The 69193-nt window shown below is 53.5% G+C and overlaps 2 protein-coding genes and 1 long non-coding RNA gene across 8 annotated transcripts in view; 2 read left to right on the top strand and 1 right to left on the bottom strand.

The window, feature by feature from the left end:
- LOC124517384 (uncharacterized) overlaps positions 1–2180 on the bottom strand; it is a 13112-nt gene extending 10932 nt beyond the window's left edge. The window contains exon 1 of the long non-coding RNA XR_006963433.1: positions 2057–2180. This is a non-coding gene — a long non-coding RNA (uncharacterized LOC124517384). The remainder of the gene's footprint in view (positions 1–2056) is intronic.
- A 10221-nt stretch (positions 2181–12401) lies between these two features.
- On the top strand, positions 12402–20889 carry AEN (apoptosis enhancing nuclease). 2 transcript variants are annotated; one of them, XM_047086811.1, is made up of 4 exons: positions 12402–12435; positions 17044–17647; positions 18093–18293; positions 18830–20889. In XM_047086811.1, the coding sequence occupies exons 2-4, from the start codon at positions 17108–17110 to the stop codon at positions 19064–19066; spliced, it is 978 nt and encodes a 325-aa protein (XP_046942767.1). In that variant the 5' UTR covers positions 12402–12435; positions 17044–17107; the 3' UTR covers positions 19067–20889. The 2 variants fall into 2 exon arrangements, with proteins under 2 accessions (XP_046942767.1, XP_046942765.1); XM_047086809.1 differs by lacking the exon at positions 12402–12435 and adding an exon at positions 13256–13727.
- Positions 20890–26337: 5448 nt separating this feature from the next.
- On the top strand, positions 26338–37947 carry ISG20 (interferon stimulated exonuclease gene 20). Of its 5 annotated transcripts, none has more exons than XR_006963428.1 (5): positions 26351–26628; positions 26915–27166; positions 35807–36007; positions 36152–36298; positions 37714–37783. XR_006963428.1 is itself a non-coding variant. In XM_047086779.1 (4 exons), exons 2-4 carry the CDS (start codon positions 26939–26941, stop codon positions 36155–36157), a joined length of 435 nt encoding a protein of 144 aa, XP_046942735.1. In that variant the 5' UTR covers positions 26351–26628; positions 26915–26938; the 3' UTR covers positions 36158–36414. The 5 variants fall into 5 exon arrangements, 3 of the variants coding, with proteins under 3 accessions (XP_046942734.1, XP_046942735.1, XP_046942733.1); XR_006963429.1 differs by lacking the exon at positions 37714–37783 and adding an exon at positions 37183–37218; XM_047086779.1 differs by lacking the exon at positions 37714–37783 and having other exon boundaries at positions 36152–36414.
- Positions 37948–69193: the final 31246 nt, after the last annotated feature.

Below are 69193 nucleotides of genomic sequence, written 5' to 3' on the forward strand. Positions count from 1 at the left end.
TTAGGGATTTAGGGAAACTGTCAGGGGCGAGGATGGGAAGCTAGAGGAGGGAAGAGCTGCGTTACCTACATGATCAACATACGTCCTAGCTTTTGGATTCATTCTGTCCAACTTTGGTGCCCCTGGTAGTTTTGTTTGATTTTCTACTTTAATTTTTCAGAGCTGCTCCTTTGTCTTGCGTTTTCAGTGACAAGTAAAAACTCTGGATGGATGGAGATGATGGCCCTCCAATTCAGTGTAAGAGCAGACACATCACTTCCCAGGAAGGCCTGTGGCAGGTAGGTGATGGTGATCCCTGCAAATGGAGATCATTCCAGCCCCTTGGGGCACTGGAGTTGGGCAGGTCTGTGTTTTTCTTTCTCCCTGCACCAAATAGTCCTATTTAAGTATTCTGCCATTAGCCTACACTTCTGCAGAAGAAAGGGGCATTAAAATTCCACCCTTTCCAAGACAGAAACTCTGATGGCAGTTTGGAAGAAGGCTTAATGTGAGTACCGATCCCCCTGGTCAGTCTTTTCTCGGTTCTTGGCTGGAGGGAATGTTTGGAATGGACAAATGCTTGACCGTGATAGTGCTCTCAAGGGCCACCTCCTTTAGTGGCCCCATCTATGCCAGAGTTTCAGTAGCATCATGAGCCCCAGCACTAGACTATAAGCCCTTCAATATTAGGGGCTATGTCTTGTATACCTTTGTTTCCCTGGAACTTTGTCATGCTTAAAATAGGGTCTCAACAATGTTTGAACTGAATCCTACAGGCTAGTATCAAGACAAGACCCTTAACTTCCTCTTTATGACAAGGGCAGTTCTAGCCCTGGACCCTCCCCCAACTGTCCTTTCCAAAAGCTTCTATTCCCTAGCTCTCTTCACAAAAGATACATGAAGGCTCAGCTCATCGTTACCATGGTTACATGGAGTGGCCACACGGAGGATCCCTATCACCCATTGCTGTCAGGAGGAAAGAGAGAGGAGGGGTTTGGGGATCATTGTCACGGAGGAAACCATGGAAACAAGCGTTGCCAAGGCAATGACTCTAAATTCAGAGGAAAGAAACTAGAAGTGGGGAGAGGGAGATGGGGGGCTCAAGGGCAGGTCATGGTTTCAAGGTACATTTCTCTTAGACTGTAACAGCGTCCTTTGCTATTTGCATCTTTTTTTAAATAAAGTATTTTTCATTTTATTTTTTTAAAGTAACCTCTATGCCCAGTGTAGGGCCTGAACTCATGACCCCGAGATCAAGAGTTGCATGCTCCACGATTGAGCCAGCCAGCCACCCCTCTATTTACATATTCACCCAACCCAGAAAGAGCCCAGAGTTAAAGAATTTAGGAAAACTGGGCTTCAAGTCCATGTTCATTGGTTCTGCAAGGAAAAGGCCAATTAAAATGAGTCTATTCACACTCATGATCAACTCTGTCTCTGAATTTTGCCTCTTTGCTAACCAGTTGCATAAGCCAGACTGTGCGGTAGGAATATAATACCTGAATATAATAATGAGCAAAAGCCCCTGTTCTCATGTTGAGCTGATCACAGGACAGCCACTTGGTGGCTTTAGGTCAGGGTTGCTCACAGGGCTAGACTGGACAGTCCTGAATGTCAATGTCCAGGGATCTGCTAGGATTCTCTCCAAGCTCTCTCTGTAACATCTTTTAGCTTATCTATTACCACCAGAAGTTTGCCTGGGAACTCCCTGAGAAAGGCCTGTTTTTCCTAGGAGTACCCCTTCAGTTAACATCTTGCATGTTACTTAGCCTTGTTCTCTAATATTAGCACTCAGATCTTTGTCTCTGAAACTATACTAAGGATGATGTACCAAACCTCTTTCAACAGTACCAAAGAGACATGAGGCCATTATTAAGAGATTAATGACAACAAATCCCTTTCTCTTCCTTGATGGGTTAGATGCTGGGCGTGGGGTTCCTCAGCCCCTTGTAGCTTAGAGTCCCAGAGCAAGCACCCCACTGGGGAGTGGAGAAAAGGGGGTCTCAACAGCCTCCTGGGGAGGGCTATCTCTCCCCTGCACCCTCCACAGAAGAGCTTGGGGTTTTCTCAGGCTCACCTGTCTAGGGCTAACAGTTGGAAGGCCTTGGGCCTCGGAGCTGGGCACTGCCAGTCTTCTCCATGTCCCCCCTCTGTGTCTCCAAGCAGGTCCTGCCCCGTTCCGGATGGAGAGAATGGAGAGAACAAACTGAAGGTTGGAGAGCTGGGCTACAGAGGAAGACGTCTCAATTAGAAAGAGAAAGAATTGAAAGCAGCACCGATAGGGAAGGGTAATTATCCCCCAGCTGCTGCAGAAATAAAATCAGGGCGGTGCTCTCTGAGGCACCAGGATATTGTGGTTTTTGCCAATTAAAAAGCAGATACGCCCTGCCAGTGCAATTAGAGTCTGGGCTAGGCATGGGGGGGGGGTGCGCTGGGCTAGGCATTGAGGGGGTGGCTAGCCTTCCCTCCATCAGTGCCCCAAGGTGGGCTGGGGCAATTCCCTGGGGAGCCCAGCCCTGGACCTAGGAGGAAGGGGACCCTGGGCTGAGAAGCCATCCTCCCCCTGCCCACAACTGGTTCCCCTTTTCCTCTCTTGTCTATACTGCTTGCCCAAAGCCTCAGCCCCACTTCATTCTGAGCTGTGGCTCAGTAAGCCCTGGGAGGGTTTTCACCATGGGCCTTGACTGTAGACCTGCAGGGCTTGGGGAGAGGGGGAACCTGATAGAGAGGGGTCACCATTACCTGGAGTCCTTCCTTTTTCCTCATCTCCAATCACCATGATAACACAACGCTTTGTGATTAACGAAGAAAGGTAGAGAAATGAGCTGCCCGCCTGCCTCCCTTTACTAAATAAGATCTCTTTATTATTAAAGCAGGGATTTCAGTTCATTCTAGAAAAAAAAAAAAAACACTCTGGAGGCAAGAAAGAGAATACAGGACGTTCCCGTCCCTCCTCACTCTGAGCAGAGGCTCCAGAGACTTCGGGAGGTGGGGGAGGAGTGGTGGGCGGGGGCGCGCCTGGCGGTGGGAGCCTGGCGGAGAGCGGTCCCCCCACCCCCCTGCAGGAGCGCCGGAAGTCACCTGCGGAACGGGCCTGGGTGAGGGCTTGGAGCGGCTCGCCCCATCTGGAAGACTAGTGATTTTGTTGTTGTTTCGCTGCACCCAACAACAAGTCCCAGTCTGCCTCATGGTGCTGGCCACCGCAGCGGGGGGGTGGGCAGGGCCGCGCCCCCATTTCTGGCTCTCCTTCCAATGTTCTTTTTATGCTTTCTCTATGTCCTGGAAAACACCTTCGGGAACCGCCCCGAGCACTCCCAGGGCAGCACACCCTCAGGCCGACTCTTCCAGAAACAAGGACAGATGTTAGTGTGAGCTGAGAAGCATGGGGTGGGGTGTGGGGATGGGGGTGTCTGTCCTCGGGAGCGCTGGGCTGTTTCCGCACCCCTAAAGGGCAAGGAGAGAGCATCCCCCTCTGTTATCACGGGTTCACCCCACGACCGTTTATCGCTGGGCACCCACGGCCGGGTCGTGTTTGTCAGGAGAGGGCCGCCGTGTGCGCGGGCACAGAGGGGCAGGTGCCCAGGACGGAGGCGCCTACCACGCTGAGTGCGCTGGCTTAGCAATACGGAGAAGACGCCGCCCCCTGGCTCATCTCGAGCTTGTCTGCTGCCTCCCCCAGGCCTGAAAGAATGGACTCCTGTGTTTGCAACTATTGGCCCCCAGAATCTGCCTCGGTGCTGCTGGGTCCAGAGGCGTCACCAGGGGAAAACTTGGGGGGGGGGCGGGTAGCTGTGCTTGGGGAGCAGCAAAACATTTCCCAGACCCTCTTCATGCCTCCGCGTGTGGGGCAACCTCCTCCAAGGTGGTTGTCAAGTCCCTGTGATGAGACCCTCAGGGGAGACACAGTTTTCAAGCGACAATCCGAAATGCCTTCTCTGGTCCTTTCCAGGCATAGTCCCACACTCCTTCTTCACCCACACAGCAGGCACGAGGCACCCTGGGGTCCTCCCGCTGAAGAAGGGAAGGATTAGCTCCCCAGCAGCTCGGGGAGGCAGAGAAGGCTGGAAAAATCTTAACACGAAAGAGAGCACCTTACCCACTTAAGCTGGGTTGGGAGTTGTCGTCTTTTAGGAAACACTAAAAAGGCAGCCCTTCGTGGAGCTCGCCCTGCTTCTGCCACCTGTGTGACCTCTGGCAAAGAACTTAACCTCTCAGAAGAAATCACTGTTTCACTCCCAGCAGAGGCTGCTGCCATCACTGCTTCAGCTGCTCCTTCAGCCCCTCCAAACCAGCTCACTTCTCCCCCATTTCCTGCCTCTTAAATTTCTCTCTAATTCCTAACCCAGCCCGAAGCCAGTGGGCCACCGACCCTATTAGAAATCTCATTCACACTTGAGAAGGGCTGCAAATTGGTGTCACTCCGCAGGTGTCTGCCCTTCGTTGGGGGCTGAGCTGGGAAACTAGAGAGGAAGGAAGTCACATCTCTCCCTGACAGTCCTCAGCCTCCAGGCCTGGAGTAGACACGGGAGGGGAAGGGATCCTGCGTCAGTGAAACAAAACATGGGGGGGAGGGAAGTGGGGCGCACTCCGCAGCTGAGAGACGGATGGAAGAGCCCAGAATGAAAAACAGAGGCAACTAGGCATTCACTCCCAAGACGTGGGGGCGGGAAGGGAATTGGGGCTTTGACGTGTGGCACCCTGTTCTAATCCTGGCTCTGCCACTTACTGGCTGTGTAACTTTGAGCCAGTCACTTAACATCTCTGAGCCTCAGCTTCCTCACTTGTAAAATGGAACTTATCACAGCTACCATGCCAGGTTGTTCGTTTAAATTAAGTGAGAGAGGTCCGTGAGTTCGAGCCCCGCGTCAGGCTCTGGGCTGATGGCTCGGAGCCTGGAGCCTGTTTCCGATTCTGTGTCTCCCTCTCTCTCTGCCCCTCCCCCGTTCATGCTCTGTCTCTCTCTGTCCCAAAAATAAATAAAAAACGTTGAAAAAAAATTTAAATTAAGTGAGAGAAGTGTCATAGTACATAATGGCATATGTAAATACTCAGCAGTAGTCTCTTTGCCTCCTCTTTCATGGTTTGCCTCTTCCCTGACCTGGGGTACCGACCGACCGACCATCCCCCTTCCCCGAAGTAGGAACAAATGAGAACAGCCATCTCTGGAATACAGCCGCCCCCATCAGGTAGAAGTTTTATCCCATTCGGATGTTTATCTCTTCCCTCCCCAGATCACTACCTTGTCCATTTCAGGAGGCTCAATATATAATGAAAGAATGAATATAAGCCATAGATCCCCCCCTTCCTCCCTGCCACCACCCTGTTTTAAAAATGTAGAAACCGGGGCGCCTGTGTGGCTCAGTCGGTTAAGCGGCCGACTTCGGCTCAGGTCATGATCTCGCAGTCCGTGAGTTCAAGCTCCACGTCAGGCTCTGTGCTGACCGCTCAGAGCCTGGAGCCTGTTTCAGATTCTGTGTCTCCCTCTCTCTCTGACCCTCCCCCGTTCCTGCTCTGTCTCTCTCTATCTCAAAAATAAATAAACGTTAAAAAATAAAAAAATAAAAAAGAAAATGCAGAAACCAAGGCTTAGAGAGGGTGTGTGACTTATCTCCGGGTCATTCAGAAAAACAGATAGCTTACTACTTCTTAATGTAGCTTTATAGGTGTTTCAGAACACAAAAGGGTTGGTGATCCAAGGGTCAGGGCGTCTGGTCCCTTCTCCTTAACTGCATGTACCCTGTTTGTGCAACCAGCAGCCAGCTTTCCAGCACGCACATCAGGTTCCCTGGATGAGCAGGGACACAGCGCCCTCTGCTGGGTTCTCTAGGTAGCTGCGCTTTAGCGGTGATCCTCTGGAATCCCCTGAGGAGCTTTAAAAATCTGCGTGTTCAGGGGTGTCTGGGTGGCTCAGCCATTTGGGTGACCGACTCTTGATTTTGGCTCAGGTCATGATCTCGCGGTCCTGGGGTCAGGCCCTGCATCGGGGTCCCCCGTCGCGGGAGCCTGCTTTGGCTTCTCTCTCCTCTCTCTCTGCCCAAACACCCCTGCTCGTGTCTGCGCACTCTCTCTCAAAATAAGGAAATGAACATTAAAAAATATCTGCATGTTCAGGCCTCTCTCTGGACTACTTAAATCAGCATCTTGCAGTGTGACCAAGCATCAGTAGTTCTTAAAGCTCTGCAGGTGATTCCAATATTTAGCTGAGCCTGAGGGCCACAGATGTAAGGGTTTTAATTTCACATGTGAAGGAAATTACTAGTCTAGACTAGAAACAATAATGGTGGAGAATACAATTCCCCTGGACCATATCCCCCTCCATTTTCTATAGAAAAAAAAAAAATCAGTCATGTGAGACTTGACCTGCGTTTAAGAATCCTGGAAGTTCTTGGGGGCACCTGGGTGGCTCAGTCGGTTGAGCGTCTCTTCAGCTCAGGTCATGATCTCACGGTCTGTGAGTTCCAGCCCCGCGTCGGGCTCTGTGCTGACAGCTCAGAGCCTGGGGCCTGCTTGGGATTCTGTGTCTCCCTCTCTCTCTGCCCCTCCCCTGCTCATGCTCTGTCTCTGTCTCTCTCTCTCTCTCTCTCTCTGTCAAACATAAATAAACATTAAAAAAAACTTTTAAATTTTTTTTTTCAACGTTTTTTATTTATTTTTGGGACAGAGAGAGACAGAGCATGAACGGGGGAGGGGCAGAGAGAGAGGGAGACACAGAATCGGAAACAGGCTCCAGGCTCCGAGCCATCAGCCCAGAGCCCGACGCGGGGCTCGAACTCACGGACCGCGAGATCGTGACCTGGCTGAAGTCGGACACTTAACCGACTGCGCCACCCAGGCGCCCCCAAAAAAACTTTTAAAAAGAATCCTGGAAGTTCTCAGAAGGTGAGGGAAGGTATAAGGGTACCCTAAGTGTCATGGTGACAGGCTATGTCCAGGTAGGTCCAAAGTCACTATTGGATCAAGAGTGCTATACAGAGGGAATCTGCTTGAACAAAATGAGTACATTATTTGCATCTGGTTCCCAGGGTTTTGTCAGCTTCATACCCTCCAAATAAGGACTCTTAAACTTGAACATGAACCCAAAAGCTGTTAATCAGCTCATTAAAGCAGATTTCTGGGCTCCAGTTCTATGGAATTCTGCCTCAGTAGGTCCAACCAATTTCCAGGTGATGCCTGGGCTGCTGGTCTAGGACCACACTTAGAGAACCACTGCTCTAAACAATGACCAGATTGTTACCCCCTTTCAAGTCTGCACCTGGTCCAGCAGCATGAGAATCTCATAGCATCCCAAATAGTCCTCAGAACAGGTACACGAAGCAGGCAGAACAGTGCTTTGACTGTGGCAATGATTTGTCAGTGCAACGCGGATCAAGTCCTATGTCTCAAATGCTACAGGATTCATAAGGTGGAAGGAAGAGGAAAGGGTGGGGTCCATAGTGACAGGGCGTGGGTTATGGGCTTTTTCCTACCAAGCCCAGCTCAGAGGGGTGCTGCTATATAGAAGCCCCAGTCTCCATGGAAGGAGGAGATATTTTCACTCCAGGATTGAGAGGGCAAGGTCCCTAAAGGTGGGGTTGTGGTTACTGCCATCCCAGTCAAGAAGCCAGTATTGGCCCATCTGTATTATATACCTGGGGACCTTCAACTTTTTTGCTTGATATTATTTTTTGTTGTTGTTTTGCTTTGTTTGTTTTTGGCTTGAACTCACCACGCTGAGATCAAGAGTTGCGTGCTCTAATGACTGAGCCAGTCAGGCGCCCCCTGCTTGAATAATATTTTTTTCTTTTTTTTTTTCTTTTTTTTTTTTTAACGTTTTATTTATTTTTGAGACAGAGAGAGACAGAGCATGAACGGGGGAGGGGCAGAGAGAGAGGGAGACACAGAATCGGAAGCAGGCTCCAGGCTCTGAGCCATCAGCCCAGAGCCCGACGCGGGGCTCAAACTCACGGACCGCGAGATCGTGACCTGAGCTGAAGTCAGACGCTTAACAGTCTGAGCCACCCAGGCGCCCCATAATATTTTTAATCATAAGTGTAAGTAGTTATAAAGGATGTGTCGTAAATATTGACATCTTAAAAAAAAAATGTGGGGGCGCCTGGGTGGCTCAGTCGGTTGAGCATCCAGCTTCGGTTCAGGTCATGATCTCACGGTTTGTGAGTTCGAGCCCCGAGTCGGGCTCTGTGCTGACAGCTCAGAGCCTGAAGCCTGCTTCTGATTCTGGGTCTCCCTCTCTTTCTGCCCCTCCCCCACTCATGCTCTGTCTCTGTCTCAGAAATAAATAAACATTAAAAAAAAATGTGTCCTTACATGAATGCAGTGAAGTCTAAATATCATTGCACTCTGATTCCACCATTATCTATTTTAAAAGGAAATGAAGGGGCGCTGGGTGGCTTAATCGGTTAAGCGTCAGACTCTTGATTTTGGCTCAGGTCACGATCTCACGGTTTCGGTTTTGTGAGTTCGAGCCTCGCATGGGGCTGCTTGAGATTGTCCCTCTTTCTCTGCCCCTCTTCTGCTCTACTTTCTGTGCCTGTCTCAAAAAAAAAAAAAAAAAAGACTCATGGATTCCCCCTTTGTTCACCTGTGATGAGGTGACAGACATTCCAAATTCCCATTCGCGGACTCATCAGCGGTTAGCTGAACTGCGGGGCACTGACCAACTGCAACAAAATGCTTATTAACTGAACGTTGGCTAAGCTTCTCTTCTTCCTCTAGGTCCCTCAACCATGGCCCACGGCCAGCCAGAGCCAGTTTACTACCCCACCTACCATCTGGATGTCAGATTAGATTACTCCTGTTCAGCCCTCCTCCTCATCCCCATTCTCTCTAGCCTTGTTTATTCTTCCCTATAAAAGAAAACCTTTTTTTTTTTTTTTTTGCCCAACCTAGCAGATCTTGCGGTCAGAGCACTCCCCTATGGCTATAGCTCTCTGCGCACCTCTCCCTGGCCCCAATAATCCTTCCAAATAATGTCTCTCCTTAATAAATTGCACATTATGTGCAACATTGTTTTTCCTTCTTGAGCTTCTATTTCCGTGCAGCTGGTACAGAGTTAATCGCAGCATAATATATTTTCAGGCTTGGCAATATTTTCTGGATCAGCCAATCATACATTTTTCAAAAAATTATGTATATAAATTTGATCTTGTTCACTCTAAAAAAGTGTTCTCTGACCTATAAAGTTCTGGGTGTTAATTTTTTCCTTCTAAATTGAGGTATTGTTGCAAGGGTTTGCAGTATATGTGATCAAATAACAAATATATAGCATCCCATTATACATGAGAGAGCATCTTTCTTTTTTTTTTAGAGAGAGAGAGAGCAAGCCAGGGAGAGGGGCAAAGGGAGAGAGAATCTTAAGCAGGCTGCATGCTCAACACAGAGCCAGACACGGGGCTTGATCCCCTGACCCTGGGATCATGACCTGAGCTGAAGTCAAGAGTTGGACACTCAACCGACTGAGCCACCCAGGCGTCCCAGAGAGATCCTCTTTACACATAAAAAAGTACATTTTTATTAGAAGTGCTGTTGAAAATCTGTCTCTTAAGGAGGTAGATTGAGCCAGTTATTTTTCCAGTAAGTTTATAGGTCCAGGGATGAATATTAGTTTTTCCAAGAACGAGACAGAGTTTGGACCTTTTGTAAGCACTGATGAACACTGTTCACATAAGAGGTAGAGAGAAGTACAAGGAGGTTTGTTCTGTTAGCGTCTCTCGGTTCTTTTAATTCCTGATAATTATCTAGCTTCAAAACAAAATATTTTAAATGACCTATTAGCTGACAACATAATTAATTAAATCCTCCTTAGATCACAGTGGAAGCAAATCAGAAACCACCTGACTTATAGAAGGGTTTCTTGCCCCTTCCTCGGTAATAACCCATCTGTGGTAGAACTGACTTACTGTTTATCCCTCCTGGAGACTACTTTTATTTCCCAGGGTAATGCAACAGAGCAAGATTCAGAATGAGTGTGTGCGGGGAAACTTTCCTTTGTAAAGCTGGAGACAGCTGGTTACACAACGGGAGAACCACAAGGCTGAACCACAAGGACTGTAGGCATGTGCTCAGGTCCAGCCCCATGGGAGTTGAATATCCTGATACTGAGTCCCTGAAAACCCTCCTTGCCTCCAGAGTTAGCTTTCACAAAGTCTCCTTGTCTGGAGACCTTACATCCCCTCTCCACCCCCTTCCCTTCTACTCTCTATCCTATCACTGTTGCCTAAGAAGCTCTGGAATCTGTCCCAAGCTCTTTATCCTCTCTCCCACTCTGGCCCCCAGGATATTATCTTACCTGAATGTCCACAATCACCCCAACTCCTCTTTCTCCAGACCTAATCCATTCCTCTCCACACTGCAGCCAGAGAGAGAGAGAGCTTCCCCAAATGCAAATGAACCAGCTCTGGATTAAACTCCCAGCTCCCCGAAGCCCTCAGGAGACTGAGTAGAAGGACTTACCTCTCTAGTGGTCTCGTCTTGTGTCCTGCTTCCCTCAAATCTACTCTGGTCAGAAGTAGCAGATTCCTGAGCACATGTACCTCTGGCCTTCTGGGTATTTTGCAACGTCACTACTGCTTACAAGACGGAGCTAGGCGGAGTCAGGACTGTTTTGGTAAGGGTCTTTGTTTGGACCCTAGCTGTTTCCTCTTAATTTCTTTAAAGTGTCAATTTCCTTGGGGCGCCAGGGTGACTCAGTCGGTTAAGCCTCCGACATCGACTCAGGTCATGATCTCATGACTCAGGTCATGATCTCACAGTAGGTGGGTTTGAGCCCCGCATTGGGCTCTGTGCTGACAGATCAAAGCCTGGAGCCTGCTTTAGATTCTGTGTCTCCCTCGCTCTCTGCCCCTCCCCCGCTCGCATTATTTTAACCATTAAAATAATTTAAGTGTCCCTTTCCTTAACTGTAAAACAGAAATAATAATAGCACATATTTCATGGGGTTCTTCTACATATTATATATGTATTGCCTGGCATACAGTAGTGCTTGCATAATAAATGTGAACTGTTTATTATTATTCTTGCTATTTTTTGTATATATCCTTTTTATTTTTTTAATCTTTTATTTAAATTCCAGTTAGTTAATATACAGCATAATATTAGTTTCAGGTGTACAATTGAGTGATTTAGCACTTACAAACAATATCCACTGCTCAACACAAGTGCCCTTCTTAATCCCCATCACCTTTTTTTTTAGCTTGTTTTACTTTTTATTTTTTTAAATTTACGTCCAAATTAGTTAGCATATAGTGCAACAATGATTCCAGGAGTAGATTCCTTAGTGCCCCTTAACCATTTAGCCCATCCCCCCTCCCACAACCCCTCCAGTAACCCTCAGTTTGTTCTCCATATTTATGAGTCTCTTCTGTTTTGTTCCCCTCCCTGTTTTTATATTATTTTTGTTTCCCTTCCCTTATGTTCATCTGTTTTGTCTCAAAGTCCTCATATGAGTGAAGTCATATGATTTTTGCCTTCCTCTGACTGACTAATTTCACTTAGCGTAATACCCTCCAGTTCCATCCACGTGGTTGCAAATGGCAAGATTTCATTCTTTTTGATTGCCGAGTAATACTGCATCGTATATATATACCACATCTTCTTTATCCATTCGTCCATCGATGGACATTTGGGCTCTTTCCATACTTTGGCTATTGTTGATAATGCTCCTATGAACAAGGGGGTGCATGTGTCCCTTCGAAACAGCACACCTGTATCCCTTGGATAAATGCCAAGTAGTGCAATTGCTGGGTCGTAGGGTTATTGTTCTTGCTATTATTCTGGTCGCACTGAATTCTCTGTTAACCGTTCTGTTTTCCAGCCAGACCTCGAGCAACTGGAGTTTTAGGGATTGTGCTTATTCTGTGTATCCCATTGCTGAGGCCATAGCAGGAACTTCGTACTTATGAATAAAGTATTGCAAAGAGATAAATGAAAGACTAGCGCCCCGAAGGAGCAAACCTGACTTTAAAAATCTCTCTTTAGTACCCCTCACGTATATTATTTCACTGAATCCCTACGACCCCTAAGGGGTAGGGGCTATTATTCCCATTCTGCAAATGTGGGTGTGTCTTCTGTAAGTCATTCGGCCTTTGGGGGTACAGAGCTCGTAGGAGGCCACATCCCGACCCAGGGAGCGGGGTGGATCGGGGCTGGGGGGACACAGATCCGAGGAATGCGACCCCGGAAAGAAGAGGTCACGGTCTCCTCCGGTTCGTTTAAAATTTGTCGCCAGTCTGGCCGGCTCCGGACCCAAACCACACCCCTTTAGGAATCCCCGCCCCCTCTGCCGCTCTGCGCCTATCCGCCGCGAGCCAGGCTCCCGGCCAATCAGAAGAAGGGTTAGGCGGGCGCGGCCGTTCGGCGAGCCAATGGGTGGGGAGCCGGAGCGGGGCTTGCCCGGGCATGTGGGAGCTGCAGGCTGTCTGAGCACCACGTGCGGGCGGGAGGACAGACGCCGCACTTCAGGTGATCTCGGGACCCTGTCGGGGGCGGCGGGCTGGGGCGGGCTGGCGCGGCGGGCTGGGGCGGGCTGGCGCGGCGTGTTCCCGGCCGCAGCGCCCCGCGCGCGGTGTTCGCCCCCGGCCTGCGGCAAGGGGCGCCCGGTCGACCAGCTCTCGCGGCCCGGCGGGCGTGGAGGCCTGGCCCCGGGCGCAGCCTGTGTCCGGTCCCCGCCCTGCTCGGGGGTCCGGGGCCTGTGGGGGGCGGCGCTGGGCGCTGGGACTGGGCCTGGCAGGCTCGGCCCGGCCGCCGCGGCCAGCGAGTGACTGCCTTCCGAGTCCTTCCCTGGCACCGCCTTCCGAGTCCTTCCCTGGCAGAAGTCGGGCCTCCCCCACGGGGGGAATCCTCAGGGATCGCGGGCGGCCGGGGCCGACCGAACGGGGCCCTCGGGCTCTCGTTTCCCTGCCGAGAACTTGGGAGTCCACGGGGATCTCAGCGAGCCACACTTGCTCAAATTCGGGCGATTATTCGTAGCAGGGCTTGGGGGTGAGGTCGCGCGCTCGGTGAAATACAGATTCTCAGGCGCCCTTCCCCAAAATGGCAGTTAGAATAGTGGGGGGGGGGGCAGGTAGGCCTGGGAATAGGCGTTTTAAACAGACGTTCTAACTGCTTTTGGGGAAGCCCCAAGCCTGGTTCAACCCTCGGTTTTAATAAACTCTCCTTTTGTGGCGAGGGGATGGTGACTCGGTCCAGGTCGTCTAGCTTTTAATGCCCGAGCGCTAAGTGGGCCTGCACCCGCCCTGTCTTCCTGATCTGCCAGCAGGTTGGTAGCCCCTCGGCGATTGGGACTTCGTGGTTCCTTTGAGGCCTTGGCTCCGAGGCCTCTGCTGCTGGGGTGCTGGGGTCCTTCCCTTAGGCCACAAGGCTCCCCTAACCCCTGCAACAAGAAGGCCCTGTGGCTGCCGAGCCCCGAAGAGCTGGTTCCAGACTGGAGGGGGATTGGACCTTGTCTTTACTGAAACAATTGTGTTATTTGAGCAAAACTTGTCTCCAGCCTGGCTGAGCTCCCGACGGGGGCCCAGAATAGGGGAGGCAAGTCCTAGATAATTAATCGTTGTCTCCGACAGGTCAGCAAGGTCCCGGCATATGGAAGAGGGCTGCCTCCACCTCTTGAAGCACGAGGCCACTTTTTCTCAGGCAACTTAAATTTCTGGTTTCTTTGAAACCATCTTGCCAGAAGGGTCAGGGAAGCCACTCCTGACCTGCAGAGGGCCCTGAGCCCTTTCAGAAGGGAAAGGGTCCTCCTCCCCCCGACAGAGGTCAGTTTCTAGCAGCATCAGAGTTTGTCCTCCTAGGTCCGGTTCTCCCCATTGCCGGGCTGAGGCAAATTGAGGTTCTGTGTTTGTCGGCTCTCCTATGTGACTTGTCGAGATGAAGAAGCAGATTATGGCTAAGTGCACGTCTAAAAGGGAGAAGGCTTCTTGGGGAGTAGATGAGCAAGCCAGAGGGACGATGAGTCAGGATGGGGCACCGTGCCTCGCCCTGGCCCGGCGTCGCGGAGTAGCACTCCTCCCCACGCCTCTTAAATCTCTGCTCCTGTTCAGACTCTTCTCCAGAGCTCCTCCTATAAGGCAGAGTCGTGCTCCTGTTCCCGCATCAATCCCTGGACGGAGCCCATGCTTTCAGCACCTTCCAGACACAGTTCTCTCTCGCCCTGCACCGTCTCCTCACCCCCTACCTCCTTTTCACTTGCTGCACCGCCTCCTTGCCCTCTCACAGTGGCTGTACTCTGCCTCCTGGACTTCGTGTCTGCATTTTCTCTGGACGCCCTCCCCTTTCTGTACTCCTGGCAGACTTTCCTGAAACTCTTCAAAATGTGCTTCCACTGCCAGGCTGCACTAACCCAGCGCTTCTGACTGTCCAGTACTTGGCCCGGTGAGTCACCTTGGCCAGGCCAGCCTGTCCTTAGTTCACCTCTCCCATCCCTGAGCCCACCCTGGTGGGTGTCTGGCTGCCTGTCTCCTTGCCACACCCTGAGTTCCCAGTCACCTCCAGCTCCCTTCACGCGCTTCTCCAGAGGACCCGCTATATGCTGGGGCCTGGGCTGGCTGATGGGGAAGGGGCGGAGACACACAAGGCTCTGTGCCTGCCTTTCAAGCACTTGGAGCTGGACCGTATGTAACCACTGCCTGAGAGTGTAGCGGACCCTTCTCTGGTTGTGCTGTTAGGAGTAGAGGGGTGACTTTCTCTGCTCCCCAGCTAGACTATAAATGTCTGGGCTTAGGGCTACCGTGCAGTATTTCAGTGACTTCCCTGGGTGCTCTGGGACTCCCTCAGTCGATCAGCAGAGATCAGCCTGGGGACACCAGCTTAGGGTAGGGCCACCTAAGTGTACGATAGTCTTCTCAGAGTGGGGACAGAAGGTTGAGTAGTAGAAAGGGGGGAGGGACAGTTCCCCCAGCTGTGATTTACCCACCAGCGGCATCGTCTGCTCACGGGCCCCTCTTCCTTCCCCAGCCCTGGGCTCCTTTCCTTTCAGGCCTTTGCACCAAACATGGCCACTAATTTGTCTCCCTGTCACCTCGAGGGTTACTGTTTTTCCTTCGCTTAGATTTAATCTCTTCTGGCAAGTCTTCCAGAATCATCCTCAGCATGTTCTGCTTCCCTGGCACTTCTGACCCAGCCCTGCACACACCCGGTGCTTTGTCCCTGTCTCTGCAGTGAGATGAAACTTCTCGGAGCCCGGTTGGGACCCCAGGGAGCCTCAGGCAGCCCAGTGGAATGAAGGGCTGCTCCAGCAGGACTTCCTGAAAGATGTAGACAGGACAGGGGACGTATGTGAGGGGGACGGGAGGCAAGAGGAAGGCCTGTGGCTGGGGAAGGGCAGTGAGTCCAGGCTGAGGCAGCTTTGACCTTGGAAGAGTTCATTACCAACCAGGAGAAGAGTCTTAACCTCTCTGGGGGAGAGGTACCTGGGTAGCTCAGTCGGTTAAGCATCTGACGCTCGATTTTCGCTCAGGTCATGATCTCACGTTTCTTGAGTTCAGGCGTCGGGCTCTGTGCTGACAGTGCGGGGCCTGCTTGGGATTCTCTCTCCCTGTCTCTCTGCCCCTCTCCCTCTCGTGTGCGCGCACGCTCTCTGAATAAATAAATAAATAAATAAACGTACAAGAAAAACCTCTCTGGGGGAAAGGAAGCAGGCAGTTATTGAGCCCCTACTGTATACGGTGTATGCAGATCACAGCACACGTGTGTCGTGTCTTCAACAGGAAAGGTGGTAGGGCCATTTCGCATGCAAGCCGCCTGAAGCTCAGCAGAGCTCCGTCCGGAGCTGAGTTAAATCCTGCTCTGCCTGCTTGAAAGTCCTGGTTTTCTGGTCTGTTAACAATGTACCAGCTGACTTAGCGGGTGAGGTGAAGCTCTCTGAGCTAGGTCCCCCGCTCTTGGGCGGCTGCTGGCCTTGTTGCATGGGATTTGCAGCTCCCTGTGAACTGCAGCCCTTTCTGGTGTTCAGTGATGGAGAGCTTGGGGCCCCGGAGACCTGCAGACACTGCTGCTCAGGGCCTCTTCCGTTTCTGCTTTGTAAGCTGAGCAGGTTTACCATCACGCTGCTGCCCACAGCCTATGGTGACCTCACCACGTGCCCAGCTGTTGAAAAATGTTTGCGCGTGCTCTTGTGATTTGTGAAGTAGAAAGTCATTTAATAAATTACCGTATTTTGGGGGCACTTGGGTGGCTCAGTCGGTTAAGCATCCAACTTTTGATTTCGGTTCAGGTCATGATCTCACAGTTTGTGGTTTTGAGCCCTGTGTTGAATGGCTTTGTGCTGACAGCACAGAACCTGCTTGGGATTATCTGTCTCCCTTTCTCTCTGTCCCTCTCCTGCTCATGCTCTCTTTCTCTCAAAATAAATAAACAGTAAAAAAAAAAAACCAAAACAAACAACTGGGATTATATATACACACACATGCATATATATACACACACACACACACACACACACACATATACATACACACTATTTTTGGAACCGTTATTTTTCTCAAAAGTATACCTTTCTTAACAATTTTTAAGTTTGTTTTTAAGACAGAGCATGAATGGTGGAGGAGGGGTAAAGAGAGAGAGGGAGAGACAGAATCGGGGGCAGGCTCCAGGCTCTGAGCTGTCGGTGCAGAGCCCGATGCAGGGCTCGGCTCGCAAACCTTGAGATCATGACCTGAGCTGAAGTCAGATGCTGAACCAACTGAGCCACCAGGGCGCTCCTAGCTTTCTACAAATTTTTGATGCCAATGCTTACTGGAGGTAAGCTATGGCTTGGAAGTTGAGACCTTGGACTCTGGGTCCATATCAGTTCTTGTCTCTTATTAATTGAGCAGGTTACTTAGTCTCTCTGCTTCAGTTCTCTTGCCTGTGATTACGAGGGTAATAATACTTGTTCGGGTTGGGAATATTTAGTGATTCCCTGTAAAGTACTCAGAACCGTGATCTGCCTGTGGGGTTGACCTGAGTGCATTGCTTATTCGTAAAGGTCTTCGACTTGGCCTGGGAGCCTGAGACAGCACAGGGCTGTAGGGCAGCCCGGCAGAGGGGCACACTTCTCACCCAGCCCCTCTGCCCCTTGTGTTCTTTCTGCAGAGCGCTGCCCCGCTGGCACGTTGCCTCCTGGGCCTCGCTGGACCCCGGCGGTGAGCTTATTGGGATGGTACCCCGGGAAGGCCCTGAGTCTGCCCAGCGCCTGTGCCCTTCCCTGGCTGGCCTGAACGCCAAGGATGTGCTTCGGAGAAAGCACAAGACGAGGAGCCGACAGCACCAGCGATTCATGGCCCGGAAGGCCTTGCTGCAGGTGCAGGGGCTGCTGAGCACGCCCGCAGGGCCGGGATCCTCCCCGCTGCCCGCACGGCCGGAGGCACTGCCGGGCTCCGAAGCCACCAGCAGCAGAATGCAGCGTCCAAGGAATGAATCTGGAGGTGCCTCGTGCAGCCGAAAGCCCGCGCCCAGGGAATCCACAGCGCCCTGGCCCAGCAAGTGCGTGGCTATCGACTGCGAGATGGTGGGCACGGGGCCCCGCGGGCGGGTGAGTGAGCTGGCCCGCTGCTCTGTGGTGAGTTACCACGGCGACGTCCTCTACGATAAGTACATCCGGCCGGAGATGCCCATCGTGGACTACCGTACTCGCTGGAGTGGCATCACTCGACAGCACATGCGCACAGCCATCCCCTTCCAGGTGGCCCAGAAAGAGGTGAGGGCAGAGGTGGGGGCTTGTGTGATGGCTGATGGCCAGCGAAGGGCAGCCCTGGGTTTGAGCCGCCGCTTAGCCGGTGGAAACAAAAGACTTCGGGGAAGTTACTTAACTTGCCTACACTGTGGCTTCCTTCTGCAAAGAATCCTGTGCCAGCAGGAAGGGGTTGCTCGTACTGAGGAGCTAGAAGATGGACCTCACGTGTGCCTTCCCTTCATGCTCCAAACCACTCGTGGGGAGAGCACCTGTACCGGGGACAGAGCAGAAGTAGGCCCTGGGTCGTAGTGACTGGGAGGGCCTGGGTTCAAAGTGGAGGCAGCTTGGCTGACTGGAGCTCGTGGCTCCCCCGCCCCCCATGCTGCCACCCCTCGGCGGGATCTGGGCACCAGCGGTGAGGCTGGCAGCGTGACCGTGGGGACTTCCCACCTCCCTTCTCCGCTCCCAGATCCTCAAGCTCCTGAAGGGCAAGGTGGTGGTGGGGCACGCGCTACACAACGACTTCCAGGCCCTCAAGTACGTCCACCCTCGGAGCCAGACCCGGGACACCACCTACGTGCCCAACCTGCTCCAGCGGCCTGGCCTCCATACGCGCACCCGGGTCTCTCTGAAGGACTTGGCCCTGCAGCTGCTGCACAAGAAGATCCAGGTACGTGGCACGGGAGCAGGTGGCCGGTGGCTGCAGTGATTGGGGGCCCCAGCCGGGGCTGTGCCTCCAGGCTCCGGTCCCGCTTCCTCCCCCGTCCAGGGCACACGGGTAAAGCGCGGGCTGTCGCGTCTGCAGGCAGCCCCGGGGTGCTCTCTTCCCCCGTCCTTCCCCAGTGTGCACGCTCTTGCGGGCTGCTGTCTTCCAGATCCGCCCCCTGCCCACCTCCACTCCGTCCCCATGCATGTTGCATGTAGAGCTCCCATCGTGCAGCTGGAGAGCTGGATGGAGCCTTCCTCGGGGGTAGCCAGTGACCCTGGCTCCCACTGCCCTCCAGGCCTTTGAAGTCGGAGGTCTTTAGCGGGTGTAGATCTGAGGACGTGGGCTCAGTGGAGCGGGGTGGCATGGGGCCCGAGCGATGGCTGAGCTTTTCTGTCTGAGCGGCACCCTCGCCCTCCGCCCGGTCCCGAGCTGCGCGCAGCCGCTCGGAGAGTACGCGTTCGGGGCCCGCGGGCAGTGACGGGGACTGTCGTCCGCAGGCTGGCCGGCACGGCCACTCGTCGGTGGAAGACGCCATGACGGCCATGGAGCTCTACCGGCTGGTCGAGGTGCAGTGGGAGCAGCAGGAGGCCAGCAGCCTCCCCACCTGCCCAGAGGACCGGGAGCCCGACAGCGGCACAGACACGGAGCAGTACATGGAGGACCGGTACTGGCCGGAGGACCTGGCCCAGGGCCCCAGCGGAGGAGCGGGGGACGCACAGGACAGAGGCGAGTGAGGCCAGGGAGGCTCCCGGGCGGCCTCCGAGGGCGGCGAGTGGTGCGTGGGGGCCAGGCAAGCCCCGGGCACCGCGTCCTGGGCAGGACAGGGTGCCGCTAGCCCGCTGCCGGCACCCGGGGGTTGGGACCACCGGTCCTCCTGGCTCCCTCTGCCCACGGCGCGGCCCTCCCCTCCCCAGGGCTACTGCGGGCACTTTGTCCCCACCCCTGTGGTCGCTAATGGTGCTTCATCATAGACACCGTGAAAACGTCAGGTGGGCAAGCTGTGAGGACTGAGCCCGAGGAGGGACTGTGCCACAGACGGTCCTGGCTGTCACTGGCCTTCCCCGCCCCCAGGCTGCGCTGTCTATAGGGATGATGTCTCCTCCTTGGGGTGTTAGTTCAGCTCAGTGACTTGGTAAAGCCCTCTTGTTGTCCTCTGCCCCGTCCTCCACAGGCACGTCAGGTTCAGAAGGAGTATGCCCTGAATCTGTAGAGTGAAGGCCACTCTACGGGGCCCTCCTTCGCTTTCTCTCGGAACTGGAACTCTGGCTGTAGCCGTAGTGGAAACCCAGCGCGAGGCTACGATGGCATGGCAGGGCTCTCAGGCTCATGGGGTGTTGGCACCAGAAGTCACCAGGCATTGGTGGGAGGACGAAAGCCGACAGGCTTTGGGTGGGGAGTGTGGCATACTAATTTTGACCCAAATCAGGCATTTCTCCTGCCCATCCAGCACGAGGCTCCCTTAAGCACAAGCCTGAGGAACAAGACAGCAGCTTGAATCCCGGGACCCCTGTGCAGAACCGCACCCAAGGGACCTTATTTATCGAGAGCAAGGCCAGCGGTGTGCAGGGGAGCAGAGTGGGTGTCCCCCGGGGATAGGGCCGGGCAGTGGCGGCCGTGCAGTGCGCCCGCACCCGGGCTGGGGTCCCCTCAGGCACTTTGATCCACAGTCCTTGTGGTTATTGGGTTTTCTCCAAATTTCTAGAACTGCTCTCTGTCAGGTTTTCATCTCCTACCCTTCTTTCCTTGTTTCCTAAGGGGCAGTTTGGGGGTATTGAGGTTCAACCAAGAGCTCGGGTCCACACAGACCGTTGAGCCCCATCTTGGCTTGCCACTTAATAGCTTTGAGACCTCAAGTCTGTGACCTCACTCTTGAGCCCGTTTCCTTGTCTGTAAAATGGGGATAATGATATAACCTACCTCACAGGACTGTCACGGGGGGACGCTAAGTGCTTAGCGCAGTGCCTGGCACTTGGCAAGCCGAGGTCGGTGGGAGCAGCTATTTTTTCTTCAAGGGTCACTGTCAGCCTCTTCTGGGTCACACCTGAACACGCGCCTTGGCTTGAGTGGCTTCGGCCCAGACGGGGACTGTCCTTCCTTGCTTAGCTGTTCCAGCAGGTGGGGCACCGGGCCAGCCGTGGACACAACCTAGAGGTGCTGGGTTCTCCCTGCGGCCGAGTGACCTGTGTCTACTCCGCGTCCCTCTGTGTGCAGGAAGCTGACGATGGTTTCTGTGTCCGTCTGGGCCAAGCAGCAGGGCCAGGAGCTGAGAGACGCTGCTGAAACCACACTACTTTGAACTTGTCTGTCGCCAGCTCCCTCGCCGTCTGCAGAGTGGGGAGCTGGCTGAGGCGCTGACCTCTGCTGGCCTGGCTCCAGGGCTTTGTTCTGGAGTCCTTAAAAGTCTGTAGCTGGTGCCAGACTCCCAGCTGGGGCGTAGCTTCGATTCTTGGGGCTGTGGGTTGAAGAAAGATGGAGCTGTTACCAGCAGGGAAATGTACTGGCTTTAAAATCAGCTTTGTTGTAAAACCAATTGTTCTGGAATAAAACTCAACGAGAAACGTGGATGAAGTGGCCCTTTCTGAATTCTCCGACTGGGGTGGGAGGGTGGCTTGGCGGAGAGACCGGGAGGTGTGGGAGCACTGAGTCTTGCTGGGCGCTTTGGCATTTGAGGTGGGGGCTTTCCAGATGATGCTTTGGGATGTGGCAAGAACATTCTAAAGCTACAGAATTTATGTCTTTCAAATACTTTGTTGAGCTTATTTATTTTGAGAGAGAGAGAGAGAGAGAGAGAGCATGAGCTGGGGAGGCAGAGAGGGAGAGAGGGAGAATTCAAGCAGCCAAGCAGGTTCCGCGCTGTCAGTGCAGATCCCGACGTGGGGCTTGATCTCATGAACTGTGAGGTGATAATCTGAGCCAAAACCAAGAGTTGGACGCTTCACCGACTGAGCCCCCAGGCGCCCCTATTTTTTAAAATTTTATCACTGCCCTATTGTAGAGCATAAAGTTTATTTAATTTGCTTCTGCTGAAGCTGTGTACTCACTTTTTTAAGACAATTTTTGGTTTTGATTGTGATTAAATACACAGAACATAAAATTTACCGTCTTCACCATTTCTAGGTGCACAGCTCAGTGGTGTTACGTATATTTACATCGTTGTACAATCTCCAGAGCTTTTTCATCTTGCAAAACTGAAACTGCTCATTTCACACTTAACTCCCCATTCCCTCCTCCCCCCCGCCCCTGGCAATTGCCATTCTGCCTTCTGTTTCTATGATTTTTTTTTTTTTACTAAAAAAAATTTATTTTAATGTTTATTTTTGAGAGAGAGAGAGAGAGAGAGAGAGAGAATCTGAAGCAGGCTCCAGGCTCTGAACTGTCAGCACAGAGCCCGACGCGGGGCTCGAACCCACGAGCCACAAGATCATGACCTGAGCCGAAGTCGACACTCAACCGACTGGGTGACCCAGGCACCCCTGTTGCTATGAGGTTTACTAGATGCCTCATCGAAGTAGAATCGTCCAGTATTTGTCTTTGTGATTAGCTTATTTCACTTAGTGTAAGGTCCTCCAAGTTCATTCATGTTTAGTATGCAGGAGGATCTCCTTCCTTTCTTTAAGGCTGAATAATCATTTGGGTGCATGTACCACATTTTGGTTATCCAGTCACCCCTCAGTGAATACTTGGCTTTCTTCCCCTGCTTAGTTGTAACATTGCTGTGAACACAGGTGTGCAATGTCTCTTTGGAATCTGCTTTCAGTGCTTCGGGGTGTATACCTAGAAGTAAGATTGCTGGATCGTATCATAGTTCTGTATCTAATATTTTGAGGAACGGCCATACTATTTTCCATGGAGGCTGTACCATTTTACATTCCCACCACCAATGCACAAGCTTTCTAATTTCTTCACATCCTCACCAACACTTGTTATTTTCTGGGTTTTTTGGGTTTTGTTTTGGTTTTTTGGTTTTACTCCTTTATCTTTTTTGGTAGGTATCCTAGCGGGTGTGGGGTGATAATCTCATTCTGGTTTCAACTTGCGTTTCCCTAATAACTAGAGATCTTGAACATCTTTTTGGGTATCTGTTGACATATAGGAGTTTTTTTCACTTTTTGTGTCTTTTTTTTTTTTTTTAAGGTTATTTATTTTTGACAGTGACAGAGTGTGAGCATGAGCTTGGGAGGGGCAGAGAGAGAGAGGGAGACACAGCATCCGAAGCAGGCTCCAGGCTCTGAGCTGTCAGCACAGAGCCTGACATGGGGTTCAAACTCACAAACTATGAGATCATGACCTGGGCCAAAGTCAGATGCTTAACCGACTGAGCCACACAGGCGCCCCATCATTTATTTCTTTTTTTTAAGACACAGAGACAGAGTGTGAGTGGTAGAGGGGCAGAGAGAGAGGGAGTTGCAGATTCGGAAGCAAGTTCCAGGCTCTGAACTGTCAGCACAGAGCCCGACGAGGGGCTTGAACTCAAACCATGAGATCATGGCCTGAGCCAAAGTCAGATGCTCAACAGACTGAGCCACCCAGGTGCTCCTATTATTGTATTGTATTGTATTGTAGTGTAGTGTATTTAATTTAATTTTTTTTTAATTTTTTTAACGTTTTTTTATTCTTATTTTTGAGACAGAGAGAGACAGAGCATGAACGGGGGAGGGTCAGAGAGAGAGGGAGACACAGAATCTGAAACAGGCTCCAGGCTCTGAGCTGTCAGCACAGAGCCCGACGCAGGGCTCGAACTCACGGACCGCGAGATCGTGACCTGAGCCGAAGTCGGCCGCTTAACCGACTGAGCCACCCAGGTGCCCCTAATTTAATTTTATTTATTTTATTTTATATTATCTTACTATTTTATTTTTAGAGCACGCGTGTGCGAGCAGGGCAGGGGCAGAGAGAGAGAAAGAATCTCAAGCAGACTCTATGCTCAGCACGGAGCCCGACTCGGGGCTCCATCCCATGACCCCGGGATCATGACCTGAGCCGAAACCAAGAGTTGGACGCTCAACCAACTGAGCCACCGAGGCGCCCTGTGTTTCTTTTGAAAACCGTGTTCCATTCGCAGTTTTACATGTATTAAGTTGAACCGCACCAAGTTGCTTCCATTTGACTGAGCTGGTCCTACCTGCCACATACACCTTACAAGTCCACACAGGCACATTTTTGAGCACACGCCCGCTGAAACAAAAGGTCAGGGTGCCTGTAGGGAGCGGTGTCCTACCCGCTGTTAGGAATCATCCACTCTCAGCCTGCAGCCCGCGCTTGGTGCCACCCAGTGGCAGCCTCTCCACCCTGTACGTTCACAGGTGGGTCGACTGAGGCAGGATGTGTGTCTTGTAAGGTTGAGAGGTTTGCCTTGAGGGACTTTCCTGCTGTCACTTGACCTGAGGGCTGCAGCCTTGGTCTGGCCAACGGGTGACACCAGTTAAACCCGGGAAGCCTCCCTTCCAAGCTCTTCCCCCCACCCATCCCCCTGGCTGGGGCCAGGGGCTTCTCCCCTAGGCTGTCAGAGGGCCCCTGTCTGACCTCAGCGTGCCCAAGGCCTTGGGAAAAAATGCAACACAGATCCGGGGGGTTCTCTCGGTGCAGGTGCCGGGGGCCCTGCAGCAAAACAAGCAGAGGGGGAGGAGGAGAGGAGCAAGTAAAGTACATGGGATTTCAGATGATGTTAACTATTCCTACAGAGGAAACCCAGAAGGGATTGGAGGTACAGTTGTGGTTTTTTTAAAACATAATTTATTGTCAAATTGGCTAACATACAGTGTATACAGCGTGCTTTTGGGTTTGGGGGTAGATTCCCGTGGTTCATCACTTACATGCAACACCCAGTGCTCGTCCCAACAAGCGCTCTCCTCAGTGCCCACCACCCATTTTCCCCTCTCCCACGCCCCATCAACCCTCAGTTTGTTCTCTGTATTAAGCAGTCTCTTATGGTTTGCCTCCCTCCCTCTCTGTTTGAAACTATTTTTCACCTTCCCCTCCCCCATGGTCTTCTGTTGAGTTTCTCAAGATCCACATATGACTAAAAACATGGTATCTGTCTTTCTCTGACTGACTTATTTCACTTAGCAGAATACCTTCAAGTTCTATCCACATTGTTGCAAATGGCGGGATTTCATTCTTTTTCATTGGCAAGTAGTATTCCATTGTATATATAAACCACATCTTTTTTTTCTTTTTAATGTTTTATTTATTTTTGAGATAGAAAGAGACAGAGCATGAGCAGGGGAGGGGCAGAGAGAAAGGAAGACACAGAGTCTGAAGCAGGCTCCAGGCTCTGAGCTGTCAGCACATAGCCCGACGCAGGGCTCGAACTCACGGACTGTGAGATCATGACCTGAGCTGAAGTCGGACGCTTAACCAACTGAGCCACCCAGGCGCCCCTATAAACCACATCTTTATCCATTCATCAGTTGATGGACATTTGGGCTCTTACCGTAATTTGGCTATTGTTGAAAATGCTGCTATAAACATTGGGGTACCTCTGCCCCTGTGCATCAGCACTCCTGTATCTTGTGGATGAATTCCTAGTGGTGTCATTGCTGGGTGGTAGGGTAGTTCTATTTTTAATTTTTTGAAGTGCAGTTTTTAAATTTTTTTAAATCTTTATTTTTGAGAGAGAGACAGAGTGTGAGCGGGGGTTGGAGGGGCGGGGACAGACAGAGAGAGAGAGACACAGAATCCGAAGCAGGCTCCAGGCTCCAAGCTGTCAGCACAGAGCCTGATGCAAGGCTCGAACTCATGAACCGTGACATCATGACCTGAGCTGAAGTCGGCCACTTAACCAACTGAGCCACCCAGGCGCCCCCCGTTTTTTTAAAACATTTTTAACGTTTATTTATTTTTGAGAGAGAGAAAGAGACAGAGCGGAAGTGGGGGAGGGGCAGAGAGGGAGACACAGAATGTGAAGCAGGCTCCAGGTTCTGAGCTGTCAGCACAGAGCCAGACACGGGGCTCGAACCCGAACCCATGATCCTTGAGATCCATGACCTGAGCCGAAGTTGGATGCTTAACCAACTGAGCCACCCAGGTGCCTCGAGGTACAGTTTTTAAAAAAAATTTTTTTTTTCAACGTTTATTTATTTTTGGGACAGAGAGAGACACAGCATGAACGGGGGAGGGGCAGAGAGAGAGAGGGAGACACAGAACCGGAAACAGGCTCCAGGCTCTGAGCCATCAGCCCAGAGCCCGACGCGGGGCTCGAACTCACGGGCCGCGAGATCGTGACCTGGCTGAAGTCGGACGCTTAACCGACTGCGCCACCCAGGCGCCCCATCGAGGTACAGTTTTTAAATAGAGGCCAGAAAAGGCCTCAGTGGGAGGCCAAGGGAGAAGGAACAAAGGGATAGATAACTTGGAGGCAGAGCTCCAAGGGGCAAGAATCTCACCGCAGAATATGGTGACGACTTCCTCACTGAAACTGGCTTCTGTTTTTGTCCCAGCTGTAACTCATTCATCTAGTCAATAAATACTGAACGCTCTACGTGGCAGGCACTGTTGTAAGAGGTCAGGAGCCTGGGAGTGGGTCTAGCCCTAGGAAGCATGGCTGGGCTGCTGGGGGCCCCTTCCAGGCTTTCTTTTCCTTGTCCTCAAATAGTGTCAACCCAGCTGGAGGCAGAGCCCGTTGAGGGCAGGCAGATGGTCGTTTCTGAGGCACCCCCAAAGCACTGGAGCGTCTAGGGGCTCCCTCCTTGCCTGCTTGGCTTCCCCGGGTCGGAGGGTGAGGCTAGCCCTACTCACACCGCAACCTTCCATGCCCTTCCGGTGAATAGCCTCAATGTCCCACAAGCCAGCTCCCCCTGCCCCCATGGGAGACCTCACAGAGTGTCAGATTGGTAATAGCCCCGGAAGCTGTGGGACATTCCTTGGGCTCCCATCCTGGGGATGTTTATTCTACAGGCAGGCGGAGGGTGAGAAAGGAAAGAAAAATGTGGCAATCTGCTGCATCCACGTCAGCGGCATCATCTGAGGAGGGGAGGGCTCTTTTGAGCACTTAAGTGTGTGGTGGGGGGGAGGGGGGGAAGGCGAGACATGGGGACATGGAACCTGCCAGCTTTGTCCGTGATGACTCAGGCCCTTGGGCCCCCCACCTGCCAGCAGCCCGAGGATAAGGAGCAGCCCTGCCCCGCCCTGCCCCGGCCTCCCACCCCTGACTTCGCCTGATAACAAACCAGAAACTGAAACAGAGTCAGGATTCCCGGCTTGAAGTCAGAGATGAGTCACAGCTAAGAGCAAGTGCAGTAGCTGAGAAGTGGCACCAGAGAGGCAGACGTGAGCCGAAGGCACCAGAGGTGGGCAGGTGAGCGGGGGCTGGGACGGCGAGGCCAAGGCGCTTCCGCAGGGCCGCGGCCAGGGGAGCGGGTGGGAGGGGGCCTGGCGGTCCCAAGGCTGCTGGGCCAGACCAGAGGCCCTGGGACCGCCGGGCTGAGGAAGCCGGGCGGGGTGGCAAGGGGCCAGCTTCCCCTGTTGCCAGATGGCGTTCATGACAGACAGGGCAGAGGGGACAGGCTGGCTGGGTGGTGGCCGAGGACCCCCGAGGCCTCGGTCGGCCCTCGAGTGATGCCCCTCCCGCCTCCCCTGTCCAGCGCGTCTGCGGGTCCTGGTGACACATGGAGAGCGGCACCGAGGTGGTGGCCATTGACTGTGAGATGGTGGGGCTGGGGCCCCGAGGGGAGAGCGGCCTGGCTCGTTGCAGCCTCGTGGACCTCCACGGCACCGTGCTCTACGACAAGTTCATCCGGCCGGAAGGGGAGATCACTGATTACAGGACCCTGATCAGTGGGATCACACCTTGGCACATGCAGGAGGCCACGCCATTTGCCGTGGCCAGGCTGGAGGTGAGTGGAGGGCGGCGTGCCAGCCAGGTGGGGGGAGGGGGGAGGGGGGAGGGGAACCTGCGGACAGCCGCCCGCCATCCGCACACACGCTTCCCGGCACCTCGTCCAGGTGCCACATCTGGGACCTGTGACCCCAGCCGTGGAAGATTCCCCCCTCCGCCTCTGCATGACTAGGGCACGGAGAAACCTGTTGGTGTCTTCTTCACGTCCCTGAGAAGCCTTCCTCCATCAGACAACCTTAGACTCACGTCTGGGAGCAGCCTTAGGGCATCGGGCTCACCTTGCTGGTCTTGTGATGGGGGGAACTGAGCGCCCCTGATGCCCCCCACAGTGTGATTCTTTGCTCTGCCCTGAGCTGCCACTGGCGAACCCCGTGAGGAAATGAGGAAAGTGAGGCCCTCGCCGGCTGGGCCCTGGTAGCAGGCCCCAGGTCTTGAAGAACAGACCAGAGGCCCCCCTCACCCACCCCCAGGCTCCGGGAGCTTGTTCCCAGACCGCACAGTAGGGCCCTACCGTCGGCTAGAGGTCAGCGTGTGGCCCCAGGACCTCCCACCCTCCCGCCTCACCTTGTTGTGATGACTTTTCCAGTCTCCGCTTTCTGTTTCTGTTTCTGTTTCTCTGAATCACCAGACGGGAAGCAAAGTCTAGCACCTGCTTTAGTCCCTTCTGGGAAGGTTTGGAGGGGCGAGTAAACTCATCAGTATCTAGGCTGCCGGGGCTCGGGGAAGTCCCCGAAGAACAGAGGGGACCGCGGTCCGTCCCAACTCTGCACACCGCGTGCGTGCCAGGCTCCAGGCGCTGCAGAGAAACCCACGGCGGTAGCTACTGTTTACTGAGCGCAGGCTACTCGCCGGGTGCAATCCTGGGCACTGGCCGCCCGGAGCTCACTCACGCCTCCCGAATGGCCTGCCGCGAGGCCTCCCAGGAGCCGGTAACTCACAGTTGGGAGGGGCCGGTTTTGAATCTCGGCCGGTGACTTAGCAGCTCCTTGGGCGAGTTACCTGGGTGGCCTCTCTGCACCCAGTTTCTCCCACCTGGAAAAGAAACTGGGTACGATAACAGCAGCAACCTCATAGGATTATTGTGAGGCTTGAGAAAGCGCCTAGAGGGAGCGCCTGTATTATGTAAGGACTCCAAAAATGTTAGCTATTACGAGCGTCTGTTATCCCCATGTTGCAGATGGGGAAACTGAGGCCCGCTTGAACTAAGTGTATTGGTTTGCTCGGGCCACCATGGCGGAGTAGCACGGACTGCGGGGCTCAAACAACAGAAATGTACTGTCCCAAAGTCCTGGAGGCAGGAGGTCTGAGCTCAAGGCAGTAGCAGAGATTTGTCTCTTCTGAGGCTGTGAGGGAGAGTCCGTTCTACATCTTTCTCCCAGCTCCTGGGGGTCTGCTGGCAGTCTTCGGTGTTTCTCGGCTTGTAGAAGCATCACCCTAATATCTGCCTTCTTGTTCGAATGGCGATTGCCTTGTGTACCTGTTTTGTGTCCCCCACTTCCCGTTTATGAAGACACCAGCCATATCGGATTAGGGCCCACCCTAATGACCTGATGACCAGTACTTACATCTGCAATGACGCTGTTTCCAAATAAGTCACATTTTGAGCTATTAGGGGTAGGATTTCAACACAGGAATTGTTGGCAGGGGTGGGGGCGGGGGGGACACAATTCAACCCACAAGACTAAGTGACTCACAAAGTTTTAGGTAACTAGATGTGGTCAGGACTCAGAACTCAGGCTCAAAAGTCTAGGGCTGTGTGTCCAACAGGGGGCTGCCAGCCACACGTGGCTGAACACCGCCAGTGTTCAAATACCTCCCATGGCTCCCCATTGCCTGAGGTCCCCCCAGCACACACTCATGGCCGTTCAAACCCTACCCACCTGCCATTCCTGCCTGCCCTTACAGCTCAGCCATCATCCAGCCAGTGCTCTTCCAAGCCCCTCCCCCTGCCCTCTCCCATCCCTGCCCCTGGTCCAGGCCAGAGGAGTCCTTCCTGGTGCCCTTCCCCACCCTGTTCACCACCCCTACCTCTCCACACTGGACTCTGTAGTGGGGGGCTCCAGTTCTCCTGGCTGTGGCCCCTGTGCTTTATTTATTTATTTATTTTTGTTTATTATTTTTGAGAGAGAGAGAGAGAGAGAGAGCAAGCAGGGAAGGGGCAGAGAAAGAGAGAGAGAGAGAGAGAGAGAGAGAGAGAGAGAGAGAGAATCCGAAGCAGGCTCCTTGCTGACAGTGCAGGGCCTGACACGGAGCTTGAGCTCACGAATCGTGAGATCATGACCTGAGTGGACACTTAACTGACTGAGCCACCCAGGCGCCCGGGCCCCTGTACTTTAAAGCTTGTCTGTCCACACACGTGGCCTGCCTCGTTCCACGTTCCTGCTGTGTACTCTATCTGCCCCCAGATTGGATGGTGTGCTTTGCACACAGAAGGTACCCTGAGAATGTTTGGGGGACTACAGTTGAACCGATTTTCACAAAATACAGAGTTCTGGCAGCGGCATGGAACGAAATCGCCTCTGCCCTCGTGCTGGCCTTTGCTGTTAAGATGCAGTGATACGCACACAGCCTGGGAGGTGGAGAGCAAGTGCACTGTCTTTAGAACTTGTCTGGACGTGGCTCTGTGTCCTCTGGCTCGTTGCTAAACCTCTCTGTGCCTTCAGGAGGCACATCTACAGCACAGGGGTGACGAAGCAGCATGGGCGTATCCAGCACCGTGTCCTGGAGCCGTTCTAAGTATTTTCCACATGCCACTGCCTTTACTCTCCACTACAACCCCGGGAAGTAGTTAACCAGTGTCATTACTCCATTTGACAGATGAGCAAACTGAGGCACAAGGCTGAGCCAACTGTCCAAGGAAGGAGTAGAGCAGAGACTCAAATTCTGGCTCCAGAGCTTGCTCTGGGATGTTCCGATCCCACGATGCACGTGTATACACGCTCCGTGAATGCTGAGCATCCAGTATATGCGTGGGACAGTGCTAGGCACCCCACGTTTGAGCCCAGGCGGGAGAAGGCAACGGCTGTCATTTGTTTGCGTGAACCAGGACACAAAGGCCGCTTGATCCCACTCCATCGCCCATAGCGTTCTAATCCCAGAGACAGAGACCGGGCTCACGGGCCCCAAGATGTGAAGAGCTCCCAAAGGGAAGAAGCCTATCGTTGCCTCCCGCGCCGGGTGACGCCTCTCAGGTGAGATTAGGGCTCGCCAGGCTTTGGTTTCACGCAGGCAACTTTCAGAGGCTGCTCACCAACCTGTCTCTTCCTCCCCTAGGAGTGGTGACTGGGTCCGGCCAGTGGTGAGCCATAGACCGGCCCATGGCAGCCAGCGGGCTTCTGGGGATCCACTAAGCGCCCCCACAGTCCACCCTGGAGGGTTGCTACCATAGGGCACTGAGATTGTGCAGGGGATCCCCCCTCCTGTTTTGTTTTTTTTAATTTTTTTTTTCAACGTTTATTTATTTTTGGGACAGAGAGAGAGCATGAACGGGGGAGGGGCAGAGAGAGAGGGAGACACAGAATCGGAAACAGGCTCCAGGCTCCGAGTCATCAGCCCAGAGCCTGACGCGGGGCTCGAACTCACAGACCACGAGATCGTGACCTGGCTGAAGTCGGACGCTTAACCGACTGCGCCACCCAGGCGCCCCCCCCTCCTGTTTTTTATTCTTATTTTTGGTAAAGTGGTTACATTACCTTTTTTTTTAATGTTTATTTTTGAGACAGTGCAAACGGAGGAGGGGCAGAGAGAGAGGGGGGACAGGGGATCAGAAGCAGGCTCTTCGCTGACAGCACAGAGCCCGAAGTGGGGCTTGAACTCAGAATCTGAAGCAGGCTCCAGGCTCTGAGCTGTCAGCACAAAGCCCGACACAGGGCTCGAACTCACGATCCGTGAGATCTTGACCTGAGCCAAAGTTGGACGCTCAACTGACTGAGCCACCCAGGTGTCCGGTTACCTTACTTTCATAGTGGAAAGTAATCGCTTGTTACCTTCCGAAATCTCTAGGTCTGACATCATCTAGAGCAGCGGTTCTCAATGTGGAGTGGTGTTGCCCCCCAAGGGACAAATGTCTCACTATCTGAGGCATTTCTGGTTGCCACAAGTGGGGCAGGGGGCCTGCTACAGACATCCAGGGGGTAGAGGCCAAGGATAGTGCCAAACATCCTCTAATGCACGGGACGGCCCCTCCCCCAGCCACACACACACCAAGAGAAAGTGTGGAAGTTGAGAAACTGGCCTATAGAGCCCCATGAATCAGGCTGCCAGCTCAGAAGAGAACCCAGGAGGAGACTGAGGTCCAGAGAGGGGCAGTGACTTGCTTAAGGACACACAGCAAGCCGTGATACAACTCAGTGTTCAGATTCAGGGCTCTCACCTGGTGAGTTAATTAATGCTGTTTGTTTTGTTTTGTTTTCCTAATTGTAACTTTTAATGGCGTGTAACTTACTTTTGTAAATTAATGCTCCTTTCATGTTAACCCGGTACACTGAGTCGCATCTACCCTCTGACCAGGCTTGGGGAGGGATAATTACAGTTTTAGTTGGCAAACAAAACAGCTGAATCCCATGAAGCATCCCGGTTTAGGAGGGAAACGCAGACAGAAGAGAGGCCACAGTAGCCTGTGAACAAGGAGTTACTGGGCCAAGTGCCTCCTGCTGGGGCCCCGCCCCCGCTCAGGTGTCTCTGGGGCAGGTGTCTTTGGGGCTTGGCCAGATGGAGGAGGGTGACTTCACCGTCCAGGTTTCCCCTGGCATAAGCAGTCTTAGGGCGTGCGGGGAACAGGCTGGGGCAGGGCCACCTGCAGAACTGGGCAGGGGACAGGAGGAAAGGGGAGACTGAGGCCACTCTTGAAGATGACAGTAAGGCCTGGCCCTCTAGATTTTTCATAAGGGCCCCAGGTGATTTTTCCGACCGGGAACATCCGGGGACTACTTGGAACAAGAGTGGCACTGCAGTAGAAGGACCCTCCAGGCAGACACAGGCCACTGGTCCTGGTGCTACCCTGCCATGTGACACGGGTACGCGCTGCTCTGTAGCCCCCTTTCCCTGTTGGTAAGATGGTGTGATCATCCCGGCCTTGTAGGGGCCATGTCCCCGATCCGGGAAATCTGGGCGCTGCCCCGGGCCCAGCATGGCTCTCCGCTCCGCCATTAATGACGCTGGAGCAGGTTCTCAGCAGGTGGTAGTAACAACTATAATAACAGTGATGGGGTCAGGCAGGTCTGGACATCTCACTGCAGCTCTCAAGTCACCAGCCCTGTCACCTGGGCAAGCCTCTTAACCTCTCTGGTCCCCAGGCCCCTCCTCTGGGACATGGAAATCAGAATACCCGGGTTGAGAGGTCTGGCCTGGCGCTGTGAGAGCAGCAGATGGGTGATTGTCCCTCCTCCCCACTCAGTTCTTTCCAGGAATTCGAGTCTCCGCCCCCTATGTTTGGCACTCCTGACACTGAGGGCAGGTCCCGCGGCCAGCAGGTCACAAAGCCCTGAGGTCCTGCCAGCTGGCACCTTCTCCCCATCTCTGGCTCTGACAGCTCCCCCTCTTCCCTCCCCGGCCCTGTCTCAGAAAGTCGGGGGAGCCCTGGCTGCTAATGGGCCTCACCTCTCCAGGCCTTTGCCTTACAAATGGGGAAACCGAAGCCCAGAGATGGCCTGTGACCTCCATGAGAGCACACAGCAAGTCCCAGCAGTCCCTCTCTGCCCAGTGCCCAGGGCCCAGCATGTTTTTGGCCTGAAACATTGCTGACATCTCTCTGCTAAATAGACTCATCTCTTTTTTTCCTGATTCCTTCTGCTTGTCTACCCCCCCCCCATTTTATTTGTCTCCTCATGAGCCCAGCGGTGCTGACTGTAGCCACCCCCTGCCAGGACCCTGGGGCTCAGGAAGTGATTAATTTCCCAGGAATCTACCTCACGATGACTCTTGTCCTCTTCCGCCTGGGAACAGTGCAGCGGTTTCTGGGATGGCAGACAGTCCCTCAGGGCTTTGTGTGAACTGGGCCTGAGCCAGCTCCTCGTCGGGGGAAACAGGCCACATTGTTCAGGAACACAAAGAATGTGAGCAAGAAAAGGTGTGTGACCCACAGCTGCCCTGCGCGGCCTGTGAGCGCCACCCCTCTGCCACGGGCTGGCGGGGCCCTTTCCTCCACAGTAGGACTCGAGCTGCTGGTGAGGGCCGGTGTCCTCACCGCTCAGGTGACCTCTAGATCAGCAACACCAGCCCCACCTGTTAGAGACGTGAGATCCAGGGGCGCCCGGGCAGCTCAGGGGCTTAAGCGTCCAACTGTTGATTTCGGCTCAGGTCATGATCTCACGGTTCGTGGGGCTGAGCCCCGCGGCCAGCTCTGAGCTGGGTGCGGAGCCTGCTTGGGATTCTCTGTCTTCCTTTCTCTCTGTCCCTCCCCCACTCTCTTGCTCAGTCTCTCTCAAAGATAAATAAATAAACATTGAAAAAAAAAGTGAAATCCAGAGTTCTGGGTTCACCAGGTGACTCCCACCCCAAACGTCCACTGGAACCAGCACGGTCCATTCCTCAGGAGAGCTTCCCCAGGCCCTAGGCCTGGGCTCCGTCCAGAGGAGGCCCTGACAAAGCCGTGTGAACAGGGTGGGGTGACGTTGCCTGTTGACGGTAGATGGACGGAGCCCTGCTTCCACCACTGTGGCCAGGGACAAGTCGCCTCATCTCTCTGAGCCTTGGCTTCCTCTTCTGCAGAGTGGCCCCAATGATCCTGTGGTCGCCAAGGGAGAGCATACCAATGTCCCCCATGATGTCTCAGAAGGCCACCAGAAACAGAAGCAGGGCAGGGAGGGTGTCAGCCAGGTGGCAGTCTCCTTCCCCAGGCACAGAAGACAGGCCAGAAGTTATGGGAGAGCTGTCCAGAGGGGGGCCTGAGCCCCAAGATGCCCCTCCAGCTGGGGCCCGACACAGCTCCGCCCCAGAGCCCCCGTCCATCCTTCTCCAGTGGCAGCCCAGGTAAAGAAAGGGGAGCCTGTGTGGCCGTAGGTAGGAGGCTGTCCCCAGGGCCACCATGGGAGAGGAGTGCAGACGGAGTCCAGATGGGAGGCTTGGGTACTTTAGCGGTTACTCCCGAAGCTCGGCCCCTGGGCTGGTGGACGCCAGGAGCAGGCCTGCTCTTCCTAAGTGTGCTCGTGACGGGCAGTCCGCTGGCTCTGAAGGCTGGCCCTGCCACTGACCAGCTGTGTGGCCACCCCAGTTATCTAATGGTGCTTAGCAAATCGCCTCCAAACATAGTGGTTCAAACAATGTCAATATTTACTTTGCTCCTGCACCTGCAGTCTGGTCAGGGGCGGATGGGGACAGCGGTCGGGCTGAGGCAGAGGCACCCGGCAGGCCCAGAGCTGGAACCTCGGGAGGTTGGCTTGCCTACCCATCCCGTGGCTGGCGCCGGGGCCCCTCAGACTCGGCTCTCTGCCTCCAGTGGTCCCTCCAGCACGGTGGCTTCGGGGCGGCTCCGGGCTGCTGGGACACTGGCCCTCAGAGAAGTCAGAAGTCACACGGGCCGGCCCATATTCAATTCAATTGGATTCCATCTTTTGTGAGAGCCGGAGTCAAGGAATCCGCAAACTTGCTTTAAGATCCTGAAGAGTAACCTGGGGCAAATTATTTCACTCTCTTAGTGCTTCCACTTTTTTGTTCTCATCCGCAAAACATGGGCTGCGTTAGCTTTTTACGGCTGCCTTCTACAAAACCACAGGCTTAGTGGTTTAAAGCCACACGAACGGGTTATCCTTCGGTTCCACAGCTCCACGGTCTGACCCGGGTCTCAAAGGCTGAAATTAAAGTGTGGGGGGGCGCCTGGGTGGCGCAGTCGGTTAAGCGTCCGACTTCAGCCAGGTCACGATCTCGCGGTCTGTGAGTTCGAGCCCCGCGTCGGGCTCTGGGCTGATGGCTCAGAGCCTGGAGCCTGTTTCCGATTCTGTGTCTCCCTCTCTCTCTGACCCTCCCCCGTTCATGCTCTGTCTCTCTCTGTCCCAAAAATAAATAAACGTTGAAAAAAAAAATTAAAAAAAAAAAAGTGTGGGGAGGGCTGTGTTCCTTTCTGGAAGCTCTGCGGGGGAGTGCCGTTCCTCGCCTTTTCCACCCGGGGCCCCCTCCTCCTCCTTCAAGGCCAGCAGGAGCAGGTCAGGTTCTCAGGGCAAATCAGGGCCCTCCACCCGGAAGGGCCCTTGCGATTCCGTTGGGCCCATGCGGGTAGCCCAGATCATCTCTCACCTTGCACCCCAAAGCCCGCCTGCAGCTTTAACTTCTCTCCGCGTGTAAGGTGCTCCGGATTCTGGGGTTTAAGGTGTGGGCAGCTTCGGGAAGTCATTCGTCTGCTTGTCACAGCAGGCTTGTTGACAGGGTGGCACAGGTGACGTACTTAGGTAAGTGCCTGGCACCCGCGCGTGCTCAGTAGGTGCCACTGTCGTTACTCGTGCATGAGGAGAGGCCCGGTCCAGCCTCCTCGTTATACAGATGATAGAGAGGGTTGAAGCCCAGAGAGGGAGGACAGCTTGCTCAGAGCCACACAGCGAGTCGAGGAGGGACTGCTTTCCTCCGGTACCGCGAGGACCCCCAGTCGGCCCAGACCCGCCCGGAGGACCCCGTGTGATGTGCGGGGCGCACGTCTCCCTGGCCACAGATCCTGCGGCTCCTGAAGGGCAAGCTGGTGGTGGGCCACGACCTGAAGCACGACTTCCAGGCGCTGAAGGAGAACATGAACGACTACTCCGTTTATGACACGTCGGTGGACAGGCTGCTGTGGCGGGAGGCCGGCCTGCAGGACTGCGAGCGCGTCTCCCTCCGCGTGCTCAGCGAGCGCCTCCTCGGCCGGCGCATCCAGGTGAGCACCTGCCTGCTTGGGGGGGGGGGGGGCTGGCCCCTCCCCCCAGGCCCGCGCCCCTCCACCCCCCAGGGCCCGCCCACCATCCCCAGGGGCTCCAGAACCAGCCCTGGACCCCGAAGGCGCTCTGCATCTCCCCCACAGTCTTGAGAGCCTGTGTGCTTGCCAGCGAGGAGGGGTGCTGGCCTCGGGGTTCCCCAAGCAGCCGGCCCTGGACGAGGACCCGAGCGCAGGAGGTTCATTCCAGAGGTGACCCCGGGACGTGCTGGTGGAGCCCAGCGCCCAATATAGGTCTTGTTTGTTTTTAAACTCCAGCCAGTTACTCTGTGGATAACTGAAGTTTTTTTCTTTAATGTTTATTTATGTTTGAGAGAGAGCCAGTGTGAGCGGGGAAGGGGCAGAGAGAGAGGGGGGTAAGGGACAGAGGATCCCAAGCGGGCTCCGTGCTGACAGCAGAGAGCCCAATGCGGGGCTCGAACTCACTAACCTTGAGGTCCTGACCTGAGCCCACGCTTAACCAACTGAGCCACCCAGGCGCCCCGATAACTGACGTTTAATCCCACTGCGGGCCTCTGGAATAGGGTAAAACGCAGCCCTCAGATCTTTTCCAGGGAGCGGCGGTATTTACATACAGCTCCCAGCAGGCAGGGCTGCTGCTGCTCCCAGAGCCCCCATTTCTCGGCACTCGTAGTCTCCGGCGAGGCCCAGAAGGGGGGTCCCTGGGGGCTCACGGAGGTGGCAGGGCCGAGGGAGGTGGGCCGGACACCAGCAGCCACGGGTCCACGTGGGGGAGGTATTTATTAGCACCTACTCTGTGCCGGGCTGGTCAGGATGCTGGAGACGCAGGGCTGAGCAGGGCTGGCCTTGTGCTTGAGGAACTCCTGGGTTGAGGGAGGGTGGCCCATTAGCCCGGAGGGATGAAGGAAAGCAGGTCTGCAGGAGTCTGAAGGGTGAGTCTTAGTGGAGGAGGGTGGGGAGGGGAGGGCACCAGGAACTGGGGAGGGAGCAGGGGACGAGCCTGATTTTGGACCCCTCCGTTAGCCTTGTGGCACGCAGGACGGAGGACAGAATACACAGCACGTGGATTCACCCAAGTGCTGAGCAAGTAGCATTTAGAAACATCATTTTGGCATTTGAAAACAAAATTTTTTAACATATATTTATTTTTGAGATAGAGAGAGACAGAGCATGAGGGGCAGAGGGAGACACGGAATCAGAAGCAGGCTCCAGGCTCCAAGCTGTCAGCACGGAGCCGGACATGGGGCTCGAACCCCCTGAACTGTGAGATCATGACCTGAGCCGAAGTCGGGGCTTAACCAACTGAGCCATCCAGGTGCCCTGGAGTATTTTTTTTTTATATTCGCCTGGTCCCCTGGAGCTCCCTCTGTGTCTGTGTGTCTGCAGCCCCTCCTCCCCTCACCAGATTATAAGCACCTCGAGGACACAGCCCGGTTCTCGGGATGCTGGAAGCTGTGCCTGGCCATGCCTGGGCCTAGTGCCCCAGCTCTGGGTCAGACAGGAGAAGCCGGGCCTGTTCCGGCCACCTGCGGAGTCCAGGGTGTCAGAAGCCTGGGGACGCTCACCCACCGACCCCCCTCAAGGCCCGGGAAACCGGGGTGCAGGCGGGGAAGGCCCAGGTCACAGGGGGTCTCTGCATTCAGCCCTACCCCAAGTCCCGCCCCCCCGCTCTGTCCATGTGTCTACAGAACAGCCAGTTTGGACACAGCTCGGTGGAAGACGCCAGGGCGACGATGGAGCTCTACCGAATCTCCCTGCAAATTCGGGCCCGCTGAGGGCTGCCGGCCCGGTGGTGGGTGACCGCAGCTCCAGCCGGCCCCTTCCACAGGGACTCCCCCAGGGTCTTCTTCTCTTCGGGACAGCAACTCCCCTGCTTTTGGAAAACGCGTCTTTAGTAGTAAAATGGTTTATTTTTTCTGCTACCTCAGTGGCTACTCCTGTTGCCTTTTTCGGAGCCGGGTCACAGTGACGGGCCGTGGTCCACGTGAGGCTTAGACATCAGGGAAGACGGGGCTGGAATGGGGGGCTGGGGAGCGTATGTCAGTCTCTTTAATAATCCGGAATCCTTGAGGAATCTAGGTGGTATACAGCTAAATAATGCCCTTGCCTCTGCCTCCCTTTTCCTGTTGCGCTTATGCCCAGGGGAGTGGCACCCGGCTCAGAGGTCCGTTCGTGTCATCTTGGAATGGGTGCCAAGGCCCTGGTGAGCCCGGAAGCCGAGGTACAGAGACTGTGGGGGGCGCTACCCGAAGTGACCTTCAGCAAGTTGCCCCTCCTCTTGTAAAACGAGGAAGCAAAGGCAGGGGACTCTGAAGTCAGAGAGAATGAGGCTGGACTCCGGGCTCTGGCATTTAGGAGCCGTGTGACCCAGAGCGAGTGACTTAATGGCTCTGTGCCTCAGTTTCTCCACCTGTAAAATGGGGGATTCTAACAATTCCTAGGGTTCTCGTGAGACGTTGCGTACAAAGCCCCTAGCACCACGCCTGTCATAGCTTGAGCACCCAGCAAACGTCGGTAACTGGGGGTTATTGTCTTGGGAGACCCCAGGGAGAGCAACTGCACTCTGCTGTGGGTCCCTGACCTCTGACGGAAGGGCGTGCATGGCGTGTGGGGAGGAGGGTGCACACCAGAGCCGTCACTGCTCATCGGAAGCAGCAGATGCAAAGTTGGTACTTTTAATCCATGGCGGGGTCCCTCCAAACCAGAATTACCCTGGGGGGAGGGGGGCAGGTGATTCTGGCGCCGAGGACACTTCAGGCACCTGAGATGCTTTTTAAGCAACCCCAGTCCCTAAGCACCGTGTTCTCACACTTGACCAAGCATCGGCATCACCTGGAGGGTGCCGGACCCCACCCCCAGACTATCCAACTCAGCCAGACTGGGGTGGGGCCCCAGAATCTGCATTCCTAACAAGTTCCTCACTGATGCTGGTGGCCCAGGACCACGCTGTGAAAGCCACCACTAAGCATCAGGTGATTGAACGTGCAGCCGCAGCTGAGCGCCACTGGCCTATGGTCCGGGTGCCACCAGGCTGGACCCCTGCCATCCCCTCTGGCTGCCAGCTCATGCAGAGAGAGGCCCACAGCCCTGAGAAATGTGTCCCAAATGGCCCCACCCCGCAGATGAGGGACTTCAGGTAAGGTTAAGGACACAAGGGACTCAAATCCAGGCCCGACTGCCTCATAACGGCAGCGCCCCCCACTCGCACACTGACTTCTGGGGACCTGGAGGACTCCCTCCCCCGTCTGGGAACGCGGGGAGGTGCAGCTTGCTCTCTCCTGCCCTGGCGCCCACCTGACTTCCAGGGCTGTGACCGGGCCCTCTGCTGGGATGATCTGGGGGAGCCTTCAAAGCAGCCGGGTGCGGCCGCCTTGCCTGGCTGAGACTGGCCAGCAGGTGGTGCCCTTGGGCCGTCCGCTGGGCCAGAGGCCTCGAAGGCAGAACCGGCTGGAGGAACACTTGGGCAAGAAGTGTGAGGGGCTGTCTTTAAAAATGGTTAGGGGGCTGCAACCGTGACCCTCTAGGCCGCCCTCACTTAGCCCCTGAGCTAAGGCTCAGAGAGGGGCTGGGACGGTGAAGCAGCCTGGCCTAGAAGGTGAGCCTGGGCTCTCGGACTCCCAGGTCAAGGTCCCTTCCACGCCTTCAGGCCTCCTTGGAAGGAGGGGTGAACCAGGACTCCCAGAGCAGCGGCACTCCCCAGGGAAATCCGTACCCAGCTTCCCGCTTCGGGCTGTGGTGCTAGGATGCCCCCCGTGGGGAGGTGCCCACCCTACCTCCCAGGCGGACGCCGAGGGGAGGGTCAGGACCCCAGAGGGGGCGTGTGCCGTGGGCTCTGGCCCCGCTCAGGAGCCCCCATCTTTCGTACAGCCAGTTCCCCGGGGGGAGCGACACAGTCGCACAGGAGACTCCGAGGTGGTTCTCCAGAGAGCACCAGCTTCAGAGTCAGGCTCACGTGGCTTGCAGGTCTCACCCCTGAGAGAGCAGCCGTCCCACCAGGTGGGCCAAGAAGGGGGTTGAGACCTCATTCGCAGGGTGCCCAGCACCAGGCTGGAGCGGGGTGAGGACCTGTGAACTACCGATCGTCAGTAAAATAAAGGCCCGCCTCTGAACTCCCGACCTACCTGGGTCCCAGCACAGCTGGAGTTCTTGCCTGCAAATGTCAGTGTCATTCGATGAGGCTGTGAAACGTGGAGGAGGAGGAGCTAATGCTTGCTGCGTGGCTGCTTTGCGAGGAGTTGTGTCGTCCGCTCCCAGTGGCCTGGACAAGCAACTCAGAAAGCAGAGCTGGTGAAAGCAGGAGCCCTGCTCTTACCCGGGGGGCTAGAGTCTTCCTCGCACAACTTCGCCTCAGTCTCCTCATCTGTAAAATGGGTATGTTAGTCCCAACGCCCGTAGCTATCCGCGGGAGCAGATAGGGCCGGGGAAGTGAAACCGCCCTGCAATCTGCCGCAGCCTATACAGGCTTCGGGTGGAATCTCGTCGCCCAGCGAGGCCACTGCCGCCTGCCCTTCTGCCCTCGGTTCCGGCAGGTACAAGTCAGGGTCCACCCCAGACACACAGGCAGAAGGTGGAGCTGGGCCTTGCCTTCTGCTCCCTCCTTCCTGAGCCCTTTAGCCGCCCCACTTTACTCCCCCGGCTAGTTTCCACTCCCCAGCCCTGCCCCAGCTTCCTTCAGACCCACTGCCGCTGGCATCCGCCCCTAGCGCTGCCCTCCTGGACCGGGGGTCGGGCGTGCCCGTTCTTACTTTGTCCCTTCTATCTCAGCTCACGGTGTATCTGCCCCTGGGTGCCCTTCCCAGACCCTAAACACCCTGGGGAACCGTCTCTGCTCCAGGGCAGGATGGTCAGGTGAGTCAAGCTACTGTCCAGTCCCCAGAGACCATGATAGAGCCCAGCGTAATGACAGCTCCAGGAGAGGGAGGGGGAGTTTGCAGGGGTGCTGGTCTCTCGCCAGGTGAGCCCTCTACCTGGCGTCCGGGCCAGGGTGGCTCAGGACATGTGGTCTCACCTGAGCCCATCTCCTCCCGCCCCAGGTGGGCCTACAGGGTGAGCTAGAGGAGAAGAAGGGAGAGTGTGGGCAGGTGCTCCAAAGCTCCCAGGCGTAAACGCCTAAGGGACCAGTCCAGGAAACAAAGGAGGGACTCAGGCCTGACGTGCCCTGCAGCACGGGCCGTGCGTTGATTGTATGGACTCAGCTGATGGTGGCCGTGCAGAAATGCTGACCGGTGGAAACATCTTCAGGGCTGTGTCTGGCCCCCAGGCCACCAGTGTGAGACCTAAATGAACACCGGTGTTCATTTATTTATTTTTGAGAGAAAGAGAGTGAGCAGGGGAGATGCAGAGAGTGGGGGTTGGGGAGGAGGGAACAGAGGATCCAAAGAGGGCTCCGTGCTGACAGCAGAGAGGTTGGTGCAGGGCTCGAACTCACAAACTGTGAAATCACAACCTGAGCGAAAGTCGGATGCGTAAGCGACTGAGCCACCCAGGTGCCCCGAGAATGTGCTGCCTTGAAAGCACTCCTCAGTGGGTTGGGGCCCTGATTTATATGCTCAGGGCTTGCCGCATCGAAGTTCCCACCCAGGATAAATCCAATCCCACTTCTACGGGGTGACCTGTCTCCTACCTTTACATCATTTTCACGTCTCTCACTTCTACTACCCTGAGTCTTTTAAGCTTAGTTATTTGAGAGAGAGAGAGAGAGAGAGAGAGAGAGAGAGAGAGAATGTGAGTGAAGGCAGGGGAGGGTCAGAGAGAGAGAATCCCAAGCAGGATCCACGCCGTCAGTGCAGAACCTGAAGTGGGGCTCGAACTCAAAAACTGTGAGATCATGATCTGAGCTGAAACCAAGAGTTGGACACTCAACCCACGGAGCCACGCAGGCGCCCCTAGCCCGAGTCTTTGACGTTCCAGGTTAGATGCCCCAATGTCATCAGCGTTTTCCCCTCTCTGTGGGGCCCCTCCCATTTCCCCTCTGTCCCACCACCTGCCCATCGCCCAGCCTGTCTGTCCCTTCCCTGCCCACTCCCCGCAACCCCCTAGTCAGCGATTCTTAGCAAGTGGGGAAAGGGTGGGAAGGGAACCAGGACTCCGAGACAAGGGTGCAAGCAGTATCCTCCGGCCCGGGGCTGGCTTGGGGAAGACCTGTATGTTCACACGAATCCGGCAGAATGAACTGAGGCACTGAGGATGGGGTCCCTTTTTGCCACCCAACCCCGAGGCATCGAGGAGAATTTGGGGGTAGCTGGAAATGACGGTCTAAAAATGGCCCCGTCTCACTGCACGTACCTGAGTCACCTCTGACTCAGGCCCGTTTGCTGCTGGGGTGAGGGGATTGGAAAGGTCTCTTTCGCCTCTCACACCCCTCGGCCTTCCCTCCCTCCTTCGCCCGCCCGGCCTGAATGGAGAAAAGCGCTTCTATTCAGGGAAAGGATTCTCTGCCCTGCCCTGGCCGGCTAGCTGTCTTCGGGCACTCGCCCAGCCCCCGCTCCCCACCACCCCCGGCCCCGTCCAAAGGCCCGCTGTCTTCCAGGGTGAGGATCCAGCCCGGTCTGGTTCCAAGGGTGGTAAGAACGCTGCCCGCTTCCTGCCCGGCGTGCTGCGGGCTGGGCCGGGCTCCGCGGCCAAGAGACTTACTCACTCGTGGAACAATTTCTCCTCTATATGGAAAGAACATATGCTTTTCCTGCTGGGGGAAGAGAGGGTTTTGAGCAGCTTTGCCGAGACGTGTAGGAAAAGGCAAACGTTGGCCTGGCCCCAGCACCCTGCTTTCAAGCCATGTGCTGCGTGGTCGGTGGCAGAACACGTTGGCATCCGATCCCAGGTGCGGGGGGGGGGTGGGGAGCGGGGAGGCCCCGGGAATACTGTTCGGGACCTCCGATTTAGGACACTGAGCTAGCGAGTGTCGTCACGTCTTCATTTTCCTGTTCTGTCCTCCAGCGTTCGGGGCTCAGCCATCCCAGCAGACCCCCCACCCAAGAGCCTCAGTCTGAAGGAGGAGCTCGAGCCGTGGGGAGCCGGTAGGACCTGGCCGTTCAGATCTCACTGCACCCAGGACTGGCTGGAGTCTAAAGAAAGGAGAGGCAGCTGTAACATAAAAATTCTTTCTCTGTGAGCTAGCATCTTTCCTCTAAGGGACAGGAAAGGGCTGGAAGCAAGAGATCGAGGCTGGCGCTCCTCTGTAATGAGGAAACCCCAGGAGCCTGGACCGCAGTGCAGCCACAGGAAGGGCAGGACCTGGCCTGCAGCAGGCTGAAGGCCAGTCACTCCCCCCCCCCACCGCCCCCCCCCCCCCAACCAATTGCTTCCGGGCTGGGCACTCCTGAACAGTAGCCCCTCTGAGCTTCTGTTCCTGACCTGCAGACTGGGGATAGTGATAACCGCCCGGTGCAAGGGTCAGAGACAACGATGTGAAGTGATGGGAACAGACGGACGCTCAGAGAAACACGGCCTTGAACCAAGATGCATCCCCGCTCTGAGCCGGGGCCTGGCTGCTGGCCAGGGTGGGGGATGGGCACCGGGCCTGAAAACGCCTGCTGTGGCCGACTGTTTCTGGGTCCTCCAGGAACCGGGTGCCTTTTGTCCCGCCCTCTCGGGCCTGCCCCTTATTCAATTTATTCACGTCAATAAATTGCGCCTCTTGGTGTACTGCCGGTGTGTTAATGGTCTGCGCCCCTATAACGGAGTATCACAGACTTTGATTTTCTCAGTTCTCGAGGCCCGGAAGTCCAAGCTCAAGGTGCCACCAGGTCTGACATCTGGTGAAGGCTCCTCCTGGTTTGCAGACAGCCATCTTCTTGTGGTAGAGACAGAGGGCACCTCTCTTGTGTCTCTTCTCTTCTTTTAAAAAAAAAAATTTTTTTTTAATGTTTACTTTTGAGAGAGAGAGACACACACACAGAGCATGAGCAGGGGAGGGGCAGAGGGAGAGGGAGACACAGAATCCGAAACAGGCTCCAGGCTCTGAGCTGTCAGCACAGAGCCCGACGCGGGGCTAAAACTCAGGGACCGTGAGATCATGACCTGAGCTGAAGTCAGACGCTTAACTCACTGAGCCGCCCGGCGCCCCTCTTGTGTCTCTTCTAAGGACACAAATCCCATAATGGAGGCCCCACCCTCATGACCTGACTCCCTCCTACAGGCCCCACCTCCAAACACCTTGGCACTGGGGATGAGGGAAAGGGGAAGCCAGCCAAGGCCCAGGGAGGTTAAGTAACTTGGCCAGCGTCGCGCAGGGATGAAGTGGTAGGTTTGGGACTTGAATTCATCTTAGGGGGAAAGATGCTTGGGATTCGTCACCTGTGGAGGGGAATGAAAAACCCGATCTTTCCTCCTTCTATAGCAGCACAAGGCCCGCCCTGGTGTGGAGAGGAAAGTGTCCCAGGACAAGGGGAGATTGGGTCAGGACTCAGGGTTCCTGGCCTTCGGCAGTAGGCACTGGAAAATGGAATTTAACCGATGTTATTGGCACCTACTGTTTACAAGGCATACCATAGCGTCTCCCAGTTTAAAACCAAGGCAAAGAAAACCCTCGATCCTATACTTTCCCACCTATTGTCCCAGCACCCTTTCTCCCCCAAGCATCTCAAACATCATCTACACCCCGTCTCTCCTAATTCTCACCTCTCGTTTGCTCTAAACCGCAACTCAGCCTTCTCTTCCTGCCTCTCCACGGAAACTGTTCTCACCAGATTACCAGCGAGCTCCATATTGGCAACTTCAGGATATCTTTAGGTTCTCATCTTGTTAGATCTCTCCACATATTTCAACTTTCCTGGAGTGAGTTTCCTCCCTCATTGTCATTACCACCAGTCACCGTGCCATACTGCGGATCTGCAGAACTTACTTATCACTGGAAGTTTGTGCCCGTGGGCCAATGTCTCCTCTCTCCCTCTCTCCCACTCCCCCAGCCCCTGGTAACCACCATTGTAGTCTCTGTTTCTGTGAATTTGGCTTTTTTAGATCTCACATGTAAGGGAGATCATACAGTATCTGTCTTTCTTCTTTGTGACTTGTTCCCAGACATGCTCTAATCTGAAGTATATGGTTCAACAAGTTTTGACAAATGCCCATATAACCATATATATCCAGATAACCTACACTTCTGTACATGTAAACATTTTCATTGTCCCGGAAAATTCCCTCATTCTCCCTCTCCAGTATCCACTATTCTTTTTTAATTTTTTAATGTTTATTTACTTTTGAGAGAGAGAGAGAGCATGAGTGGAGAGGGGCAGAGAGAGAGGGAGACACAGAATCTGAAACAGGCTCTAGGCTCCGAGCTGTCAGCACAGAGCCCGACGTGGGGCTCGAACTCATGAACCGTGAGATCATGGCCTGAGCCGAAGTCGGACACTCAACCAACTGAGCCACCCAGGCGCCCCCAGTATCCACTATTCTAATGTCTACCTCCGTGATTAGTTCTGCCTGTCCTAGGAGGTCGCATAACTGGAATCATATAGTATACACCCTTTTGCTCAGCATAATATTTTTGAGATTCATTGACGTTACTGCATGTGCCCATGGTTCATTCCTGCAGGGATAGAAATGTTCTGTACCTGCACTGTCCGGTGTTGTAGCCACTCACATGTGGCTATGGAGCACTTGACATGTGGCTAGTGTGACTGAGGGGTTACGTGGTTTTTTGTTTTTTGGTTTTTTTTAACTTTTTTTTTATTTCAGAGAGAGAGAACATGTGCATGAGCAGGGGAGAGGGACAGGGGGTGGGGGGAGAGAGAGAGAGAGAGAGAGAGAATCTCAAGCAGGCTGTGTGCTCTGTGTGGAGCCCTATGCATGGCTTGATCCCATGACCCTGGAGCCACGACCTGAGCTGAAATCAAGAGTCAGATGCTCAACCAACTGAGCCACCCAGGCGCCCTGGGATTGAGTCTCTAAATTCGATTTCGTTTTAATTTGTTAAAAATCAAACAGCCACATGTGCTTACTGGCCACTGACTACTACAGTGGACAATGCAGATTTAAAAAAAAAAAAACACTGAAAGAACTAGGAGGAGAAGTCAACCAAGCAGTGATAATAGTTGGAGATATTCATGGACTCCCGTCAGAACTGGGCTGATAGAGCAACAGGGAAGGACAGATGCTCATCAAAACCTTTACCATTTTTCTTTATTTCCGTTTTGACCCCGAAAAAGTTGGACTGTTTACACTGTTTGATCACAAACAGACATACGCCACTATGTACATAACTGATTTCATCCCCTGTCACCATGATTCATGTTTTGCCACGTTTTGGGCATTCAAAAACATTTCCCCCTGTGCAACTCAGGGTCGATATTTGGATGATCCACTGTATTGAAGGCAAGAAGTAATAAAGGGCCCTCTGCACACCCATCATCTACATTCTCGTGACCCTGGGCTCCTCTCCAGCTACTGCCATCTCTCTCCTTCTCCTCCCAGCCAGTATTTGCCCCAGGAGAAGCAAGACTTTACTGTCCTCTCCTTGTCCCTCTCAACGGACTGGCTCCAATGTCCTAACGACTTGGCCGGAGGAGCTCTAACCAACTGTCTCAAGAAGCTTCCAATGGCCAAATCCGATGGACACTTTTCAGTGCTGATCCTCAGCCCCTTCTCTGCAGCATTTAACAGTGTTGGCCACACCCTCCTGGAACTCTTTTTTTTTTTTTTTTTAGAATGTGAGCCTCTCCTGATCCTTTCCAGCCTGCTACCTATTTCTCTGCAGGTTCTTTTTTCTGCCCACCCCTTCAACAGCAGTGTTTCCTTCAAGCTCTTCCCCCTCAGCCATTGCCTGGTCTCCCTGGGCAATTTTACTTCTGTGCATAACTTCAATTGTCCCTTTTAGGTGATGACTCACTAGCCTCTTTCTTAAACTCGAAGCTTGTCCAACTGGACTCTCCACGGGCACATCAAACAGCACGCCCCCAAATTCTGCCTAGTGTCATCATTCCCTTGTATCTTCCTCATGTATTTCAATCTTGCTCTCATGATTCCATCATCCATCCATCCATCCATCCATCCGTCCATCCACTTAAGCCAGAAACCAAGACTTTTCTCAGCTCCTCCTTCTCTCTTCCACTTCTATATCCAAACACTCTCCAAACCCTAAGGATTCCATTTTCCGATTTCTCCTGCATTCCCTGGCATCTTCATTGCCTTAGCTCATGACCACGCCATCACTTTCCTGGGCCACTTAAATTTTCTTCCACTGGACCCGTATTTACAGTCGGGCTCAGCTTCACCCCTGATTTCACACTGTCGTCCTAAAAGCCAAACAGGTGCCATTCTCCTGTTCAAAATACCTTTCAGTCAAGTCTGGTGGGTATTCATTGTGCAGTATTCATTTCTCCTTCTTTTGGAAACGACCCTTCGATATTTCTTTGAGATCTACTTGTCTCTACAGTGTGCGGACCTGATGGGATCACAGATCAAGAGTTCCTGGCCTGCCCAAGCTAGACCAATCGGTCTCTGTATCCAAGAGCTTTGAATCTTGTGTGGATTGATTCGAGGCTGCCGGAGTATTGCTCACTGATGCCAGCAGCAGCAGCCTGACAAACCAGAAGCTCTCATTTACCTAGACTCTTGGCACCTCCCAGTTCCTGTTCTTTTCCAGACCTAATTCGTGAACCGTTTTCTTTTTTCTTTCTTTTTTTTTCTTTCAGGTCTATGAGTTACCGGATATTCTTCAAAGAAGTCCCTCTTCTGATAAAATTAGCCCAAATCTATTTCTGTTGCTTGTAACTGGGAAGACTGATCCAAAATCCAGACTCATTAATAAGGCATTGAGTGGCCTCCACCTTCCCCCGCATCACCTCTGTCACGGTCCCCCTGAACCATTCACTCCAGGCTGCAGAATAACGCATCCTACCCCGTGCACACCACACCTAGAAAATTCTTCCCCTTCTTCCGCCTTTGAGTCTCCACTCTGTGAAGCCTCCCTGCCACCCCCAGGGGCTCTACCTTCGGTGGCCCTCTGTATACCCCCCACCACGTTTTACTGGAACTGCCCCCTTACGTGTCTAGCCCCCTGAACTGGGACTGAGCACAGCCTGGCACACGGTAGTACTGTGCTCAGTCAACTCCCTACTCTAAGCCTGGCTCCTCAGCCAGAAAATGGGGATAATGGCATCAAGGCTCCTGATTACAACCTGCAGAAAACATCTCTGGCAACTTAAGCAGAGAACATCTCTACTAGAAGGATGCTGGGTAGCCGGGAGACTTGCCGGTGAGGGACCAGGCTCAGCTCGAGCTCCGACCAGGAAGGAGGGGCAGCCAGGGCACGGTCCAGTGACCGTGGCCGTATCTGTGTGTCACCTGTTCCTTAGGTGTGTGCCCAGTCCTCCGTGTGGGGGCGGGTCAAATATTTACCTGGCCTTTGAAGCTTAAACAATTTTTTTAAATCATTTATTTTTAATATTTTTAAAATTAAGTTTTTTTTTTAATTTTTTTTTTAATTTTTAAAAAAAAATTTTTTTTTCAACGTTTATTTATTTTTGGGACAGAGAGAGACAGAGCATGAACGGGGGAGGGGCAGAGAGAGAGGGAGACACAGAATCGGAAACAGGCTCCAGGCTCCGAGCCATCAGCCCAGAGCCTGACGTGGGGCTTGAACTCACGGACCGTGAGATCGTGACCTGGCTGAAGTCGGATGCTTAACCGACTGCGCCACCCAGGCGCCCCTTTTTTTTTAATTTTGAGAGAGACAGAGAGTGTGAGTGGGGGCGGGGGGCAGAGAGAGAGAGGGGGAGAGAGAGAATCCCAAGCAGACTCTGAGCCATCAGCGTGGAGCCCAGTGCAGGGCTGGAACTCATGAACTGTGAGATAATGACTGGAGCTGAAACCAAGAGTCGGACGCTTCACTGATGAGCCCCCCAGGTGCCCCTGGCCTCTTAAGCATCTTAAGGAGAGTGAAGCCCAGGCTCTTACCAAGACTCACACAATGGGGACATCCTGAAACATGGGGGGCGGTTCAGGTGCTCAGTGGTTCCCTCAGTGAAGACGTCCATCACAGAATGCTGTGGGGTCGTTAGGAGGATTGAATGAGATGATGCCATGACCCAGTGGTCCTCAAAGGCGTCGTCGCCTAAAGCCAGAAGCGATAGAAGGTGTCCCGGTCAGGAGGCCCAGCCTGGAGCCTCGGGCTGTACGCTTATGTTATGTGCATTCATCAAACCCCTGCTGTGGGCCAGGCCTTCTCCTCAGCCCTGAAATACATCAGCGAACAGAAGAGACAAAGCCCCTACTTGCCGGGTCTATATTCTAAGGTTTATCTTTGAAGCCTCATGTCTTACTTAAACATGGGTACAGACTCTTGCACTCTGTTTTCTAGTAGGACCATAGCATCATACTCGTAACATCCACTGCCCGTTTCAATACCAAAGTAACGGCTCCCTACTAAGGGGCTGGTGGCTGGCTGCTATTTGCTGGGAGATACAGAAAACTGTGCCTTTATGTGCCCGAATTTGAGCAAGTTCTGGCTGACATTGAGAACAAAGCTTCAACCAAGTTTGAGGGAGGAAGGAAGGAAAGTTGGGAGCCCAGGCCCTGTGGGAGTGGGGCAGAGGGATCTGGGGCCTTGCCAGCCTCTGCCAGGGTCCAGGAACAATCTGGGACCCACCCTCCTTCTCTGTCTGCCTAAGGCACCAGAAAGAACTACGCACTCTTTCTTTTAAGGGGTTCACATAACGAGCAGTCCCAGGCTGGCCGCGACAGTGCTCTTGTGGGGCAGTGGTTCGGGGCTGATGGGCAGCTAGATCAGCACGGACTTGGACCCCTGTGGTCAGCAGGCGGCCCGGGGGATGGTGTGCTGTTGGCAGCTGTGGGCAGCCCGGAGCCCGAGGGGCGGGCAGGCTACGGCCAAGACAAGGGAAGTGACCTCCCTGGGCAATAGTGCCGAGGGTGGCCGTGGCCCTAAGTTTGGTCGGGAACAGATGTAGGGTGGGAAGGAGGCCCAGAGGGACCCGCCCACCCCACGAGCAGCCTGGCCGCCCAGCTGGGTGGTTTGGGAGGGCTTTGTTGCCTAAGGAAACTCACCGTCCTTCCCAGGCAAACTGCCGGAGACATTTATGAAAAACGGATGCTGGTCGGAGTAGGGTGAGGGGATGGGGTTGAGCTTCCCTCCCCTCCCACCGTGGTCAGGAGCAGACCCAGGAAGGACCAACTGGGGTGAGCCGTCCCCAGCCCAGCCTGGCTCCGGAAGAGACCCTCAGAGGAGAGCTCACATGTTTCGTCAGCTAAACAAGGGTCCCAAGGACTTGCTGCAGCGAGGCGGTTGTGAGAGTTGTGTGAGAACAGTTACGAGAGGTCAACACGTATAGTGCTCACTGCATGCCAGGCGCCGCTCTGAATTCACGGGCTCCTCCCCGTGTCCACTTCCACAGGCACAGAGAGGTTAAGTAACTGGGCCGAGATCACAGAGCTAGTAAGCGGGCAGAGTTGGGATTTGAAGCCAGGCAGTTGGGTTCAGGATCCTAAACCCTGCCTGGCATTGGCCTTGTACTTCATACTCAAGACAGAGAGGGCAGCCAATATTTCTTCAGCACCAACTGTCTGACTAATGATGTACTACCCCCTTCACTTCATCGTCAGGGACGTTATCGTCATCAGGCCCGTTTTCCAGATGATGAGGCTGAGGCTCAGAGACTACATCACGGAACTTGCACAAGGTCATGTAGTGACTCCATGACAAGTTATGGATTTGAATACAAGTCTGTCTCATCACAGGGCTCAGCACATAATAGCACCTCAATAAATGCAGAGCCCCTTCCCTCTTCTCTGAGCCCAGGAGTCTGTCCTGGACTCATGTCTGTCCTAGTCTGGCTGCAGTGTCCCACCCAGGGGTCCTGCACAGCGTCCCCATCTCAGCCAGACCACTTCCTGTTGGTGAGCCAGCCAGAAAAAGCCAGAACGAACGCAGACGTTAGACAGGGGCTGCCTGGAGCCTCCGCAGCACCCTGTCAGCCCACCCGCCTCCCTTACGGGGACCTTCGGACAAGGAGCCAGCCTCACAGACAAGGGCCGCATGCATCAGCAGCCGGCGGCTGGCCCCCGGGGCGGGCAGCCAGGTGCCCGCAGCCGCAGGAGAGAAGGGCCGCTCTTCTCCGCACTCAAAGGCGGATTGAAGGAGGCTGGCTCCGTGATTTTTCCAAGAAGCTTGTCCAGAGCCAGAGAATGGGAACATCTGTGCCCTGAGCTCTGTTCTGGATGCCGCTCAGGCCACAGTCTGGGGCTGGCGTCAGCTGGAGACAGCCCTGCGTGGAGGAGGTTCTGGCTTGCCGGCTGGCGGGTGGGGCCGGTCTGGCTGGCCAGCTGATGAGGGCAGCCGCTGGCCTCCACCCCAGGAGACGGGGAGCCCAGGCCCGGGGAGCACGGATAGGGCGGGGGGCTTGGGCACCGGGGGCCTTCGCCACTGAGTGTTTGGGCAAAAGGGCTGTGGAGGCCACGGCATCCCGGCAGGTGGACCTCGGGCCCTGGCTCCAACTCCCCAGACCTCTAGACCCAAGGCACCTCCCTTCCGCCTCTGCCTCTCGAGACAGGGATCTGCGAGCGTCTCTTAGCTCTTCGAATCAGCCTCCTCATCAAGGCTGCAAAGGAAGATAGAGATCATCCGGCCAACTGCGTCTCCCTCTCTTTTCCCACTTGGTATGTTTTTTAACTTTAAACTTCACTTTCTTGAAAATGGAATATCTTGGCACGGTTCAAAGTCAAGGTGCTATACAAAGCCATACAGATCTGCCCCGACTTCCACCGGAGTTACGTCCTGATAGACCCATCGTAAATGAAAAGTATCATCCAATGAAAATGCGCTTAATACACCCCACCTACTAAACCTCATAGCTGAGCCACGCCTCCCTTGCACGTGCTCAGGACACTTACATGAGCCTACAGCCGGGCCAACTCGTCTAACACGAAGGCTACTTTGTAAGAAAGTGTGGACTATCTCATGCACTTTATCGAACAGTGTCCTGAGAGTGAAACGCAGAACGCCTGTATGGGCACAGAATGGCTGGCCACGTCTCAGTGGTTCACCCTCGTGGATGCATGGCTGGCGGGGAGCTGCCATGACTCCGGCTGCCCAGCAGCAGGGGAGAGGATCGTACCTGCACTTTAAGGATATCGACGCTACCTGTGGCTGCAGCCACTCCCCCTCCCCTTCTTCTTCAATACCAGGTAACTACTCCATTAGGTCCAGCTGTATAGTATTCCATCTCATGCCTATTCTTATTATTTGAGAGAGAGAAAGAGAGAAAGCAGGGGAGAGGGGCAGAAGGAGAGAGGGAATCTTGAGCAGGCTCCACGGTCGGCACCCCCATCTTGTGGCTATGCTATAGTTATTAGCCAGCATCTTAAACACGAGCACAGGGGTGATTCCCAGTCTTTCCAACCTTATTTTCAAGTGAGATCTTGGGCGGCAGCTTGATTCATGCCAGGCTGCTCTGGTTAGAGGCGTGGTGGGTGAGGCTAACACCCTCCCGGCAGCCCCCCGCCAGGCCTTAGAAGAACCTCAGCACTCCAGGGAACATCACTTAAGAACCCCAGTCTGCTTATTTTATAAATGGGAAACGGATGCAGAACAAGGACAAGACCGACCCACGGTCACAAGTCCTCCGGTGGCAGGACTGGAATTAGAAGCCAGGTCTCTTGGGCTCTGCCCTCCACACCAGCCATGTGTCATTCCCCAGGGGTATCCGACCAGGGCTCTGGGGCCACATAACCAGAGTGGGAGGCAGACGTCACTGTGAACCCAGCCGTGGACTCCAGGCCTCGTCTCTCTTACTCTCGGCTTCCATTTTCCCTCCCACCGCTTGGGGTCAGCTCCTTCACACTCCCAGCAGAGGGGGCCTTTGGATGCACTATCGATGAGCCACCCAAGCAGGACGAGGGAAGTCAGGCTGCTGAACCAGTCCCTTAAGTAGTGGAGAGTCAGTGACGTGCAGGAGCAAGGAATTCTGGGAGGCCCCCTGACTTCCGAGGCAGGTGTAAGCAGTTTGTGTTTCTGAAAAGAATCACTGGAGAGTGTTACTACTGAAAAGTGATGGAGGAAGTACATGTTATGAAAGAGAAATATATTTACCGCCAAGCAAAAGTTGAGGGGAGGGAGGGTCTGTCGAATCAGGAAGGACTTAACCAACCAACGGGATCCCAGCAAGCCAAGAGGAAAACAAGCAGAGAGGGTGGACGGAAGCGGAGGGAGGCCAGTTCACCTCTGAAAGGCCAAATCTCGGGGACACAGGGAAGAGGCAGGGTTTAGGGGGGGTTGGGGGTCTGTGGCACCACCTCCCCTCATCCTGGAGACAAGGAAGTAGACTCACCCAGCAGTAAGGTGACCTCCTCTGGGTCATGTGGCAGGTTTGTGGGCACAGTCCGAGCCCCGAGGACATTGCTGCCACACGTGTAGTAAGCAGGGTGCAGCGGCAGAAACAGAGCCAGCCTGGGAGCCGGGACACCTGGGTCCTATCTTAGACCCTGCCACACGCTGAGTGACTCTAGACAAGCCACGCCCCCTCCCAGGGGTCCAGTTGTACCTCCTTTAAGACCAGAGGGTTAGACTGAACGGGGACGGCTTTTAAACTTTCTTTTGAGCTCCAAAGTGGGGGGGGGACTGAACCCCATCTTGAAGTTGTGACAAATGGCCCTTAATCCCCATCAGCCGGGGATGCGGGGGGGGGGGGGGGAACCGCCAGCAGGAAGCATGAGTGCTTGGACATGAGCGACTCACGTGAGGCCATCCCTCCACGCTTCTCTTGCTAAACCTCAGGATGGCCCGAGATGGAATCCCTCATCATCCTGGGAAGCAAGACCCAGGGTTGCATTCAATTTCATTTAGTTTAGTTTTTTTGTTGTTGTTGTTTGTTTGTTTTTGTTTTGTTTAACGTTTATTTTTGAGACAGAGAGACAGAGCATGAACGGGGGAGGAGCAGAGAGAGAGGGAGACACAGAATCGGAAGCAGGCTCCAGGCTCTGAGCCATCAGCCCAGAGCCCGACGCGGGGCTCGAACTCACGGACCACGAGATCGCGAGATCGCGACCTGAGCTGAAGTCGGACGCTTAACCGACTGAGCCACTCAGGCCCCCCTGTTGTTGTTTTTTTTTTAAGTAGACTCCACGCCCAGCATGGAGCCCCACGTGGGGCTTGAGCGCACAACCCTGACATCAAGACCTAAGCTGAGATCAGGAGTCAGATGCCTCACCGACTGAGCCACTCAGGCACCCTCAGTTTGATTTAGGAAGACTTAACGAACGTCAGATTCCTTGCACCCAGACTTGTGGAGCGAAATGTGTGGTAAAAAGCCAGAAAAATCTCGCTTAAGGTTTGCCCACCGTGGGGGCACTTCCTTTAAACCCTCTCCATCCACCCAGCCTGCCCCTCCGTGAAGAACGCATACCTCACGCCCACATGGAGATGAGTGGCAGCCGGGTGGGTGCATCCCCTGTCCCTAGCCCACGGCTCTGTGTGCCGTGCCTTCTGGCCCTGGTGACCCTGGACGCTGTGCTCTGAGGCTTTGTGGCTGGGAGTTAGAGAGGAAGAGGCTTGTGGTTCTTTCCTGGCTACCAGGAAAAGGGCCTTTGGTCTCACTGCATGTGCACACACACACCACACACACACGCTGTACATGCATGCAGGCACACGCCTTTAAAGAGAGGCACGAGGGTGCTGACGGGGCCCCTTTTGGAGCCGGAGGGTGGGGTGTTGCTTGTAGGGTGCGGCTGGCGGGGCAGGTGGGGTGGAGGGAGGGGCTCACTGAGATGCTGGTGTGGGTGAGGACAGAAATGCCTAGACACCTGCTTGACAGTTTCTGCGCTCGAGGCAAATTTGGCTCAATCAGGAGCCATTGATTCTTGAATGGTAATGGCACAGCCTTTCCAGAATCATTCTCCCCACTCACCACCCTTGGCCTCGTCAAGAGACTTGTTTTATCCCAAGCCTCGCAGCTGGGTTTGGTCTGGCCTCAGAGCCATGAACACGTGTTATCTCTTTAAGCCGTGTGCCACTACCCACGGAGACACAGGGTGGTATCGTCCTCATCTACAACCCCAAACCTCCAAGGCTCTGAAAACTGAAAAAGCATTTTTGAAACATTCATTTGGTACCAAAATTTGACCTGAACAGACATGGGGCAATTACGGTCTTCATCGATTTCACTTATGTTCAAAAGTTTAGCTGCAGAAATACCAGTATGTTTGATGACAACGTGCTTTCGGACCCCCTTGGGGTGTTAACATAATACAGAAGACATATGCCATGTTACCCGTGTGAAGCTGAGAAATTTCGATTTCGGAAACATATCTGACCCCAAGGGTTTCAGAAAAGGGATTGCAGGTTATATGCTGCGAATCCCATTTTACAGATGAGAAAACGAAGGCTCAGGGAATTTAAGTGCCTTCCCCGAGACTGGACGGCTAGGAAGTGGGAACACGAGATAAAAACACCAAAGTCATGGGGGCGCCTGGGTGGCGCAGTCGGTTAAGCCTCCGACTTCAGCCAGGTCACGATCTCGGTCCGTGAGTTCGAGCCCCGCGTCGGGCTCTGGGCTGATGGCTCAGAGCCTGGAGCCTGTTTCCGACTCTGTGTCTCCCTCTCTCTCTGCCCCTCCCCCGTTCATGCTCTGTCTCTCTCTGTCCCAAAAATAAATAAACGTTGAAAAAAAAAAATTAAAAAAAAAAAAAACACCAAAGTCATGGTTCTAAACCCTTCGCTCTTTAGCCCAGCGTTCCGGCAGGCCTGGTAGGTGGGAGCCCGGGACCAAAGCTGGGGGCTACGGGAACCCAGGACATGCCACAGAGCCCACTGCCGCCAGCCCACGGCCTCCTTCCACAGAACTCTGATGAGACATGGGCCTCGCCCTTTCCTCCCTGCAGCCAACACCAGAAAAAGCCGCCATCTGAGGCGGTACAGCCCCACCTGGAGGAGGGCAGCCTCGGAGGTGAGCAGGCATGCGCCATGCGGTAAGAGCGTCGCAGTGGTTAACAACACGCTATGTGATAGAGTGACTGTTTGGAATCGTCTCCCCCCCCCCCCCCGCCCCCAGTTTTGCCTTAACATATGACCTTTTGCCCTCTGGGAAGGGAGACACAGACCCAGCATTACCCTAAGGTGGAGGTCATGGAGGAACCACAGAACGGGACAGAAGGCTTGATTTTACGTTTCAAAGCTGTCACCCAGGTGCTGGTCTGGAAAGGTCTAGGAGTGGTACTTAAGCACCTCTTACCACCAGGTGAGGACTTTTCTGGCCCAGGAGACTGATGAGTAGCTTTCAACCCAGGGAGAAGGAGGGAGTTGGAAATGAACAACGCCTTGGTACCCGGACGCTGATGTGGGAGGCCTTTCGTGGCATCCCGGGGGAGGGGGGCACGGAGGGACCATAGGCCCCCCCCTTTAGGGGCAGGGCCTGTAAGAGAGGGACACCTGGGCCTGGATCTCCGGGAGGTGACAGCCCTGAGGACGCAGCCAGGACTGGGCTGGGAGGAGGCGGCGGGGTGGAGACGACGGAGTGGGATTCTGGGGTCTGAGTGGCCCTGAGGCAGCCCAGCAGATGTCTTCTAATCCAGGAGGGACGGTGCATCCTTCTGCTGCAGGAACGTAGCCAACTTTCCCGATGCTGGGAGGGGGCCTGGAATGTAACCGAGGGAGACGGCACCGAGGGCCTGACGGGGGTTTCCAAGTCATGACAGGGGACACCATGGCAAGAGCGGCAGGGACCATTCCTTTGGAGGCCATGGCGTCATCCAAGGCCACTTGCCTGGGAGAGTCCACCAGCCTGGGGTGCAGTCGTGCCTCACACAGGGGCCTCCTCCAAGGGGTGGGGGACACCGGTACCTCCCCCAGCCCTGCTCCCTCCGCAGGAAGAGCTGCCCTGGTCCAAGGAACTATTTGCTGAGAGGCGCCTGCAGGGCTTAAGGGCCCGTACAGCGAGCCAGCAGCCAGCCTCCAGCCATTAGAGGCTTTGTCATTTTTGCTAATAATAAACCCTGGGGAGAAGCTGCGGCTGGAAAGAGAAACACAGAGCAAAGCCTGAGAATCTGCCCGGGATTCACAGAGTTCCTTCACAGCCCCCAATTACCAGCGGAGCCCTGGGGCCGCCTGGCCTTCTGGTGGGCTGTGCCAGGGGTGGGGGGCAGGGGCGCCGTCAGGGAGGCTGTGGGGGGGGGTGTCACACTGTCTGTCCCCCCCCCCCCGTTTGTTCCCTGCCAACCTCCTTGAACCCACCCTGTGACTTCCAGCTGAGACTTACAGACTCTGGAGCCATTTAATGCCCCAGAGGGAGGGCTTGGGGAAGGAGAGGCATGGGATTTCCAGCTGTGTGACCCTGGGCAAGGCACGCGCCCCCTCTGGGCTTTAATTCTCCCAGCCTGAGTTTCTAGAGGGGCTCTTGTCCACGCTCATCTAGGAGTAGGTAAATGGTGCCCCATCAAAGCACGTCCTAGATTTGCCAAGCCCTGCCTCCCAGGTGCTGTGCACATTGGACCTGGAGGACGTGAGTGGGGACGTAAGGGCAGGGGCAGGGAAAGGAAGGAGGGCAGAGAAGGAGAAGGTGAGGAGGAACACTCAGAGTTACAAGGGGGCGGAGGGGCATGGAGGAGACACTAGCTGGATGATCAGGGGCAAGCTACTCCACAGAGCCTCAGTTTCCTCATCTAGGCAATGGGCTTAATACCTACTCTGTGTCGATTCAATCAAAAGCATGTAAAGGATTTCTCAGAGGGCCTGGCACATGGCAGGCTCAGCACCTGTCCCTCCCTCTCCCCTCGCCCTACTCTGGTCATAAGCACGTGCAGGTCTCGATCTGCACCAGCTCAGGGGCTGCAAACCTGTGTGGGTGCTGGAAGCCGCCCCAGGTGGATCTGCTTTCCCTTCACAGCGTTTTCCAGAAGAGCTGATGTAGAATTGGTATCGTTTCTTCCTTAAGCGTTTGGTAGCTGCGCGGTGTTTCAATTTCACACGCACACCCAGGTTTCCTGCTTCTTCGGAAGCATCTGGAGATTTGGGGACGCTGTGCCTGCCTTCCCTTAGGATGGTGGCGGCTGGCGGGAGCCCAGCAGCTCCCGTGTGCCTTTACTCGATGTTGCTTGCAACCTTCATCTGAGCTTATTTTTCTCTATTTTCCTTCTTCCGTACACAGTTTGACACAAAACAGGAATACGATCGTGTCGCACGTGCTCGGTTTCCCTCCCGGCTGGCTCGTCTTTCCGCCCGCCCCCCCTCCATCCAGGCGATACCCATGCCACCCGCCTCCTCCACAGCCTTCACCCTATTTCACATGCTCTGAAGGCATATCCTGACATACGTGTGCATAGGTACACACGTTTGCAGGGGCTGTCTGGAGATTTTTTCCCCCCGTCTCACAAATATGAGGTTATGTTAGGGAAGCATTTCTGCATCTTGTCGACAGTCGGCCAGAGAGGCAGCTTGCCCGCCCCACCCCCCGGCCCAGGTTGGCCTCGGTCCGTCAGACCCCCTTACTACTTTCGTTCCCTCAGGGGCTCCTGGAGGCCTCTGCACTGACCGCCCCTTCTCTAGATCAGTGCTTCCCACCCTGCGGTCTCACACACTGGGGACCACGGGTTGTGACAAGGGGCCCTTAGATCCAGGTGAGCACTGTACATGAGAGCAGGGGTCTGCGAATTTTTTATAGACTTTAAAAAATATGATAAAGACCATACTTTTCATTTCTGGGTATTCATTTTGGCTTTTTAGAGCAATAAATCACCATCGCCTTGGTGGCTTAAGACAACCAGAATGTATTCCTAGCAGAATCAAAGAATCAGCAGGGCTGGGCTCTCTCTGCAGGCTGTAGGGGTGGGGGTGGGGCGGTCCTTCCTTGCCCTTGGTTTGTGGCTGCTTAACCCCAATCTCCGCCTCCATCTGTGTGTCCAAGTTTCTCCTTTCTGCAGCTGTTGGATTTAGGGCCCACCCTCAACCCAGGATGTTTCCATATCGAGATCCTTAACTAATTACATCTGCAAAGGCCATCTTTCCAAATAAGGTCATTTTCTGAGATTCAGCATAGGCATAAATTTGGGGGGTACACTTCTATTTTTTTTTTTAATTTTTTAATGTTTATTTATTTTTGAGAGAGAGACAGAGACAGAATGTGAGCAGGGGAAGGGCAGAGAAAGAGGAAGACACAGAATCCGAAGCAGGCTCCAAGCTCCCAGCTGTCAGCACAGAGCCTGACGCGGGGCTTGAGCCCACAAACCACGAAATCACGGCCTGAGCTGAAGTTGGATGCTCAACCAACTGAGCCACCCAGGCGGCCCTTGCCTGGACACTTTTCAACTCACAGTGGTTCTCTTTAAAATCTTTTTTTTTTTTTTTAATGGTATCTTTTCCCAATGTGTGTAATCTAAGTGTATTTGCTTGCTGTCTCTTTCAGGTTGGCGTCTGTCCATTGGAGGTCTTGCGGCCCGGTCCCTTGACCTTCATTCATGGTGAACTGTTTCCTTGTGTATTTTATCACCTTTTAACATTCTTTAAGCTCCGTTTGGCCAGGACTCCTCCGAAGACTCCTTGCTGCCTCGGTTTTGGGAGGATTCATCCAGAATAGCTGCACCTGCTCCCTGCTGCTGGGCCCTCCAGGCCAGTCGACTTTGGGCACTAATTTCGCTAATTTCTTAGGTGGGGAGCAGCTGTCCCTCAGAGATCACATATCTTTGGGCCTAAATCCACAAGCAGAGCAGACTTGACATTTTCATTTCTCCTGCGGAGACTTTTTAAATTTAAATCCAAAACTCACGTATGCGGCCTTGTGCTTTCCTCTTGCTGGTGGGCGTGGTCTTTCCTTGTCTACCAGTGTCTTGGCTCCAACTCCTTCCCTTGTGCCATTCCAAAGCCTCAATTCCTGACCCTAGTGGACATAAAGCCTGGCCTCCCGAGTGCCATGTTCTATTCTCCCTTCCACTTCTCCACAACCCCCTCCAACCCCACCCAGGCAGCAGAAACATCAACTCTGTCACTTAAGATCCACGAGATCCTTGAGCAAAGGATTTAATCCTAAACACCCTTCCCCTCTTCTTTGCTTTGTTAATTCTGACTTTCCCTTTAAGACTTCGCTCCAAATCACCTCCTCCAGGAAGCCTTCCTGGATTCTACCGGTTCCATCTGCCATTGCTCCCAGATTGATACTTCTGAGTCTTTGCCTTACTGTGAAACAACGTGGCATGGGCAGGCCACTGCAGGTTCCTGAGTCTCCTGAACATGACAGGTGGGTGTTAAGGTGAGAGAGAGGGTGGGGACGAGGGAGGTGGTGCAGAAGCAGCAGGCGTGGACGACTGAGCCCCAGGAAGGAAGTTGGATTGTAGCTGTAAGTGATGAGGGCTCACTGACGTTTTCTAGCGGGGGCCACTCAATCTGATGCCCACTCTAGAACAGTCGCTCTGGCCACTAGGCATAGAATCGAATGCAGACTGGCCAAGAAGCCAGGTGGCCGGTTTGGAGGCCCTCCAATTCCACAGTCCAGGTGAGTGGTGACGGCCCTTGAGCAAAGGCTGTTCAGGGGTGGAGGGTGGGGACAGATGGATGAATATTTGGGGAGCAAACATTCAACAAGTGCCGATGATGTGGAGGGGCCAAAGCCAGACATCTGAGCTCCTAGGGGCAGCCATGGCCTCCCCTCTCTCTCCCGCTCCCTTAACCACCTCGGACCCCCTCCTGGTTGCTCCCACCCTGCCCCCCCCCAGCACTGATACAGGGGGTGCTTTGGGTAGGAAGTCTGAAAGGGTCTCAGAGAGGCAGACAGGGCTCCTGCCTTCTGCAGTCTCTCTGAGGAACCTCCCTAATAAATGTATTCACCCTTTTCCTACCTGCTCCTGGACACTTGGCTTGTGTGTCTCAGGATGGTTTGAATTTTTAAAAAAAAAATTAAAATTCTCAGCCAGGCAAGCCAATTCCAGTGAATGACCACACAGTAAAACGTGACAAGGGCCCCTTTCACAGGCCCCGACTGCACCAAGCTGGCCAGGCGACCAGAGGCAGCTCTTGATGAATCAGCTTGTGTTAGAAGGTCAGTGACTCGAAGCCCCTGGGAGTCTGACTGCACAGTGACCCGTGCATTTATGATGGTGGTGCAAGGAGAGCCTATGTTGTCTTGGATGACAAGACCCCCATGATGATAGGTTGATTGATGGATTGATTTTTAGTAATCCAGTCATGTATTTCTTGGTAATTTGGGTCCACACAAGAACTTATTTTTACATTATTGTAATTGTAATATGTGATTTTGTCTTTTTAAATGTTTAGACTCACTTTTCCATGTTACCATGGTAGGGTTAATAATTACCTTTTTATTTTGTTTTTAATTCTTTTTTAAACGTCTATTCATTTTTGAGAGACAGAGCAGGAGAGGGGGAGGGGCAGAGAGAGAGAGAGAAGGAGACACAGAATCTGAAGCGGGCTCAAGGCTCTGAGCTGTCAGCATAGAGCCTGATACGGGGCTTGAACCCACAAACCGCAAGATCATGACCTGAGCCAATAACCCACTGAGCCACCCAGGCGCCCCTTTGTTTTTAAAACTCTGTTATCAAGGTGTCATTGACATGTAAAAAGCTGTAAATATTTAATGTGTACGACTCAAACTGGGGGCAAATATATGCCATGAAGTCATCATCACCATCAAGGCCATGTACATATATATCACCTCCGAAAGTTTCTTCCCACCCCCCTTATTATAACTATTATTACTGCGTGTGTGTGTGTGTGTGTGTGTGTGTGCATGTGCGTGGCAAGAAAACTCTCCCCAGCCCCATGACTGCTGATTTTAAGTTGTTCATTCAACCAAAATCTACGGTGTCCACATCGTGCCAGGGACTGTTTGAGGCCCAGAAACCCAGTGGTGAGTGCAGAGGCCAGACCCTTGTTCTCACGGAGCTCCCCTCAAGCCGGGGAGCCAGACAGCAAGCCCAAAAACTCGTTCAATACTCTAACGAGGTAACTTTGAGCAGCGACGAGCACCATGAAGAAGATAAAACAGGGTCGCAGGATGGAGCGGCGGATGCTACTTTTAAGAAGATCCTTCTACTCAAGTGAGATGTCACTTGAGAACTGAGGGACAAGAGATGGCCATGCCCCAGACGGAGGGAAGAAGCATGAAAGACCTTGAGGGGGGGACAAGGTGGCCATGAGGAGACTGTGTGCTTCAGGGTCGTAGGATCTGGGAGGGTAAGAGTGTCCTGGGGAGAGCGAGCACTTGAGATGGCAGGTCACAGGAAGTGCGGGAGCCAGTGTGTGGCTGGATGGTCACCAGCGAAGGCGGTGACCGTGCAGCCACCCTACCAGCCAGCAATTCCACTCCTAGGTCTTCTCTCAACAGATATGAGGGCATACTCTACAAGACTTATGCAAGAAGGTTCACAGCAGCTTTTTAAATTTTTTTTTTTAACATTTATTTATTTTTGAGACAGAGAGAGAGAGAGAGAGAGCATGAACAGGGGAGGGTCAGAGAAAGAGGGAGACACAGAATCTGAAACAGGCTCCAGGCTCTGAGCTGTCAGCACAGAGCCTAATGTGGGGCTCAAACCCACGGACTGTAAGATCATGACCTGAGCCAAAGTCGGACGCTTAACCGACTGAGCCACCCAGGTGCCCCTCACAGCAGCTTTTTAAAAAAAAGTTAAGTCATCTATTTATTTATTTTAAAGTTTATTTATTTTTGAGAGAGAGAGAGAGGGAGAGAGGGAATCCCGAGCAGGGTCCGTGCTGTCAGCGCAGAGCCTGACGCGGGGCTCAAACTCACTCACCGGGGAGATCATGAGCTGAGCTGGCCGGGTAACCAACCGAGCCATCCAGGCACCGCTACAGCACCCCCATTTTTCATGAGGATCAAATGCTGAAGCCAGCCAATAGAGCCATCAACAGGAAGCCAGCTAACCAGATGGTGGCAGGCTCAGACACAGACTATGACTCAACGATACAAGAGAATGAAGTGTGCGCACACACACGCGCGCGCGCGCGCACAACCCGCATGCATCTCAAAAACTTACGCTGAGCGCAAGCCAGCACCCAAGAGTATACGCTGTAGGATTCCAGAGCAGGCGAGGCTAATCTGGGGGGGAAATCAGAACAGCGTCCCCTCTTGGGGAGGGGGCATGGACTGATTCAGCAAAGGCATGAGGAAGCTTTCTGGGGCGATGCTATCCCTCCAAATTGTCACGGAGGTTGGCAACACATAGGTTTCACATCTCCCAAAACTCACTGATGGGTACTCTCCAGACTTGTGCCTGTCACTGTATATAAATTTTACCTCAGGGACACCTGGGTGGCTCAGTTGGTTAAGCGTCTGACTCTTGATTTCAGCTCAGGTCACAATCTCACGGTTTGGGAGTTCGAGCCTTGCATCGGGCTCTGCATTGACACTGCGGAGCCTGCTTGGGATTCCGTCTCTCTCTCTCTCTCTCCCTCCCTCTCTCTGCCCCTCCCCCACTTGTGTGCGCCTGCACTCTCTGTCTTTCAAAATAAATAAACTTAAAAAATTAAATTTGGGGGCACCTGGGTGGCTCAGTGGGCTGAGCACCTGACTTTGGTTTAGGTCATGATCTCATGGCTCGTCGGTTCAAGCCCCACATCAGACTCCATGCTGACAGCTCGGAGCCTGGAGCCTGCTTCGGATTCTGTGTCTCCCTCTCTCGCTCTCTCTGCCCCTCCCCCACTCACGCTTGCACGTGCTCGCTCTCTCTCAAAAATAAATAAAGCTTAAAAATTTAAAAAAAAATTAAAATTGGGGCGCCTGGGTGGCTCAGTCGGTTAAGCGTCCGACTTCGGCTCAGGTCACGATCTCGCGGTATGTGAGTTCGAGCCCCGCGTCAGGCTCTGTGCTGACTGCTCGGAGCCTGGAGCCTGTTTCAGATTCTGTGTCTCCCTCTCTCTCTGCCCCTCCCCCGTTCATGCTCTGTCTCTCTCTGTCTCAAAAATAAATAAACGTTAAAAAAAAATTTTTTTTAAATTAAAATTTACCTCAGAGAATAGAAAAGAACCAGAAACAAATACTGAGCTCTGGAATGCTGAAGGCTTTAGGGCTGGAGTGCACTGATGTTTCAAGTACATAAAAAAAGATATGCGATGGCGAGTCTGCGTGGTGGGTGGATGGGTGTTCATGTATAATTTTTTCAAGTTAGAAAAATTTCACTCCCCGTATTAACCCCCAATACACACATTTTGAACAAAAATCTTATGTATCTGGGTTGGACTGATGACAATAAGAGACAGTGTATCTCTAAACTCTTTCTGTGTTTTGTTTTAACAAAGTCCATCGTACAGAAGCCAGTCTCAAAGCAGTATGGTAGGGATGGGCCAAGAAATGTTGTAAAAATTTCATCAAGCTCAGGATATTTATTTTTTTAACTTTTATCCAAAGCGAGGTAAATGATGAAGTTAAAAAAAAAATCATCTTCAGGGCTAATTCCGTCACCATTTTCAACAACCATCCTGACAAATTCTAGTCAAATAATCTTTCAGTGAAAAAAAATGGACTCTGGACCCATGATTTTTTTGTGCATGGAGTTTTTTTTTGGATGGAAAATAAATTCCATTCAAATTCAAGATTCCATTCCATTCAAATTTATTCAAAATTCAAAGTGTTTCATCTTTCTGTAAACTGATAACTTTTTACAAATGTGCAGCATTAAGATAGACATATACTACCTTGTTGGTAGCTGTTTTAAATTATGGAACATATGTTTTTTTAAAGACGTTATCTTTAATCTCTACACCCAACGTGGAGCTCGAAGATTGCAGCCCTGAGATCACGAGTTGTGTGTCCTACCAACTGAGCTGGTCAGGCGCCCCAAATTATGGAACGCATTATAACCATCTGCAGAAATTCGATTTTTTCCAAATTTCTAATTTTTTGTTTTTGTCCTTTGATCTTATTTGATATTAGAAAGCATGGTGATATAGAAACAACCTTAGTGTCCACTGATGGATGAATGGATAAAGACATTTATACGCATACATATACATCCACACACACACACGGGGATATGACTCAGCTCCCCAAAAGAAGGAGACCCTGCCATTTGCAACAACATGGATGACGTGGAGGACATTATGCGAAATGCAGTAAGCCAGACACAGAAAAAAAATCTGCATGATGTCACTAATATGTGCAATCTTAAAAAAATCAAATTCATAGGGGTGCCTGGGTGGCTCAGTCAGTTGAGCGTCTGACTCTTCGCTTTGGCTCAGGTCAAGATCTCATGGTTTGTGGGTTCAAGCCCCGTGATGGGCTCTGTGCTGACAGTGTGGTGCCTGCTTGGGATTTTCCCCTTCTCTCTGCCCTGCCCCTGCTCTCTTTCAGAAATAAATAAATAAACATTAAAAAAATAAAATTCAGGGCACCTGGGTGGCTCAGTCAGTTAAGTGTCCAGCTTTGGCTCAGGTCATGGTCTCATGGTTCATGATTGAGCCCTGCATCGTGCTCTGTGCTCACAGCTCAGAGCGTGGAGCCTGCTTCAGATTTTGTGACTCCCTCTCTCTGACCCTACCCCGCTCATGCTCGGTCTCTCTCAAAAATAAATAAACGTTTAAAAAATTTAAAAAAAAATCAAATTCCTAGAAGCAGAAAGTAGCACAGTGGTTACCAGGGGCAGGTGACGAGGGTAGTGGGGAGATGTTGGTCAAAGGGTGTAACACTGCAGTTATGCAGAATGAATAGTTCTACAGATCTAATGTACAACATGATAACTAAGTTAAGACTGAATTGAATCCTGGAAATTTGCTAAGAGTAGATTTCAGGTGCTCTCACCACACACATGCACACACACACACACACACACACAGGTAACTGAGACATGATATAGTAGTTTGATCATAGTAATTGTGTCACTATATATTTATATGGCAGGTGATCATGTGGTACCCCTTAAGTATATACAATTTTTATTTATTATTTTTTTAATGTTTATTTTTGAGAGAGCGACAGAGACAGTGCACGAGTGGGGGAGGGCAGAGAGAGAGGGAGAATCCGAAGCAGGCTCCAGGCTCCGAGCCGTCAGCACAGAGCCCGACATGGGGCTCGAACTCACAGACCGTGACATCATGATCTGAGCCAAAATCGGACGCACAACTGATTGAGCCACCCAGGTGCCCCTTTATTTCTTTTTTTTTAAAAAGCAGTGAGTATTAAGCCTGGAAAAGTGAGTTAGTCCCAAATTATAGGGGATCTTAACTGTCACATGGAGAAACTTGAATGTTACCTTTTTTGCAAATGTTTGAGATTTCTGAGAAGGTTAATGACATGGTTTAAAAAATATAATTTCAGGAAGATTCATGTGACGTATGTGCACAGCATGCCTAATGTAGTAAAAACGATTTAACATGAAAAACATTTTAATAAAAAGCATGGCACACACATACTTTTCTGACACGAAGTCCTCAGGTCCTCGAAATACTGAGCATATTGGAGAAATACGCAAATCTGCTTGTCCAATTGACAGACTTAAAAAGTTGGGGAAGGGGCACCTGGGTGGCTCAGTCGGTTAAGCATCAGACTTCAGCTCAGGTCACGATCTCACAGTCCGTGAGTTCGAGCCCCGCGTCGGGCTCTGGGCTGACGGCTCAGAGCCTGGAGCCTGCTTCCGATTCTGTGTCTCCCTCTCTCTCTGCCCCTCCCCCGTTCATGCTCTGTCTCTCTCTGTCTCAAAAATAAATAAACGTTAAAAAAAAAAAAGTTGGGGAAAACGTATCTCGCAGAAATCTCAGTCGTTTGAATATTTCCGCAGGACCTTCTGCCTAGTAACCGTTTTGCTCTATATGTGATAGTAGTTTTCTACACCTACCCCCCTTCCTATCACATAATAAAGACAAGAATTTTCAGCTTCGTGTGTTGGCCTTTCTGTAATTCATACTTTTCTCTCTCTTCACTAAGCCTGTCTAGTGTTGCCATTTTTTTTTTTTTTTTTTTTTTTTTTTTTGGCAAGATGTTCTCCACGAAGGGAAGCAGTGCATTGATTCACATTCTGGCTCGGTCTCCTTAATCGGGATAATTACTTTTCCTATCCCGGCAGCTGTTCCATCAAACACGCTCCCACACAAAACACAACTCCAAGCCGCATTTGCTGACTCTGGTCATTCTCTTGGATCTTGTGACAATGTCCAGTCACTATAAAAGTTTCTAAATGTCTACTCTGATTCTCTGTCCTCATCTCACTGTGGACCAGGAACAGTCTGCCACCAGCACGAATCTGCAAGCCCCACTTGGACTGACGTTGCACAGAGCCCACCCTGGGAAGTACGTGACGGGAGACCCACGGTAGGGTGTAAGGTAGAGAAACGAACTGAAGCTTGAAGGGTCCCGTAGCCCAGGGATGCTCTGAGGCTGCAGTCCAGGAAGGAGGCAATCTGGGGAGAAGAAATGCTCAGAGAGGCTACCAAATATTTCCCCAAACACTTCTCCTGGCACTAAGGGATGGCCAGCCCAGACAGAAGCCTAAATCCGTGCTCCTTGACCTACTCTGTCTGGTTCGGCAACATTAGGAAACTCTGCTCGTTTGGGAGTTCTGAGAGGGTCCCTTGGAAGCTCCTCACCTTTTGTTGTTCTCAAAATCTCTTTGAGAATATGACTGTGAACGCTCATTTCAGAAATATGCATGCACACCCCCCTCCCCCAAATATTGCATTCAGTCTCAGGGCCTTTATAGACCTCCTATAATCCACCCCAGGACTTTCAAGGGGCCCTAGGAAGCTTGCCTTGGAAGAATAAGTCAGCTGGTCCGCATACTACCTGTAGTACCTTCCCCTCCGGTGTGGGTAAACAGAGTCCTGGGCTCACACTCAGGGCTCCCTCTTATGGTGCCCCCCTGAGTGCCAGAGGCCTCCAAGCAGGCAAGAGAGTCCTCATGAGAACAGGCAAGGAGTCTGAATCCTCTTGATGACGCCTCACAACCATCATCATGGTCCCGCCTTCCTTACGTGACTCAGGTGGTTTTGGGAACCCCATCGTGCGACCCTCCAGGAAGTAACTACTGGAATCTTTGGGGAAGGCGGATTGCTGTTCTATTCTTCAACATTTGGATTAAAACACTTCCCAGAGAGGTGGCTGTGGTCTGCCGTATGCATCCTGAGGAAACGGGGGGGTTACTTTCTGAACCAGGGCTCTGCTGGGGGCAACCAGGAGAAGGAAAGGGCCAGGGAGAACTGAGCGAGAGAGAGAGAGAGAGAGAGAGAGAGAGAGAGAGGGAGGGAGAGATCAAGGTGCGGAATCTGGCAAGGACAGGCCATTCGCAGCCTGTGGGCTACATTAAGCATTTGGGACTTGGTGGGAGCCACTGTTGAGTTGTAATCAGGGCAGCAACGCTCACTTACAGAGAAGCCTTGGGGATTTTATCCCCTCATTGGCAGATATCCAATGAGGGTTGTTCCAAACAGCGAGAGGGGGATCCTGAGCTCAAACACTAAACACTCATCTACGGCGGCCACATCACGTATCTGTTATCAGTAAGTACAATGTGACAGACAAGAGTCACCCATTTCAACTTTATAGTGACTGTGACGTAGGGGAGATGAGGGTGTTCTGAGAGAGATTTAGCGTGTCTGTGTGTGTGTGTGTGTGTGTGTGTGTGTGTGTGTGTGTGTCCTAGCAACAGAGGAAGTTACCTCGGGTTACCTCGGCCACCCGTGGGAGATCATCTGTGATGCAATGTATAGAGGAGGCATGTTGGGTCCCCCCGGAAGCACTCAGGTTACTCGGGGGGCTGGCAGTGGCTCCAGAGCCCTACTTCCTGGAAAGGCGGCGTTTCAAAACTCAGAAAGGAAAGGTCGTGGAGCCCCGGTGCAGGAGTCCCCACGAGAGGGAAGCGTCAATTCCCAGAGCGCACAGTCAGCCCCACCCAGAGAAGGGCTGCTTGTCTTTATTCTGCCCAAATTGATTTCATGAACCCCGGCTCACGGGTCACAACCTTCAGCGTTCGAAGATATGGGCTGTGTCCTGCCCCCGTCCTTTTGGGACGGATGCAACAATCCGCTCAGGAGGACACAACCATCTAATAGCAGAGTTGGGACCCGGAACCAGGGCCTCCAGCATCCAGCCCCACTGGTCCTTCCGCTTTGGCACCTCTAGGAGCTCCGGAAAAGACTTTCCACTTTCCACTCTCCCGGGAGCTGACGTCCCGGCACATGTCGGGAAGGGGTCCCTGCACAAATCTGGACTAAAAAAAGCCATCACGTCCCAACCACAGGCGCACAGACAAAGCACCCTCAACCCCTCTGCG

This window comes from Lynx rufus, unplaced genomic scaffold (genome assembly GCF_022079265.1).
Source record: "Lynx rufus isolate CCGP_SWC_20201006 ecotype Redwood Valley unplaced genomic scaffold, mLynRuf1.p SCAF_21, whole genome shotgun sequence".
NCBI lineage: Eukaryota > Metazoa > Chordata > Mammalia > Carnivora > Felidae > Lynx > Lynx rufus.

Bases quoted from the DNA above. Each gene is read 5' to 3' on its own strand.
- AEN (XM_047086811.1), top strand. From the start codon at position 17,108: ATGGTACCCCGGGAAGGCCCTGAGTCTGCCCAGCGCCTGTGCCCTTCC. The intron at 17,648-18,092 runs GTGAGGGCAGAG...CTCCGCTCCCAG, and splicing joins TCCAGGTGGCCCAGAAAGAG to ATCCTCAAGCTCCTGAAGGG. The intron at 18,294-18,829 runs GTACGTGGCACG...TGTCGTCCGCAG, and splicing joins TGCTGCACAAGAAGATCCAG to GCTGGCCGGCACGGCCACTC.
- ISG20 (XM_047086777.1), top strand. From the start codon at position 26,939: ATGGAGAGCGGCACCGAGGTGGTGGCCATTGACTGTGAGATGGTGGGG. The intron at 27,167-35,806 runs GTGAGTGGAGGG...CCCTGGCCACAG, and splicing joins TTGCCGTGGCCAGGCTGGAG to ATCCTGCGGCTCCTGAAGGG. The intron at 36,008-37,713 runs GTGAGCACCTGC...ATGTGTCTACAG, and splicing joins TCCTCGGCCGGCGCATCCAG to AACAGCCAGTTTGGACACAG.